At 49.9% G+C, this 70,470-nt stretch overlaps 1 protein-coding gene across 4 annotated transcripts; it reads left to right on the top strand.

The window, feature by feature from the left end:
* Positions 1-33,278: 33,278 nt before the first annotated feature.
* Positions 33,279-60,881, top strand: SSUH2 (ssu-2 homolog). 4 transcript variants are annotated; one of them, XM_019800881.2, is made up of 12 exons: positions 33,279-33,376; positions 42,667-42,765; positions 43,155-43,236; positions 44,761-44,890; positions 46,091-46,151; positions 47,209-47,333; positions 48,352-48,414; positions 50,052-50,137; positions 51,504-51,596; positions 52,179-52,284; positions 54,042-54,149; positions 58,434-60,881. In XM_019800881.2, exons 1-12 carry the CDS (start codon positions 33,349-33,351, stop codon positions 58,578-58,580), a joined length of 1,128 nt encoding a protein of 375 aa, XP_019656440.1. In that variant the 5' UTR covers positions 33,279-33,348; the 3' UTR covers positions 58,581-60,881. The 4 variants fall into 4 exon arrangements, with proteins under 4 accessions (XP_019656440.1, XP_034514581.1, XP_034514582.1 ...); XM_034658690.1 differs by having other exon boundaries at positions 50,052-50,164; XM_034658691.1 differs by having other exon boundaries at positions 44,758-44,890.
* Positions 60,882-70,470: the final 9,589 nt, after the last annotated feature.

Below are 70,470 nucleotides of genomic sequence, written 5' to 3'. Positions count from 1 at the left end.
ATTTTCTGTGCATTATTTCACTGAAGTCACGACAACCCTGTGAAGCAGGTTTTATTTATCATCCCCATTTTTCAGTGGAGGTGACGGAGTTTCAGGGAGATAAAGAAAAGCAATCTGAACAGTGGTGTTCATACAAACTGGCCGAACGTTGGCTCCACCTTACATTTCACGTGACTGTTTTTACCCCAATATTCCCAGAGCAATTCATAGAGCATAACCATTCTAATCATTGATTATGGGCAACTTGATAACTCCCACATCTTTAATTTGCGTGTTAGTCAAGGACTTTATTAGAAGCAAGGAGACTTCGTGGGCTCCCATGCTGGGAAGGGATATAGGGTAACTTGTAGGAACCAGGGCCTCAGGGACCAGAGCAGGGTTTTGGTGCTGCAAGGACACTTCTCTCTGTCTCACTCCCATCTCTCTTGGGTCTCTGCCGATCTCCAAAGGGCTCCGTATTTTCCCACTGCTAACAGGCCTCCTCTACACAACAGGGAAGACGGCTGCTGGGCCTTAGTTTCAAGTTCTGACACCTACAGCCCAGAGTCAGGGCTCCTTCTGCCCCAGCAACAAATTGGGAAACCCCAGGAGAGGGACTGATTGATGCTTATTCCTAGCCATGGGGCCAGAGGTGGGGTGGGACTCTATAATCCCCTCAGGAAGGGAGGAAGATAAGGAGGCTTGCTGGGGAGACAGCAATCAATATATCCTTAATTCAGCTGCTTGTGCCTGTGTCCTGTCCTCTTGGAGTGCAAATTGTGGATTCTATGAAGACTTGCAGAGTGAGGCTTACTTCTGGGAGGTGGTTTTTATCCTTCTGAATCGGAATTATCTATTTAATCTCGGTGGAATGAAAAATACTGTTGAGTTTTGGGTTCTTATTAAATTCAGTTCGGTTCACCCCTAGCAGCAGTGCAGCTCATGTGTAAGGTTCTATGTAATGCTTTGTAGCGTTTGCAGAAACTGATCATGGGAAAGAATCATGGCCTTCCAGTATTACAGTATCCTGGTGCTCCAGAATTCTGGAATTCTGTAGCTGAGAGAAAGCACAAGCGTTCACTTAAGCCTAGTTCCCTGCCTTCAGGCAGATCTCTTTTCTTCCCGAAATCCATCAGGACTGGAATCATTCTGGCCTCTTTTGGAGAACGTGTTGGGCATTTCTCACTCTTTCTGGACCCTCGGAATCTGAAGGTTCTGTATTTTGGAGCATCAGGCCCTCCCTGCCTCAGGGGCCAGAGTCCACCATCCCCCGCAAAGGGTGATAAATTGTCCTCATTTGCCTGGGAACAAAGGAGTCTCAGAACGTGAGACCTGAAGTTTAAAAACTGGAAGTGTCCCAGGCTAATCAGGATGAGTCAGTCAATCAGGATGAGCTTTAGTCCCTGAGGACAGGGACTAAAATCTTTATTTGATAGCTGAGTAGGGGCTTTAAATGGTTTAGAATTCCCCCCTCTCACCACCCCCCCAGTCACACTGTGGGTGGGGCCCGGGACTGGATGGGGAGCTAGGGGTCCTGGCTGGCTTACCATTGCCTGGGTCATGTTCTGCCTCTGCCCAAGTTCCCTGACCCCCAGGTCACAGGGCTGTCTGGTTGGAAGGTCAGCTTTTGCTCCCAAATATTGGGCTAAAAATGTCAGCCTCTCCCTTCCCAACTTCCCTGCAGCTAAGTGGTGGGCATGTGACCTGGAATCACCCAATGGGCTGCAGCCACGTCTTTGATTTGGAGGCTGGCGATTGGAGGGGTGGGGTGGGGTGGACAGGAGCGGCCGCGGCCACACCCAGTTTCTAGTAGCAGCGATTCTCTGCGTGACAGTGTCCCGCTTCCCTGTGTTGGGGACTTGGGGTTCTTGTGCCTCGTGGCAGCTGCGGTAGTACCTTCCTTGGCCCAATTTTGTGACATGATTTCAAACACTGATCCTGGCTGGGCAACCTGATTTTCGGACCCTCCTGGAGATTCTGTGAGCCACCAAATAACATGTTAACATATCCGTTCCCTGTTGAAATCTGTTAGTTTGGTGCTTTCCCAGTCTTTTATCAGCTCCCGTGGAAGACATACTTCCTCTTTTCCAACTATCATCTCTTCCATTTGTTCACCTCTCTGGGCACCTAGAGGAAGTGACTGGCCAGCATCTTTTCTGTTAAATAAACAAACTAGAAATGGTGTTTACAGCTGTAGAATTTCCTTATTCTTTCCCCCTCACCGTTCAGATCATATTAAGTTGTCCTCGTTGGACACAAACTTTTGATTCTCACCAGTCGCTTGTGCTTTGTAAGTTTCATCCCGCCCCTTTCACCTCCATCAGGTTTCAGAGGGTCAGAGAACCCTACTTCGTGCCTTCTGTCACAGAAGCTACCACTCTTAAATTCCCGTTTCTCCTGCAGATGTAATGTTTATGTAGAACTGGCCTTAAAAGAGGTTTCTGAGATACGTATCCATCCATCCTGCCCCAAGTGCTGTGCTGGAATCAAGGGTGGGGAGCTCCTCCAGCGGACGATGTGCGGAATTGAAGAGGCATCACCTTGGCCGGGGAGGCTGGTGGGGGTTAGGGATGCTTCGGGATCTCACGTGGTTTATGTGTTTGCTTTCTCCACTCCATGTCGAAATCATCCAAGAGTTGGTGATCCTTTGCAGAGTGCCTTGTGCCCAAACTTCCGGTGGGGTCCCCTGTCCCCTGTCATGGAGATATTAACTTGGAGTTCATTTTCACCATCCCTTGCCCCCAGATTATACCTCCAGGTTTCCTATTTGATAGAGTAATCAGCTCGTGTCTTTTTTGTGATTTTCTTTTTGTCGTTTTAGAACAAAGCTTCTGTAACATGCATTTTTCACTGAGCAAACTCTGCAGACAATCCTGCAGGCTGCCTGGATGACTGTGCAATGTGGAGCGTTATCTTGCTTTGTGAGCCTGCAGGTCCAGCCTTTCCCACTGTTGTGCTGTCTACCCACACAACAGCAAGTTTCCAGAGCTCTGTCACATGTTCTCAAATTTAATCATTGAGAATGCCCACGAGGTAGGGAGGACAGGGACTAAAATCTTTATTTGATAGCTGAGTAGGGGCTTTAAAGGGTTTAGAATTCCCCCCTCTCAACCCCCCCGCCCCAGTCACACTGTGGGTGGGGCCCAGGACTGGATGGGGAGCTAGGGGTCCTGGCTGGCTCACCATTGCCTGGGTCATGTTCTGCCTCTGCCCAAGTTCCCTGACCCCCAGGTCACAGGGCTGTCTGGTTGGAATGTCAACTTCTGCTCCCACATGCTCCTCCCTCTGGGGCTACCCCAGCCCATTTGCACCTCTAAACAGGACCCTGAGTGTTGGGGAAGGATCAGAGTGTGCTGCAGCTAGTGGTTGGGGACTTAGGGATCCGCCTGTAGCCCCGCCTCCATGCTACCTGCCGTGTATCCTCGGGAAGGTCATTTCGCCCCTCAGCACCTTGGGCAGTGGAGAGCTGGCTCAGTCTTGTGCTACATGAAACCATGCTCTGAATCATTCGTGGCCCTCACCCCCTTTGGCATTACTTTCTGCTCTGCCTCATGTCCTCGAGGCATCTAACGATGCCTCTACTTTCATTGGACCCCAAATAGCCTTGGTTTATGAGTCTTTTGCTTTTAATAGCTGTTCCTTTTCTTTTTTTTTTTTAAAGATTTTATTTATTTATTTGACAGAGATAGAGACAGCCAGCGAGAGAGGGAACACAAGCAGGGGGAGTAGGAGAGGAAGAAGCAGGCTCATAGTGGAGGAGCCTGATGTGGGGCTTGATCCCACAACGCCGGGATCACGCCCTGAGCCGAAGGCAGACGCTTAACCGCTGTGCCACCCAAGTGCCCCTAGCTGTTCCTTTTCTTTCCTCACTGCCTACTGCCACTTCTTGTTACTATCAGCTACCTCTTCCATTTCTGCCCCTTCTTAATTCATTGTTTCTAATTCTCTGTGATCTGGAATATCAGATTCATATTAGAATCCTGGTTATGGGAGAGGGCTTTGGTGCATGCACTTGATGACCCGAATGGCTTCGACTTTGCTAAGGTTCTTTTGGCTTTTTTCTATATTCTGAGTCATGTTCTGAAAGGTGAACTTCACAGATTAAGTGACTTTTCACCTCATTGCGTAAGTGTGAAAGTGTGACTCCAAGCGCAGATGAGATGTGTCGCTGCAGGGTTGCCCTGTGTTCAGAGGAAACATGGCGGGTGAAAGCTGGAGGCCCATGCTGGCCCTCTTCTGTGCAGCACCCAGGCCCAGATGATTCCTCCTTTCACATCCACAGACAAGTAGATACCTTATATCTAGGACAACCGCTTCATGCCCTGAACTCAGAGTCCTGACACTTGGTGGTGGGCTATTAAGAAGCAGAAGCCACTGTAGCCAAGGTCACCAGTCATGGATGGCAGTAAAAATCCAGTAGGATTAATCCCAGAACTAGAGACTTTAAAAGGGAGTATTCTGATCACCCAGTGTTCACACACACATTTTTTAAAAATCTGCATTTAAATATTTTTTAAAAGATCATCACAATTGTTTGTAATGACAAAAATTCAGAAATAAGTGAAGGTATACATATATTTACAATGGAATGCTGTACAACGTTGGTAATATTTAAAGAATTTCTAATGTGGGAAAATGCTAATGATACAGAGCCACCTGAAAAACACAAGTGAAAAAACTGTTAGTATAAGATCTCAGAGTAAAAAATGATTTGCACAAAGAACAGGAAAGGTATACTTACTGATTATAAGTTTGATGGCTGCAGGAAGGCATGGCTGATATAAACTAGTGGCTCAGACCAGGTGTAAGACAGTAGGGAGTGGTGGGGTCTGAGGCGAATTGGAGAGAACACACCCTTTGGGAAAAAGTGGCTTTTGGCCAACTGTTGCCATGTATTGATAGCTCTTTAAAATTTTAAAGGAAAGCTGGAAATCATAGTATTTATATGAGATCCCCCAAATTTTAAATGTTAACAACTAATTTATATTTTTTTAAACACTGTTTTAGGGATGCCTGGGTGGCTCAGTCAGTTCAGTGTCCAACTCTTGGTTTCAGCTGAAGTCATGATCTCGGTGTCTTGGGAGGGAGCCCCATGCTCAGCAGGGGGTCTGCTCCAGATTCTCTCTCTCCCTCTGCCCCTCCCCCCATTTTCTCTAAAATAAATAGATGAATCTTTAAAAATAAAAAATAAAACACTGTCTTGGCCAAATAAAAGTTTTGGTGGTTTGGCCTTGGCTTTGGTCCACCCATCTATCACCTTTGCAGTATGCCAAGATGTTGACACCCGCTGTCTCTGAGGAGCTTGCTTACTGGACATTTTCATTGTCCTTTATCACAGCTTTGGTAATTTTCCAATTTTATAAATCAATACATGGTATTTCAATAATCAAAGACCAAAAGTAATGAAACAAACCCCAGGGGATTGGGAGACGTGTGCACACGCGTGCATGCATACATGCAGATGAGTGTTGAGGGAAAGGTAGCTGAGAATTCTGGGCAACTCCCAGAACCTTCCTGAGCTTGAGGTTAGGGATGTGCTATTGGGGATAAGATGAAGTAGGTGGTCATGAATGTAGGCAAAGAGGAGGAGAAGTGGTGATAAGTTCCTGCAAGGTATGGGAAGCACATGACTTTAGGAGTCAAATTGGTATTTAAAACAGCCTGGCTCTGCCACGAACTAGCTATGACACCTGGTAAATAACCATGATCTTATCTCTATGATGCACTGCACAGTCGCCGCGTGCTAATGCTCTGTTAAGTGCGTTGAAGGCGTTCTACCTTTCTGAGCCGAATTCCGCATTTCAAAAGTGAGAATCATATTCCTTATCTCAAAATGTCCTTGTGAGGTTTAATTCAGATAATCTAAGTAACGTGGAGAACAGAACCCGATAAACAGCATTTCCTTTCTGTTCTGGGCTGAGTTTCAGGTTTAATTTCACCTGTTCCCAGTAATTCAAGGAGACTGAATGGATGGCATGAACAGAATAAATTACTTATTCAAAGTATCTAATTTCCCCCTTTCTAATGCTCAAAATAGGTAATTTTTTCCTTTCTTGGTTTCTTAACGAGAGGAAGCTCATTCTACTCACTGAGCTCATTCTACTCCCTGTTTGCAAATGGGAAGTAAAATCCAGCCCATACTCTGCTTTGCAAAATGGCTCTGGGTGTACCCTGAGAAAAATCCAGCCCCACCTGCTGCTTTCCGCAGCCACTGCTTGGCACCTGAGGAACTTTGAGACATTTTTCTTTTAACACATATGGTTCCTACTTGTTTTTCTAGCACAGTTGGGCAGGTTAGCACTTCCATTTAAATGACCTTGTCAGATAACCAAATATATCTATGTCTATGTCTGTATCTATGTATGTCAATAAATGGTTTGTGTAATTTATTTTTTAAGATGGAGGATTTTTAAATGCAAAGCTCTAGTGTAAGCAATTCATATACATTAGCTCCGTAACCCGCACAGGAACCATGTAAGATGGATAATATTATTACCTTTTTACATATGGGGAAGATAAGCTCAGAGAGTGGAAGTCATTTTCCCTGCACCACCCAGCAACTAAGTGGGAAAGCTGGGAGGTGCCTATAACTGACTGGTGCCAAATAAATGTAGATTTTCTGTGGTTGCCACAATAAAGTAGCAAAAACAATTATCTTGATGATATCGTCCCATAAGTTAGAATGTGCTCTGCCTTTGCCCAAAAGCAGTCAGAGTAAGGGTACACAGATCTGCCTTTCACCTCTGTTGAACGGTGAGATGGAATCACACACAGGCTGCCACTGTCCCTGTGTGGGGAGACAAACAAGAATTGGTCCCAGGGATAGCTGGGTTCCTGGGACTGCTCTGCCCCCACAGGTCATCCCTAACACCATTTGTCAGCCTCAAAGTGCAGCCAGTCCCTCTCCTCATTGTTCAGTCCCTCCCCTCTTTTCTTGGGGTGCTGCTTGCTGACTATGGCAGCAAACACCCCATTCTTCTAAATGTCTATGGCTCCTATCAAGTATGGATGCATGTTCATTGCAAAGAATTGGGTATATTTTCTTCAGGAAGGGTTATGTCTAAAAATACTGAGCAATGCCACCATATAGCCCTCTAGACTTGAAAAACCTTTGAGTCAACTACAGTGCGGCACGGAACAAGGATACTGATGTATTTGCAGCTTCCCCGCCATCTCGAAGGATGTCCTGTTACTTGCTTTGGGCTCTGGTGACGGAGCTCATGCGACCAGGCGGACTGGGGCATTAGCAGGAGCCAGGAAGTTTGAACTGGTTTCCATTGGAAAGGGAGGGAAGTAGCCACATGGGATGGAATAAACTGAATTGATTTAGAGGGCTGGAGTATGTGGAAAGACAGAGGAAAGGTTTTTGAGTAGGGAGAGCCCCAGAAATAAATCAGGGGTGAGGAGGTGTTCCCATATGTTTTGCTGGACATCCAACAACAGAGTGTTTTTTGGAGCCTTTTAAAGAGATTTCTGTAAAGGTTAAATCAGTAAATACTTACCTTGTTCCTCACAACAACCCATTTTTTAAAAACAGTCAAATAAAAAACAAAGGGAAAACCTCAATATATATTTTATATTTTCCATATATATTTTTATGAGCAAAAAGAGCCATAAAGTTAACACTAAACTGGTCAGTTTAAGGGGTGGGATGGATAGGGAGGGGAGGGTAAAGTTTTTCTTTCTTTCTTTTTTTTTTTTTCTTGAGAGAGAACATGCTCTTGAGTGAATAGGGGGTGGAGGGGAGGGGCAGAGGGAGGGAGAGAAAGAATCTTAAGCAGCCTTCACACTCAGTGTGGAGCCTGATGCTGGGCTTGATCTCATGACCCTGAGATCATGATCTGAGCTGAAACCAAGAGTCGGACACTTAACGGACTGAGCCACCCAGGCACCCCTAAAGTTTTTCTTTTTATCTCCTATTCTGTTTGGCTTGTTACAATAAACACATACTACTTTAAAGATTCTTCTTTTTTTTAATAATTGTAGACTTAAAAGCGAGTTGCAAGGAGAATTCTTGGATACCCTTCACTCAGCTTCCTGTTAATTAACACGGTGCATTTGTTCCTAACTAAGAATGAATACTGCACAAGACGATTAAGCAGACTCCAGACTCAGACTTTATTCGGGTTTCCCCACTAATGTCCTTACTCTCTTCCAGGATGCCATCCAGTGTCCCACATTATATTTGGCCATCCTGTCTCCTCCATCTTGTCCAATGTGGGACAGTTTCTCATGCTTTCTTGTCTTTTATGACCTTGATGGTTTTGCAGAGTACTGGTCAGGTATTTTATAGAATGTCCCCCAACTTTGGTTTGTAGTATATTTTCTCATGATTCCATAAACTGAGGTTATGGATTTGGGGGAAGAATGCCACAGAGGCGAGGTGCCCTTCTCAGGGTATAGACGTGGGTACGTCTCTTACTGCTGATGTTAACCTTCATCATGTCATATCTGCCCTCTTTTTCCACCAGAACATTGCTAGTTCCCCTTTTGCAATTAATAAATACTTGGGAGGGGGGATCCTTTGAAGTTACCTAATACCTTATTTCTCCTTGAACACTATCACCCGAGGCTTTGAGTGTTCATTGGTGGATCTGGCAGCAGGTACCATTGTGCAAGGGCTTGGATGATGGTTTTCTCTTTCCCCTCCTTCTTTACTGTTTGTTAGGAATTCTCCTGTAGGGAAGGGTTCTCACGTCACTGTATTTATTTATTTAATCTTTGAAAAAATCAGTATGGGCTCATGGATATTTCTTTAAATAGTTAATTGATGTTTACTTAACTTAATTTCTTTACTTTGGGGGATTATAGTAAAAGATTGTAGCTACTGATTTTATTGCCCAAATTGTTCTAGCTTTGGCTAGTGGGAGCTCTTTCAGGGTGGCACTTGTGTCCTTTTGATATGATGTGTGACTTTTATCGTTTGAACAGTACAAGTAAGTACAAATAATTGACATGGCTTTCCGCTGCTTTTTCTTATCTTGAACTGGTGTTTATTTGAATGGGAGAGGATGCAAAAACTAGCTGTGGGGCAGCTTGGCTTTCCAGGAGTTACACAGACAAACCTTTAACAGATGATGGAGTTTTTCATCATAGGGGCCATTCTCTTTGGCATATGTGGCTGGATTGTTCTAGAATAGAAAATTAGGAATCTATCTAGGTTATTAACATCTAAAAGAAGATTTTAAAAAAATCACAAAAAATGTCAAGAACTTCATGTTGAAGAGACTCATGAAAATCATGGACTCTGAGTGTTGCCAAAATTTCACTTGGAGAGAAAATTACAAATAAATTGCAGGGTATTGTTTTGTCTGATTTTACAGTCAAAGGCCAAAAAGATGACTGAGCTGGGAAAATCAGATTTCAAGGTTAGATCATCATCAGTAAAGAAAACTGTGCTTGCCTCTTATTTACCCACACTGCATTGAAGAGCCCGGGAGAGGACCCCTTTAGGCTGATGATGTCTTTGAAGCATTGTCAAAATTCTTTGAGCTGAGGAGCTTAATTAGAAAAAAAATATTGGCTGTCTACTGATGCTATTTCAGCAATGCCTGGTTCAAGATCAGCATTTAGGATGAAAATCCAAGAGAAGATGAACATTTTAAGGGTGTCTTATCACTGCCAAACATTGGATTGGACAATTTTGTGAGGGCAGCTCAGTCTGGCTATCGGGATAGCCAGTTTGTGGAAAATAGTGTGTTAAAACATCAGGACAATTCCCTTTTTTGTGGGAAGATTTGAGAGCTGATCCTAGAATACTGAGGTTCATAGGGAAATTAACCTGGCTGGGATCAATGAAGGGCTCAGTTGCCCTGTTCTTGGAATACCCAGGGAAAGACTTTTTCACTTTGAAAAATGTTAACTTTCCACATACCTTGGTATAGCAGACACTCTCAGTGCTTCACCTGGAGCCCTTGGGTCTCTTTTCTGGGTTTGAAGCATACGTGCAATGGCTTCTTTGTGCTTTGCACCTGTTCCTTTCTTCCAGGACCACCCTTGGGCCACTGGAGCCCTCTGCCCACAAGAGCAGAGAGCATAAGTGCCTCTGGGAGTTTGTAGTACCTGGGTGGTTGTAGCCAGTGACTGTAGGGCTGGGTATAAAAGTCTTTCTCCCTTGTGTTGGGGTGGGGGCCAATTCTGGTGTGTGATTCATCCTCCGGAGGTCCCCAAAGGACAAGGCTATGGTTGGAACCTGCTTGAAAGGCCCCTTTTCCTGTCATACTTCCCTCCTTCTATTACAGGTATCTCCTTAATAACTACCTTGAACACACATCCTCACCTAGGGTCTGCTTCTGGGGAGCTTGACCTAAGATACTTAACATACTTGGCAGAAACATTTGAAGCTTTGAATTCATTGATCATGCAACTTTAAGAAATAAGCACCCACTTCCTTTGTCAGTATTTCATATGTCAAGAAATTATAGCCAAGGGGCACCTGGGTGACTCAGACAGTTAAGTGTCTGACTCTTGATTTCCACTAAGGTCATGATCTCAAGAGTGGTGAGATTGATCCCTGCATCCATGCCCAGCATGGAGCCTGCTTAATATTCTCTCTCTCCCTCTCCCTCTCCCTCTGCCCTTCCCACCCTTAAAGGAAGAAGAAATCAGAGCCAAAATTTATCTATAGATACATTATACTGGTGTTAAAATTTTCTTTTTAGTGTCTGGATTTGGTGATATTCTTACTTTCAAAGAAAAAAAATATATCATCTTATGTGTCTGCTGGTGAGTTCAGGGTATACACTTTCCCCCCTGATACTGTGGCTGAAAACCACGTTTGAAACTTTGCAAGGAACTCCTTCCTCATCAGTGCTCGGTCTTTGCCAGATCTCTCAGAGGTGTTTTTGGAAGTCAAGCTTGACTTAGTGGCCAAGACAACTTATGTCAAATTGACTTTAAAGATTTGCAGGAGCAAATTATCTCTCTCTTTCCTAAAAGCAAATAAGCATTGGTTGTAAATTATTGCCCATTTTCATCAAAGTAAAAAAAAAAAAAAGGTAAGTCACAGCCTCAATGTTGCAGATGATCTTGGGTTTGTTTTAGCTGCCATTTTTGATCCAAGAGAGAAAAACCAGGGTAGGCAAGTGGATTGATACCATGTGAATAAAATGAAGATTCAATTTCCCTTGGGGGGAGTAGGGCATCAAGTTATTTTCATCCACAATGGCCATAGGCTTGCTTTGTTTTTGCTGATGATGTTTAATCTGTTTATACATTCCAGGTGACATTAAAGGAAGCTGGTTTGTTTGGTTTGTTTGTTTCTGGGTTAATGGCAAGAAGATGAGCATTGAAAGTTGTGAGTGCTCCTGTAGGGATCTCTGTGGTCTCGCCCTGCTCTGATGTCCTTTGATCATAATATTCTCTTTTTTCTTAGCTAAGATTTGTCTCTGAATCAGAATCTCCTTTCCCCCAGTTAGGGGATGCTGCGGAAGTTTGATTAAACCTTGGTTTCAGGCCCAAGCATGGTGGGGCAGAACCTACAGAGTGAAAACCCTCCTGTTTCAACAGACTTTACCAGTAAACACTGTCCTCTTTGGCTCTTCTGGATCCCTTGGATGGGGAACTAAGTATATGAGCATGGTCCTTGTTAGCAGCCCAGTCTTCCTGTCTCCTTTCCTCCCTGCCCCTTCCTTGATCCTCCCTTCTCTCCCTTTTTCCTTCACCTCCTTTCCTCTTTTCCTCTTCCCTTTCTTTCAGTGGCTTTTCCTCTGTGATTTATTATTTTTTTTCTTCCTCTTTTTTCTCTCTTTCCTTTGTGGCAACTGAAGTGAACCCAAACTGAAATGATTGCAGTCAGCTTCTTCCCTTTTTGACAAGAAATGTTTCAGAGTGACACAAAAGACGCCCCCCCCAACACACACAGCTGGACACGAAGCAGAATATCCGAAGAAGAGTGGTGGAGAGTGGCGTGAGTGTAGACGGCAGGGACAGTATGTGAGGCCTGTTCTTAAAGAAGGCACTCGTAAAGGTGGGGTCACAGGTGCTCGATGCTAGAGAGAGTACAAGCTCAGTGTTTTTGTGATGTGCATCCAGAGAAAACTTGCAAGAATTGGAAGATGTGTCTTCCTTGAGGAATGTTTAAGAGTCAAATGGATGTTGATCTGATAACTTGTCCAGGTTGTCTTCTGGATGACTTAATTTGCTGTTCTGTGAAATGGGAGTGGTGGTCTTTCTCCTCTTCACAGGTCAGAGATACTATGAGGGTCAATGGCCCATTGGAGGGCAGCATGGTGAGCGCTGTGCCAAGAGCCAGGACACTTGGGCTTTGGTCCCAGCTCCGCTGTTTTCTTGGTTTGTCATCATCAGCAATTAAATAACTTCTGAAGGTCTCAGTTTCCTCATCTGTGAAATAGGAAAGCTAGGTTTCTCAAAATGGGATGCATTTCCTCAATTCAGAGCTGTCTCCCGGCTCTTGGCTATGTGCTTTTCAAAAGCAGGGCCTACCAGAAGATCTGGCAAAAAGCAATTGCTTGAAAATATTGTTGAATGAATGAATGCTCACAGTCAGGGACCCCAAGTATGGCTGTTCTATCCACAACTCCAAGGGAAGGGGGACACCGATCATGAAGACCATGAAGGGAATTGCATCCCTGCAGTTGGGCAACATGGCGGCCTGCTCCCAGTGGACAAGCTTTCAGTGACCTGAAGTTGCCAAGAAGAATGTGAGACTCTTGGAAGATGTACCATCCCTTATGCCCCTCTGACTAGTTTCCTCTTCTAGGAGCTGCAAAACAACCCACCTGGGCTCTTCATCTGTCTCACCTTATAGAAACACAGGCTCATGAATGTTTTCTCAATTACCGGCAGCCATGGGGCTCCACTACCTGCAAAGAACCTCCAGCAGGACAGCTGGATGAGCACAAATCTTGCATTGATAAGGGCCAGAAAGGCTTGTGAAATAATCTGACTCTTCAGTTCCTTCTATTAGAAGCTATATTTTGGAAGTTAAAGAGTCCCTCACTTTCTAACCAAGGAAAATATTGACAGCCTAGTCAGAAAGCAAATCCCTTTATTGCCAAGTGCATTTAGAAGAAAACGAAATTTTCTTAGAAGATATGTAACTATTAATTTTTCTTTTAAGTTCATGTGTGTACCTTTTATCGATTACCTCATGTGTCCCCAGTGGTAGCCATGGGAGCCACTGTCCGGGAAACCCTCTTACAGTAAGGGCATCCTGCATAGTTTTGTACTGAGGCTTAGTTGATCAGTTAACAAATTCAGAGCGCCCCCTCGTGGAAGTTGCTGTTCTAACTGACCGAGGACTAGCTTGGATTCGGCTGAATTGGGGCTATCGCATTCCCAGCCACATCGCCCTTGGTTCTCGTTCCACATCCACCTTCTTAATTTTCTCTGCATTTTTATGTCCTTTTCTGTGTTTGTTTCTCACAAAGTCGCTGTGATGCTAGCAGAGAACAAAGGATCGGGGTACAGAGGTCTGGACCTGGAATTAGTGTTCATTGAAGGCACTTTCTCGGACTCAGCATGTGCCACTGCTATTGTGAGGGCGTCCGTTCCTCTGTCCGTTCCTCTGGCTTCGGGGTCTGGCTGGTTTGGGTTGACAACTAAGCTTGGAACATGAGGCAAATTCTTCCATCTGCATAGCCTTTAGCTTCTGATCTGTAAAGTGGGGCTGCTGATAATGGCAGTCCCTGGGGTTAGGGTGGGTTTCAAATAGGAGCATCTTTGCAGGGGCCTGGCTCGGGGCCTGGCACGTTCCCTAGCATGCTCAGTGGCTATCTTCATTAATGCCACTGTGATCTTCCAATGGTGTGGTCCATGGGACGGCTGCTGAAGGGAACAACTCAGTTTCCATGTGAGAGCTGGAATTACAGCGTGGATGTTGTCCCAGTACTTATTTGCATTTGGAAAGATTCTAAAATGATTTGTTTATATCCATTTTTTAGTGGGTAATAATTGGTGCCAAGCTAGCCCCCGCCCCCCCAGAGCCTAAGGGGCCATCCTTAGCAACGTGGATCTCATTGAGCCCCATCTGTGAATGAAAAGGAGGGCTGGAGACTGGAGTCAGTGGTGTCAGAAATCACATCCACGTGAGTGCGCTGTCTGAGCCTGGGGGATGGAGGGGCGGTGGGTAATGATGTTCTCTCTTTCCACCTGTTCAGGAGCAGGGCAGGCCATCCTGGTCCATGTGCTCAGCCTTCTCCTCCTTCTGAACACCTGCTCCTCTTTCCTTCTTTCCTTTTCTCTAACACACAGAGTGCTTACTGTGTGTCAGCCTGAGTACCTCACAGGAATGAACTCTTTTCGTCCTCCCGACTGCCCTGTGAGCTAGGGACTATTACGATGCCCCTTTTAAGATGGGGAAAGTGAGGCTCAGAAGTTCATTCCATGACTTGCCATGGGCACGCAGCTGGGAAGAGGCAAGACTGGACCAGAGCAGGCTTCTCTGGGTCCTCTACACTCTACTGCTTCTGCTTGATCCTGTCTCCACCCCCACACATGGCTGAGAGTCCCCTGGGTTTGGGGGAACCAGTCAGGTTCTTTATTACCTATCAACTCCCCTGCACCCCCAGTATCAAAGTATCACTGTGAATGCTGGCAGCCACTGGAAAGGAGCCCCCAGGAGGGACCGAGTCAGGCCTCTGACTGGATCCTCAGCCCTGATGTTTGTTATCAGGAGGGCAGAGTGGGACTGAAGATGGGCGTGTTACATTTAGTGGATACCCAGCAGGTTCCTTTGCAGGGTGATTCTCCGCAGGCCTCCAGGGTTTCTGCATGCTTTGCCAGCAGAGGCCGTGTCTGCTTTCTTCTGCACTCTCTTCCCCAGGACATTTGTGCAGTAGACATCCTTGGGAGGCAGAGAAGGTGTCTTCCTCTGGAACAAAGAGCTTCCTGCCCACTATAAAACATTTGGGTTTCCTAAGCTTGGTATTTCTCTCCTGTAATGCAACCCAGTGCATGCATGGGGGTTACCTGGCTCTCTTTATGTGGTCCTGTGGGAATTGGGGTTCAGGGAACTTGGGCAAAAATGCTGATTGTCTGATTATTTTTGTGAGTAACAAAGCCCTTTATCTCTGATCCAGGAATCTTGTGTCTTCTGCCAGCAGCCATGAAACTGGCAGGAAACTTGTGAACTTGCAGGTAGGGTACCCTTCACAGTTCTTGAGATTCCACGTTCATGACGCAGAGGAGACAAAGATATAGGGTTTTAAAGAGGAATCAGCCACAGCCCCTGCCCTTAAAGGGGTGGAGGAAAAAGACACACAAGAGAATGATGCAGGTGCTAAAGGGCGAACAATTTATGAATAGATAAGGGAAAGACTCTCCGGGACACAGCCTGTGAGTGTGGCTTGAAGGAGGCATTGGATTTTGATGAGTTCAGAAGCCGGGCAAGGGAGTTCCAGGCAGAGGGAACAGAATGCACAAAGGCACAGAGGTGTGAAGGCCAAGGGTGGGTTCAGGGAATGGCAATCATTCCAAGTGTGCTGGAGACAGAGGTGCATGGCTGGTTGGGCTGGATGCTTTGACTGTCCCTCTGGAATCACCTGCAGCCCTCTCCACCCTGCTGTCTGCTCTGGCTGGGTTGGCCAGTGGGAGGTACCAGCAGGAGATCAGTGGGTGGACGGAGAGTGAGGTCAGGGGGTGGCTCCTCTTGGCTCCCTGCCTGCACGGTTACCTTGGGCTGCCCGTCACTGCTCGGCAAATCACTCTTCCTCTTTGGGGCCTTTACCCAAGTCTCTGCTTATAGATTTTTTTCCGCACTCTCCCTGTCTTCACCCTTCCAAGCCTAGGGAGTGGTGACAGCTTCATTACCACTGGCCAGGTGACCACACTGATCCATGTGGTCCCCCCACCAGTCCTTTTTGTGTAACTCTCCCTGTGAAAAGAAACACTTCTTGTGTGTGATCCTGATTCGAGTGAGCCAGCCTTCCCTGTTGGGACCCAACCAATACAGTGGGTGGCGGGGGCGGAGCTGTCAGGTCAGCCCGTGGAAGGAGTGTCTAAAGCCTGTAAGCCTGGTCTAGTGTCTCCTAATGAGCCTCCATTCTTCCCATGAGACCTAAACTCAGGTGTCCCCTTCCCTGGCAAGACTCTCAGGACCTCTGAGCCTTCCCTTCCACACCCCTGACTGCCTTATTTCATGTGCCTCCTTCCCTGTGTCTTGCCCCTCGGACTGTGGGTATCTGACTGACTTCTGTATCTCTTACACTGCACACAGTAAATATCTGTTGAATGAATAAATAAATATAGGGATGGATGATGCCTGGATAGAGGGATGAATATGATCCCCTGCCATTGAAGATTTGGGGACCAGGGAGTGATGTAAACAGGCAGAAGCACAGATATAGCCCCTACCTTCCAGCAGCTTCTAACCCATGTGGGAAAATACTACATGGACAGGGGACCCAAAAGGCCACTTCTGCAGAGGTACCACAGGCACACAGACCATGGGTGAGATAGGCAGACAGGAGGAAACTTATTCTGCTCTGGGCAAGGAGATCAGGGAAGGCTGCCTGGAGGAGGTGAGGTGGAGCTGGACACCAAAAAATGGTGTCTCAGTCTGCTCAGGCTGCTATAACGAAAACATAGACTGTGTGGCCTAAACAATATTGATTCCTCACAGCTCTGGAAGGTGGGAAGTCCAAGCTCAAGGCACTGACAGATGAGATGTCTGGTGAGGCCCTCCTCCTGGCTGTGTCCTCACATGAGAGAGGAATTTGTGGCGTCTCTTATAAGGGCACGGATCTCACGACCTAATCACCTCCTACAGGCCCCACCTCCTAACACCATCATGTTGGGAGTTAGGATTTCAAACTGTGCATTTTGGGGGGATACAAACAAGGTAGGAGGGGCCACACTTCAAGGGGCCTTGAAGACCATGCTAAGGAGTTTGGAATTTATCTCGAAGGCACTGGAAAGCCATTGAAAATGCCCAGTGGGATATCTTAAAACAAAACAAGGAAAACCAATGAAAGAGTCATGCTTTTTTTTTTTTTTAGTTAACACATCAGGAGAAGTGTCTAGAGGAAAGAGCATAGATTTCGGAGTCAGTTAGACCTGGGCTTGAATCCTCCTCCCTGATGGCTAGCTGTGTGACCTTGGACAGATTACTTCACCTCTCTGAGCCTCAGTTTCATTTTCTAGAAAATGAGGCTTTTATAGGCACCTCCTAGGGTTGCTGTGAACGGATGAGTAGATGAAGGCAACTTGCCCATCATACTGCTTTGTGTATGGTAAGCACTCTAGTGTTATTGTTGTTATTAATTAGTATTCCTCCCAGCCTTCTGGGTTTTGTTTTGTTTGAGGGAACTTGGCCTTGAGGGTCATGTGCATTGTCTGCGGTGGTTTTGGCAGCTGTGCTTGTGGGTAACAGAAGGAGGAATCATGCAGCCACAGAGTTTTTTTTCTTGTTTCTTTTTTTTTTTGGCCTGAAAGAATGAGATAGTGGAATATTAATACCGTTATCTGGGGGCTTGACGCTGGGGCCTGGCGGGGGCTTGTTTTTACAGCCTGAAATAGTCTGGCATTTGCCTTTCCAGCGGGCAGGCTGCCAGGCCAAGGAGTGTGTAACCACCCAGCCTAACAAAGCAAAACTATTTTTACCTTGGGGGCCCCAAGAATGCAGCCCCACCCCACGCGGTGGCCTGAACCAGTCCCCAGTCGCCAGCAAAGGACCGTCTCCTGTAGGCAGCACTGGGAAGCAAACAGCTGGGCCCCTTGGGGACCAGCTTTCCTGGCAGGCAGGCCAGGTGTCCCAGAAAGTCCTGGAGTGCCTCGCCCCCGCCTTCTTCTCTCAGCTGGGAAGCAGGAGACCAGAATTCTCACTCAGAGAGTTTCCGTAGTCATCAGACAAGAAGCAATAGGGTTTAGTTTTATCCTCTAATATAATCTGACTAAAAGCAATACCATGGCTAATAGGAATGACTTCCACTTTCTGAGAGTCTGCTAGATATCAGACACTGTGTTGACTTCTTTATGTGCACCAGTTCTTGTCATATCTCTGTGAGGACTACCCCATTTTTCAGATATGGAAACTGAGGCTCAGGGAGGTTAAGTGAGTTGCTCAGTGTTAGTTAACCAGCTGGGAAGTGGTTTGGCCTCAGGTTTTCTGGTTGCACAGTAGATGCCCCTCTCACCTGGCTCATTGCCTGTCCCTGTGGGGGAACAAGAACGGGGAGGAGTCAGGGAGTCTGCCTTAGTCCTGGTCTCACCTTTGACCTGAACGGTGGATCTGTGTCTCCTTCGTGCCTTGGAGCTCCTAGGGCGGAAATCATACCTGTGCTGCTGGCCATGCAGGCCTGTGAGAGCAGGGGGGCTGGAAAGAGGTTTGGAGAGCCCCAACAGCATGTTGATGCCAGCCCATAATGCCCACATACTCAAGGTTGAGTGTGTCACTCGCCAGTTCTCCCTTGAGCAAGGGGGAGGCTGGGGGTCAGGACCCTGCAGAGCTGAATCTTCTGTAAGTCACCTTAGAGAAAGCTTGTGCTCCCTCCCACCCGCTTCTCTCTCTCTCCCTCCCTCCCCACTCCCTACTACCCTCCCTCTTTCCCTCCCTCTTCTTCTCTTCCTCTCTCTCTCTTTGTGTCTGTCTCTGTCTCTCTCCTCCCTCTCTCTCTTCTTTCCTTCTGTACACACCTCTTGGCAGGATGTAGCAGAAAGAGCTTGGTCTTTGGAGTCAGCCTTCGTTCCCTCCTCCTCTCCATCCATCTAACCCTCCCCATCCTTCAGTGTTTAGCTCCAGCCCCACCTCCCCCAAGCAGCCTTCCACAACTTCCTTTGCTGCCCAGAGCAGCGTGGGATGCCTCTCGTCTGACCTCCTGTCTCCCTCATTCTGTCTGTAAATATGGGGTCCCTCAGCAGAAGTGGCTTGTCAATGTTAGAGGCATGGGAAGCCAACTGGATTGAAAGCTGCTTGAGGGTGGGGGCTGCATCTCGAGCTTCTTTACCTCACTTTGTATCACTCCCGCACACACAGGACCCAGTATCCATCCCGCACCCATGCAGCACAGACTCATCCAAGGGCAGTGTTAGGGGTGGGGAGGTGAGTTAGCTAAGGAGGGAAGCAGTTACAGTCACCGCAGGGTAGTAAACCCTGTGAAAGAGGAGGTAGAAAGGTTTGGGGAGTCAGAGAAAGCCATATTTGAGTCATGGCTCTGCCCCTTCCCAGCTGTGGGAGCTTGGTCAAGTCACTTCCCTCCCTGTGTGCCTCAGCTTCCCCATCTGTAAAATGGAGATAGCCATAATCCCCCCTACAAGGTCGTAGTGAGGACTAGATGAGATGGTGTGTGTCAGGCACACCCGTGTGTCACATTTCTCCTACCCGGGCAGGGGCACGGCGGGGGCAGGACAACTCTGGAGTGGCCATTTCTGCATCCCTGGGTGCCTGTTGCTGGTTGTGGAGAGCTGAGAGCCTGGGAGTTGAGACGATCAGGTTTTGTGCCACTTTGGTCCTAAATAGGTGCTGTATCAAACTTCCAGTCAATCGACGTTTTCCATTTCTCACCTGCCTCTAGTTTGTGAGATACATTTTGGTGGGGGCAGTTTCTAGAGGTCTCCTTTCCCTGGACCAGCCCCCAGCCTCATCCCTTGAGCAGAGAAACTGAAGGCCGGAGAAGGGGAACAGAGCCAGCCAGTCCACGTTTCAAGTCTGGATGAACCAGTCGCTTTTGCTATCCTGCGGAAGATGATGGTAAAAGACGGCAAGAGGCCTAGCTGTATGCATCCCCTGACCGCTTCCCCCGCATTTTCCAAAGGACTTCCCCCCACACCGGCCTGCATACCCCATTCCAAGGGGTCTCATTCCTCGTGTGTTGTTGGAATACAAATACTACCGTTTGCCTGGGCCAGACCTTTTGTTCCCTTTCCTGCAGATTTGTTGATGGGAAAATTAGCTGTTTAGTAGGAGACAAAAAAGAGGGAGGGTGTGTTGCCAGAGATCTGGGCTTCTCAATTCTGAGCCTAAATATGAAGTCTTTTGAGTTGTGTGTTCTGTTTGAGATTTGCACTAACCCTTTCTCTCTCTTAAATTCTTATTTCCTTGGCCATTGGTGAAGTGGGACACAAATTATTAAAAACAAAAACAAAACCTTGCTTTCATAGCAGCACAGGCTTATATTTAGTTAGGAAAATATTCCTTTGAAATTCAATTTCCCCTGCTCCACAGTGGTGCAAGGGGAAGGAGAAAAGTGGAAAAATCCAGAACATTCCCCAGCGTCCTGAACTTGAAAATGAACAGAGAGGGGCTTTCAAAATCGTGGTCTGTGTCTGTCTGCCTCCCCCGCCCCCACCACAAGCCAGTGATCCAAGTCTTGGGCTTCAGAAACCATCCAGTGTTACCTCGGACAAACGCTATAGGCCGCCTGATCTGCTCGGAACAAAGAAACAGCCCTGTGTTCTCTCTCCACACTCAGCTTGAGAAGGCGGGCAGAAAACTGGCCTGAGGCATGGTTAGGATTCCAAGGAGTTTGTGTGCATAACTAATTCCAAGGGAGTATTTTCAATGCAGACAGAGGTAGTGCGGACTAATGGGGCGGGCAGGGCAAGCCAGGGAAGCATGTTGCTGGCGCTCCCCACTCACTGTGACTTTGAGGAGGACACTCAGTATGAGCTTAGGCAGAGCATTCACTTAGTGTGACCTTGGGAAGCCCATTCAGTCACTGACCTTGGAAAGACCATTCGCGGTGACCTTCAGACCCCTTCACTGTAACTTGGAGAGACCATTCACGGTGACCTTGGAGAGACCGCTCACGGTGACCTTCTGGAGAGAATTCATTCACGTCAGCCACTGTGAACGTGGGCAAGTCATGCAGTGAAACACTGAGGTGTTCACATCTCCCCCTGAGCCCCGCGTCCGTCCGTGAAATGAGGCAGTTCTAGACGTTCTGTTTCTCCGAATCTACCCTGTGGAGACAGGGGCACACGTGCAGCTCTTTTTTAAAATCCCAATGCTTTTTGTAATTACAAAGAATAGGAAACAATTTGGGAGGCGATCAAGAGGAACAAGAGGAGTGCGGGTGAATGTGTCACGGCGTATTCCTACCACGAGATGCTGTGACAGATTGGAAGCAATGGGGCTGGGACGCTGTGGACAATTCCCGTAAACATAACCTGGAATGAAAGAAGCCAGACACAAGACAGTTTGCTGTGCATTACGTCGTAGCCCCCAAATCCGGTCCCTGAAGGCCGAACCCACAGTGTGATGGTACGGGGAAGTGGTACCTTGAGGAGGTGATTGTGCCAGATGAGGTCTTGAGAGTGCGGCCCCTGCGATGGGATTAGTGCCCTTCTAAGACCAGAGAGCTCCCTCGAGCTCAGTCCCTGCCCCCTCTCCCCCATGTGAAGGCACAGCAAGTAGGTGGTTGTCTGCATGCCAGGGAGAGCCTCTCCCCAGAACTCACCATGCTGGCACCCTGATCTCAGACTTTCAGCCTCCAGAACTTTCTCTTGTTTAAGCCGCCAGTCTGTTGTTAGGGCAGCATGAGCTGACTAATGTAAGTACCTAGTCTATGAAGTTCAACAGCTTCCAAGGATATCAGATTCAACAACAAACACAACTGATCTGTGGACCAGTTAGGGGAGTGGTTGCCCTTGGGGTGGGAACAGGGGCAGGGAGTGGGTACTGGAAAGAGGCACAAAGGGGCCTAGGGATCTGGTCATGTTCTGTCCTTGATCTTACTGTTGATCACAGGAGTGGCTTTCCTTTGTGAAAATTTATCATTCATGCTTGAGATTTGTGCATTTTTATGACGTGTGTTATACTTTAATAAAACTTACAAAAAGAAAACCCATCCAAATAAAAATGATTATCATTGATAACAATGATTATCAATAAAAAACAGGCTCATGAACAATATTTCAGTCAGTTCTCTCTTATGGGTGTCCAGCCCAGTGCCTGGACTTAAGTCCCATACATGTGCACTAAGTCCCATACATTTTACAAAATTTATAAAAGTGAACAGAGTAAAAAACTATGTATGCTGACACAGAAAGCTATCCATGATATGTTTTGTGCTTAATAAAAGGTGCTGAGTGCTATTTATAGTATAATCTCATTTGTGGTTTTAAAAAATTCTGAGTGTATATACATGAATATGCAGAACTCTATATAAATTTAGGTATGGACATTTTAGGTTTCACTTTTAATCTTTCGTGGGTTTGATTTTTTTTCCCACAGCATTAAGGTATTTCTTTTTTAAATATAAAAAAGAACATTGGGGAGAAAGAAAAGGCTGAAAGGAAATGAAGGGTTTGGTGCAGATGATGTCTGAGATCCCCTCTTCCTCCTCTGGGGTCTGTGATTAACATTGTATGTGTCCAGCAATATCGATGGCCAGGTTTGAATTGTATGGCACTGAATCTCTATTCGTGGTTTTTCATCTCGATCCACAAAGGCATTCAGCTTTGTCCATTCCTGTGGCTGTTGTTTTCAGGTTTTTTTGTGGATTCTTTCTCCAAGTCAAGATTGACACCTGGAAGCAAGGTATAATGAATGTGCCTCCAGATGGCCATTCAGGAAACAATTCCCAGTTTGCCCGGAGGCGGGGGGGGGGGGGACCTCAAGGAGATGCTGGTCACATGCTCATATCCATAATAATGGCCTGTGAAGAGTGGTGTGGAGACACCAGGGAGAGAGCAATTGGTTCTGCCCAGGGAAATCAGGGAGGACTTCCCACACGAGGGGGCATCTGAGATGGTCCTTGGAGGATGAGTAGGAGTTTGACAGGCAAAGAATAGAGGAGGGAACGTTCCAAATGGAGGGAACTGCACACACAAAGGTTTGGAGTCGTGACGGCTTGAATGTTGGGGTCACGTAGGAGCGTAGGGTGGCTGAGAACTCATGACGTGGGTGGATCAGGGGAAAGTGTGAGGGTTAAGGCTGGAAAAGCTATTTGGAGCCAGGCCGAAGATCTGGACTTCGTCGTGATTGGTAATAGGGAGCCACAGATGCTTTGAAGCAGGAGATTGATGCACACTGAAGGAAGGAGCGGAGCTTTTCTCTCTCTCACTCTCCCTTCTAGAGAGGGAGGTTCAGACCAGTAGGAATAAAAGACAGTCTTGGTAAACATTGTAAACTGTCAGGATTATGTTGTGAGAGGCAGCCGGCAGGCCTTGTGTATGTTTTATGTGGAGAAACGGAGAGCTGGTGAAGTCCTGCACGGTCCGGCTCCAGAGCTTGCCGATGCGACTCAACACAGACCCTGCGACCCTGGGGTGAGTGTGAGCAGGTGGAGCAGAGGCAGGAGCGCAGAGAGAAGGGGCCCAGGTGAGCTTCGTGTGGCGAAGGCTCGCCAGGAGAAGCCAACAGTGTCCCTTGTAGCATCCTGAGGACCCTGTGGCGACCTAGCGGCTGCTGTCCCTCCAGAGCGCAAGCGCAAGGGCTGGAGGGGCCCCCGCGGGCGCTGGTGCTGCGCAGCAGGTGAGAGGGGGCGGGGCGCCTCGTGGAGGCTGGGGGGCCAGAGCTAGGCCACCACCGCGGAGATGCGGGAGGAGGGATTGGCAGGAGGCGTTGAGGCAGGCGTTAAGGATAACTAGAGGGTTCCCGTTTGGGTTGTGCAGGGGGGCAAACAGAGGCCAAGGAAGGGGTGGGGGCTGGCCTAGGAGAAGGTAATTAATTGGAGTCATGGCAACACATTCATTCTTGCTTAGGACTGTGTCTCTAGTTGACGTAAGATGGGAGGCCTAGCATCAGGGCATAGAGGAGAAATCATTCCTGCCATTTTTGCCTTCACCGCCATTTTGCCTTCACCTCATTGGGGCGATGTCTGGTAGTACTTGTGGCTCCAGTACCCATCAAGGTCTCTGTGGGGAGTCAAAGCTTGTTAATGATGTGAGTGAAAAAAGACTCCATGCCTGCTCCCAGCCAGTTCCCAGGTCCCTGTGTGGCCTTCAGAGGTCCCTTCACATCCGGGGACTTCAGTGCCAGGTGTGGAGCACATCTGTCATAGAAGAAATCCTAGACTGGGGCTTGCTACTCACTGCCATGTGACTGTGGGCAAGTCCCTTCCCTTAGCTTGGCCACAGTTTCCCCATGCGTATGGTGTGGAGGTAGACAAAGGGATTTCTGAGGTGCCAGTGTGTGTTCACCACCAGCAATGATGACCCTCTTCTGGCTGCTTGCCTTCCCTGCTGGATGGCGGAGGGGGGCACAGGCTGGTGATAGAGCTCTCCTCTATATCCCAGGGCCAGGAGTTAGTGCTGTCCTGAGGCCTGGGAAGGCTGGCAGTGCCTTGCAAAGAAAATTGAATTTGTGTTTGGAAATTTAAGTGACCAGATAGACTGGCCTTTTCAAATTCCAAATTGGGTTTGGAGACAAATGGATTGGATTAGCAGGAAGGGAGGGAGAAATGAAAGGATGGCTCCACATGTGTGGACTTGCCAGCGGCAGCGTCGCTCCTTACGAGATTAGCATCTCTGACTTTTGCTAGAAACAAACCACTCTGTCCTCCTTGCCTGCCAGGAGCCAGGAATGAAAATGTCCCCCAGGTTTTAGCCCAGAGAGGCCAGCAGCCAGATCACAGAAACAGGTCCTTGTTGGTTGAGTCTGACGCACCTGGGGGTGGGCATCACCTCGGACCTGCTCGAGAGCTCCGTGAGATGTGCCTTCCAGAGTCATGGCTGTGGGCTGGATCTTGAGCTGTCACCAGTCAGTTTTCTGACCCTGTGGGGGCAGAGCTCTCCTTGTTTCCTGCTTCTGGGGAAGCACCCTTAGTTCAGCATGCGAGCCTCAGGGTCATAGCGAATTCTTTCCTGCCATTCTTGTAAAGAGGCATGTAGAGACTGGTTCCTCTGTTCTTGAAATTGTGAAAGTCGAGAAACAGAAACAAACTGATATTTAAAAATTATTAATGATCTCTCTGTCTCTCTCTGTTGCTGCCTCCCTCTTTCTCTTCATGGATGGAACAAACTCATCTTTGGAGAAATCTGCTCAGAAGTCCTGAAACAGGATGATAAAGTCCCTGCATGAGAATGTAGACTGTGAATTATCATCATCATGTATTTATAGGACACCTGTTATTTGCCAGGGCCCATTCAGGGTGCTAAGCAGGCAGCAGGAAACAAAACAGACAAAAATCTGCCCTTGAGGATATAGCCTGATTTTAGGGTGATTAGGTAGATGTTAAATAAAGTAAATAGTAAGATGGTTGATGTGTTGAGTAGTCACAAATGCTATGAAGAAAAACAAACCAGGAACCGGGAATAGGGAGCCGGAGATTTGCTGGTGGTGATGGTGTGTGTGTGTGTGTGTGTGTGTGTGTTCAATTTTAAATAGAGGGCCAGCGATGGCCTCATTGGGAAGGTGACATTTGAGCAAAGGCCGAAAGAGGCAAGGGAGTGAATTGTATGGAGATATGGAAGGGAATTCCAGGCAGAGGGAACAGCCAGTGCAAAGGCCCTGAGGTGGGAGTGTGCTTAGTGTGGTCCCAGCAACAAGGAGGCTGGTGAGGCTGGAGTAGGGATGATGGGGGAGCAGGGCAGTGACAATGGCATGAGGAGAGGTGCAGGTTACCCCCTGCAGACCATGGCAAGGGCTTGGCGTTCAGTACCGGTTAGATGGCAGCCAGGGAGGGTGTTGAAAGAGGATAGCTGTTATGTGACTGGCTGCTATCAATGCATCCATCTGAGGCCTCTGTTGACACAAGCTCTGGGGATGAGGGGAGGAGGGGAGCGGCAGGAAGACCAGGGAGGAAGCCCCTGCAGTGACCCAGGTGAGAGGAGAGGAGGCTCAGACATGAGTGGGAGCGAGCGGTCAGAGTGTGATGCGGCTGAGACAGCAGCTGTGACTTGCTGACACTGCAGGGTTGTGGGGGGGTTGGTGAGGAAAGGGAGGAATCGAGGGGGTGCATGTTAGGAGCTCAGTGTTGGACATGCGGGCTTTGAGGCGTCTGTTACACATCCGAGTGGATCCGTTTAAACATCCGCGTGAGATAGAGGGTCTGGAGTTCGTGATGCTACATGAGGTTGCCACCCCAGGAATGGCTGTGACGTGAAGGGATTTGGCTTTCATGACCATCTATCTTCACGACCCACGGGGGCTGTGAGGCCCTGGCAGGGTGATGTGGTGAGAGATCCTGTCTAGTCTGCTTTTGGGGAAGATGCACATGGGAGGTCAGTTGGGGTGCTCTTGGGATCAAGCTGTTTGAGGAAAAGTCGAGCTGCAGGGCATTCCCAGCAGAGGCCTCAGCCAATGCCAGGAGCAGCTCGGGAGCCAGGTGGCCCTTCAAGGGTAACCTGGAGAAGGCCTTGGCTCTGGACCTGGAGTGGCCCATGCTACCTGAGCCGGGGAACATGTGCCTGGGTCCCCAGGGAGCCCTGGGGGTGCAGCCTGGAGCCCGCCCCTTGAAGCACCCCACTGCAGGGAAGTGAGCAGCCCCTTCTAAGATGGTAGCAGGCCAGCGGCTATTCAGAAAGTTGGTGAGTTTGGGGTTCCGTGGAGAGTCAAGACTGGTGGAATCTGGGAGCTGTGATATGCCCGTGATTCAGGTTATGTTTCTTTTGTGTTCCATAATTCCCCAGCTGAGTTTTGTGAAGTGAGTCTGTCTGGTTCTAGAGACTTAAAGGCCCATTAAAGACCCACTCATTAATGTCCCAGGGGGGATGGGGAGGGAAAAGGAGCAGAAGCCTGGAGGAGGTGAAAGAGAGAAAGGGAGAGCATCGGACCGAAGTGCAAGGGACAACATACCCAATGCATTTAGTGCCATGCTGAGCATTCCTCAGAAACTTCCAGAAAGACCTGGGAGGGATGCTGGTTGAAGTGTGGCTTTCCTGTTGTCAAGGAGAGAGAGGTTCTGACTATTATCACTTGGCCAGAGAAGGCAAGGGTGGCAGGGTGACCTTCTGGAAGGCCAAGAAATTTCATCAATTTCATAACTTCTCCATTGTTTCCCTGGTCAGTTGGGAAAAACACTGGGTAGCCAGACTTAGAGGGACCAAGCTGTTTTCTAGTGAGGTCTGTGCAAACCATGTGACTCTGTTTTCCCCCAGCTCCTTACAATGACATAGAACAATGCACAGAAGTGTTTGTAGTTTCAACATTAGGACCTTAGTGCCAATAGGTCTTGCCCGAATCCTGGCTTTGCCACACATGGGCTGTGTGACCTTGGTTAAGTCACCTCACTCTCTCTGAATCCTTGCTTTTTTACCCGTAAGGAGATAAGGTAGATCTGGGTTGTTGTAAAGGTTGAGGCAGGAAGGCACCCATAAAAGCATCTCCCTTCATCGTTGGCATTTGGGAGGCATCAGAAGACCTCAGTCTCACTTTTCTGTCTCTGCAGTTGGGAACCCATACCTTGGACCTGAAAGGATGTGCCAATTTTCCTGGTTCTCGGGGAGAGGAGGGTGCTTGGGTGCAGTGTTCCAGGAACCACCCACTTGGGCAAGTTTCTTATTTGTGTCAAGACCATTCTCTTCCCCTCCATCCCTGATTCCTGCCATGGGCACCATTGGTCTCCATCCACCCAGCCTGCAGATAAGGCAGGAACAATGTTATCGTGGCTGCCAGGCCCTCTCGGGCAGAATTCCTTTGTTGGGTAGTCTTGGCTCCTGTGGGGGTTCTGGGTGGATCCAGGGTTGGATGAAGTGCTGAGAGGGCCTGGGGCAGGGCCTGGCTCCTAGTAGATGCTCAGTGAGGGTTCACTGGGTGAATAAGTGACAGAGAGCTCTATGAGATGGGGGGTGAGAACTTCATCTAGAAAGAGCAAGATTGGACTTGGAACCAGTGCTCACATATCCCTGTGTGGTGGGGGGACGAGGCCGTCCCTGGAGTTAGGAGGCTCCAGACTGGCTTCTGACCGTATGATCCTGGACGACTCATTTCATCTCTTTGAGTCTTTTAAAAACATCCGTCACGTGGAAATAGGAATAACAATTTGTAAACTGTGAAGGGCTGTATAAATAGAAAAAAACAAGTGTCGGTGAGGCTGTGGAGCAGCTGGGACCCTTGTGCCCTGTTGGTGGGAAAGCAAAATAGTGCAGCTGCTGTGGAAATCGTATAGTGGCTTTTCAAAAAATTAAAAATAGAGCTACCACATGATCCAGCAATTCTGCTTCTGGGCATGGACCCAAAAGATCTGAAGGTAGGGTCTTGAAAAGATGCTAGCACACCCATGTTCCTAGCAGCTTGATTCACAGTAGCCAAAAGGTAGAAGCAACCAGGTGTCTATTGATGGGTGGGTGAATGGGGAAAGAAAATGTGGTCTATACATACAAAGGAACATTACTCAGCCTTTTTAAAATAAAGATTTTATTTATTTATTTGACAGAGAGAGTGAGAGCACAAGCAGGGGGAGCAGCAGAGGGAGAGGAAGAAGCAGGCTCCCTGATGAGCAGAAAGCCCAATGTGGGACTCGATCCCAGGACCCTGAGACCATGACCTGAGCTGAAGGCAGACACTTAACTAACTAAGCCACCCCAGGTGGCCCACATTATTCAGCCTTAAAAAGGAAGACAGTTCTACTATATGCTACCATATAGATGAACCTTGATGAAGAAAGCCAGTCACCAAAGGACACATACTGTATGATTCCACTTATATGAGGTACCTGGGGTCCTCAAAGTCCTAGAGACAGGAAGTAGAATGGTGGGTGCCAGGGGATGGTGGAGAGGGGGTTGAAGAGTTAGTGTTTAAGGGGACAGAGTTTCAGTTGAGGATGAAGAAAAAGTTCTGGAGATGGATGGTTGTATAGTGTGAATATACTTAATGCCACTGAACTGAGTAAAGACGGTCCAACTTATGTTATGCGACATTTTCCATGATAACATTTTTAGAATATGACCACCACCACCTGCATGACAACAACCTGCCTTGATTTGAGCCTTTTCACTTGTCTACATGAAAAATGGCTGAATCCTGAATAATTTAAAATTCTGGGTGAATTCTTGATGCCATCAACTCATCCATGTATGGTTATGGTGGCACTTCGGGATCAGAAGGGGAGAAGAGATAGGGAATAGATGACATCTGTATGTGAACATCCTGGGGGTTACTCAAGGTGGAGCTGCCACCAACCGAGACATCTTTGATTCTAAAATGCTCCCCCAATTCTTATTGTGGTCATTACTGTTACCCTCATAAGATCTGTGCCCTTGAAGAAGGAACATGAAAACCCACAGGTTGACAAAGAATGACCTCACTATGGTATCTAACCCACTCTTATGTCTTCATCTTGAGCCCAAGGAAGTACCCTTTGCCCCCATAAAAGGAAAATCTAAGACAGATGGGAGGTTAATCACATTAAGTATCTATTGGTTGAAAGAACTTGGAAGGCTGAATTGTCCTGAGTGGGTTCCTTATGTCAGTATTTTTAAAAGTGTAGACCAGGTGCCTGGGTGGCTTGGTCATTTAAACATCTGCCTTCTCATGATACCAGCATCCTGGGATTGAGCCTTGCATTGGGCTCCCTGCTCCATGGGTAGCCTGCTTCTCCCTCTCCTTCTGCCTGTCACTCCCCATGCTTGTGCTCTCTCTCTCTGTCAAATAAATAAATAAAATCTTAAAAAAAAGTGTAGACCACCTGAGCTGGAATTGCTTGGGGCTCTTGTGAAAGAGGCACAATCCAGAGTTCTACCTCAGACTTACTTAATAAAGATTTCTAGGGGTGGAGCCTGGCAATTTGTATTATTGACAGACCCCTTAGTGATTCCTACTGACTGAGAAAAAGAGCCCAGGGCCAGCCCAACTGAATTAATTAGGAAGCCTGGGAGAGACAGTGGCCATCTTGGGTAGCCACCATTTTGGTGGGCGAAAATACAGTGGTGACCACCAGGGTACTGAGGTGCAGTAGTCGGGAAGTGGCAAGCAGGAGGCTTGGCTCACCTGATCATTTCTTTTGTCTCAGAAGGGGCAGATTCTGCTCCCTTTTTGCTAGAGTCCAGATGGTAGTTTTGATCGACATATGGTACACAGGGAAGGCAAATCTGTATTCAGAGTATCTGTTTTGGAAGAACAAAGTGCTACCCCTTCCCTGATGGAAGTGGTTAAATGTAATTAACCTATCACCAGTTCTCTGGCTAATCACCTCAGAGAATAGTGCCATACTGGGACTCCGTGGTCGGTCTTTGCTGCTGGTAAACTGAGCATTCAGCGGTAGCCAGGCCAGCGCTGGTGAGCGGAAGCCTGTGTGTAACCTCCCTCCCTGCCACTTGGACCCACTGGGCCACGGCAGCAATGGCGGAGGAAAGAGCCTGACTGGTGCCCACAAATGTGTCATGCCATCAACTTGGTTATTAAAACCCCCCTCTGGAAGTTACCCTTTGGTGAGCACTAACATGGGATATAAATCTCTTCACATTCTTTATCCATTGTGAGAAATCTATCAGTATCCCTCTTCCTCAAACCTCCTTGGCACTAATTTTCCAGTAATGTTCCTTCTAAAGTTCCTGACCATCCAGCTAAACCATGTTCCACAGCCCGTGAATTGGTATAGACCCTCACCTTGTGGCCATTTCTCCTTGCAGGCAAAATGCACAGCCAGGTGCACTGTTCCCGGTTCTGCCCCTGGGAGGATTTCCCTTCACCTGTCCTCCAGGGATGCTCCAGGAAGGGACTGTCATGCTTCAGTGTCCACTTTTGGGCTTCGAACACAGTTTACAGCAACTCTCAGGCCATAAACTGTTCCACTGTACTACTGCCCACTTGGTGTAATCATCACGCTTCTGCCTTAATCTTCCGCGGAGAGGCTCAATCAAACGGAAGGAAGCTCTCTTCACTAGACAGATGTTCTCTTGGGTAAGTTGAAAGTGGTCCTCCATTGCGGACCAGCTCTCAGCATGCCTGCCCAGCAGTAAGTGTCCTGAGATTTGATTCTGCGACCTCCTCCCTCATGACAGCCATTTAAATACTTGAAGGCATTTGTTGAACCCTTCCTGTAGGCATTTCTCTTACCATGAGATTCAGCTGCAGTCATGCAATGTGATTTCTTGACTTCCTTCTAAAGCCTCCACCCCCTGCCATGTTTCCCGCAGCCACGACGTACCCTCAAGACCCAGAGACCAACCAGTGAGGTTCCGTAGACTTTACTTCCAAGAACAAACAAGGTTCACAGTGAGAAGTAAATGGGTAGAGTGCACTCTGGGACAGCTATGTTCACTCAGCAGCTGTTTCATGGGTACTTACCATGTGTAGAATGTATAGTGATGGATCCTATCCAATGACCACCAAGGCCCGATTCAGGAAGAAGAGCTCTAAGGAACTCACTTCCTGACATCAACAGCAGTGATACAGAATGAGTTGAAGAAGCCTGGTTGGTGCCTCTCTTCTCCCACTCAAAGCCCTTTGGTACCTGTGGGAGGTGGGTACCAGTATTAGCTTTGTGCTGGCCTGGGTCCTCGGATGAATGATGCTTTTTCCTGCTGACACACTGAATCCTAGGTGGGTGGGAACTTTCCTTGCCCTCGGTCACTCAAGCACACCGTTACAGACAGCTTTCCCGTCTGGATGCCTGAGCAAGGTGAGAAAGGATGGCAGTTGCTTTGTTCATCTTCCAGATATTTTAAGAGATGTTTATTCTACTGCTGTGAGATCTAACTCGTGTGCAGCAAGGACCGTCGCCCCCTTTGATCTGTGCCTCCTGGTTCTTAAGATAACACTCAGGGTTATCTGCCTTTGTGCAGGCTCCAGATTTCTGGTTTCTTTCACGCTCTGCTCTGCTTAACAGTCTGTTCTTTCTGTTTGCCGTTTAAATAATTTCCTATAGTTGTTTCTTTCAAATGCTGAGGAGGGTTTTAGGCAAGCATATATTGCAGCTTAAAAAGTCCTTGAGGTATGAGAGTGGTGTATTGTTTTAGGTAAGCCACAAGTAGTATGTATGTATGTATGTATCTGTCCATCGTCTATCTATCATGCTTTGGCCCAAATACACACATAGACACAGACATAGACACACACACACACACACACACACATTATGTTTAGAGTAAAACACACACCCAGGCATGCACATTCATGGTAATTCTGTTGCCATGGAGACAGTTCTACAATGGCTTAAAAATTGCTCAATGTATAAAAGTATTAAAAGACTATATCCAGTAGGGCACACACAGTTCCATTAAAAAAAAAAAGACCGTATTTATTTCTCAGTATCTGGGTCTTTCTCATGAACATGCAAAAATGAAACTTACATAACTCTCAAATTTAAGAAATTCGGTGCTCCTCCTGACCATAAAAACCTATTTGTGGGCATTGAGTCATCTGCCTGTATTTAAGAGATGTTTGCCAAATTATTGGTATTGCTTTTTAATTTTTATTATTGCTGCTAGCATCCTGTTGAGGTTGGGCAGTGAATGATGAGGGTGAAAGCAGTACAGAGAGACGAAGGGCACTTTGTGGGGCCCCTTGAGGCCGTGTGTGTGTGTGTGTGTGTGTGTGTGTGTGTGTGTGTGTGTGTGGTGGCCATCCATCCAAGACAGGCCACGGACAGGCCAGTCACGGTACTCCACTGGGGGAGTGCACTAGCCAGTCCTCACTGAGGAGAATCCGGGGACAGCCCCATGGCCAGTGCTGGGTTGGGTTGGGCAAGCCCGTGCGTGGGGTACTCGCTTCTCCCTATGGAGGAAGGGTGCCCTGGCCAGAGATGGGAGGGGTCCCTGCCAAGGATGCAGCACAGGGGGCTCCAGCTCATGGCTGTCTGCTTCCACCACCAGGATACCCAGTCCAGGTGTTCATTGTTTAGAAGAGAGGAGTGAGCCTCCAAGCATTGGGTTGAAGGAGTTTCAAACTCCAAAGCAAAAGGCTCAGGAGGAGGCTTTGAAAAACCCAGAGCTGCTTCATGGGGGGCCTAGGCTGGTGTGGTGGGAGCAGGGGCCGCGCAGCCCGGGTTGGGAGCTGGCTCTGTCCACCATGTGCTGCATGGCTTTGCAGCATCGCCCCGTGATTCCAGCCTCATGGCTTCCCCGGTGCCGAGGAGGTTGACGCTCAGGACTTCAGAGACCCCACCCATATCATCTCTCCCCCTCGGGGAGGTGAGCTCTGTGTTACTGCACTTCTCTGTATCCCCTCCCTCTGCCCCCACAACACTTAGCAGCCCGCCTCCGGCAGATGAGCAAGTAAGCACAGTGGTCAGGAGTGCCAACTTGAGAGTCAGATCAGTGAGGGTTTGAGTCCTGGCTCCGAAAAATGGGCACCCTCAAAGTGCCCATCTCACAGGCTTGTATGAGGACACAGGTGACTAGAAGCACCCCGTCAGAGCCTGGCGAGTAGAAGTTCTTGTGAACAGGAGCTCCGAGGACCCCTGTTGTCCTTGGGTCCAGAGTGGCGGCTCTCATGGACACTGCTTCCCCGAGATGTTTCCCTCTGTTGTATTCAAATCGGGTAACAATGGGCCTGGGCGTTCTGGGAGGGGCCGAGGCTGGTCCTTCAGATCCCGTGGCCGGAGCCCACGGGGAGGTCAGACACCTCCTTGGCTGGACGTCTGCACCATGGACAGGGATCTGAGTGAAGACGACAGTAAGTACAGCTGGGGCACCCGCTTCTGCGGCCAGCACGGACGGAAATCTTCCCTCTGGCCTCTGTGCTGGCCTGGGTTCTGGGTTTGTGTTGCTGAGAGCATCCTTCTTTCCTTCCTTCCTTCCTTCTGTATGGAAAGCCCATTTGCAGCCTGCGGGCTGTTCTTCCAGTATGTGCCTCTGGGCAGTGGAGGAGAATGGTAGCAAGCAAGATGAGAACTTTCCTCCCTGACCATGGTTACACTGTCCCAGTCTTGTATCCTTCAGACTTCCTTTTCTGGCTGACTGTTCCCCACCTCCCTCCCGCCCAGCCACATAGGAGCCTGAATACCACACTTGGACTCAGTTCTGAGATGAGGTTAATTTGACAGACTTTCCTGGAAGGTCTTTATTCGTGATCTTCCTCTAGCAAAGAGGTGCGTGTTCATTATTGCTTGGGAAACACAGTCCTGGTGACCCCAACGCTGTCATTCCTGGGACAGAAATACAATGGAATCTAAGGACTATTTAAAGAGATGAAGACAGAAATTGCATTTTAGGAAGAAATGTGCCATGTTTAAAAAAAGCAACGTTTGATCCTGACTTTGGAAGGGGCAGTGTGTGGTAGAGTATCAGACTGGGGATTGGGAGGCTAGCGTTCGGGTCCTGGCTCTGCTTTGAATTGGCTGTGTGATCTTGGGCAGGTCATGTAAACTCTCTGAGCCTCAGTTCCCCATATATAAAATCTATAAAAGGTCAGGAGTTCCTGACTTAAAGACTGTGAAGGTGAGGGCAAAATTTTGTATGGATGTACTTTTTTGGGGGGAGGGGGGTGGTTCTCGGCTTTCCTTTCTCCACCTGGAGAGGTCTGTGACACTAGTACATTTCCACGGTTCCCGAGCTTGGGGACTTCAAAGGTCCTGAGCAGGTCTAGCACTATTGTCTATAATGTAGGTATCTGAAAGCTTTAGGTTTCAGAGCTGAAGTGGGATATGAAATAAACCCATGTGAATCTCAGCAGCACACTTAAAATTTTGTTGGAATCCTTTTTCATATTGAAGTGGGAGACTGTGCAGAGATATTTTATCATGTATTTGAGCTGGACCTAATCTGATCTCTGATATATTGGAAGTTGTATAGCCATAATCTTATAGGCTTCTACTAATAATCAAATGCAATTTTTCCTCTTCGGAACACTGCTCATTAGCAGTCTTGAAGTTTACAATAGGAGTTTCCTAGTACCAGTGTGCTAGGTCAGATCTGGATTCGGATCTGAGCTCTGCCTCCTAATTGTTGGGTGACTTTGCTCAAGTCACTTAACCTCTCTGAACTACATTTCTCACAATAAAAATACAGACCATGTCATCTGGAAGAATTGGTAGAAAATTAATTGGATGTGAAATGCCTACAGCATCATTCAGAGTTGAGTACGCATGGAATAAATGTTGACTCTAGAAAATTATCAGATTTGGTCTCCCAGAGCTATAAAATTAAACTGCTATTAATGAAAAATATTATCACCTGCAGTGGTTGTGTTTTGGCATCATGCCTTTTGGTAAGCCAGGTGAGAGTAAGTTCCCTTAGAATTCTGAAGACTCCGATTCTGTCATAGGGCCACCCTACATGATGGTTTCCAATATCATCAAACCATAGGGTCTACTGCAAGGTACGGAATGGTCCAGAAAAGTTTTTAGGAACAATGCTGATGAACTCTGAAACTAGGCCAATATTTGTCCAGGTTTTGGAAAGGGAGCCTGCTACGGGACTTACATAATTGAAATGTCCCTCCTTAGGTGAGCAATGGCTGCCCACTTTGTCCCAGTTGAGTTATTCTCCCCAGTCACGAAAATGCCATCCCCTCAGTTTTCGAGTCTGGAATGTGGGAAGCTTCATAGAGAGAATATCTTCTTCCAGTGACACTGTGGGACCGAAAGTAGGCGTGGACAGAGACATTCTGGGATGTGGCATCCACGTGGAAGTCACCACGAAGGCCTCCTAGCTGGGCCTTAGCTCTGACAGCATTCGGCTAGAGGTAGCACTTCCTGCCATTGGCGGCGAAGCTTCTGGTGATGGGCCAGTCCCCCTTCCATAGCTGAGGCTGTCAGAAATTCTTTCCTACATTCAGTTGACCTCTTCTTCCCTGGCACTTCTACTCTTTGGTCTTGATTCTACCCCCAAAGCTACTCAGAACAGGTCTGTTCCCTGTTTAAAATTAGAAGACTTCAGAGTTTTTTCTTTTCTAGCATGACCAGGTCCTGTTTTTCCAATGGTCCCAGGTGTAGTGTGGTTTCAATCACTCTTCTCTTAGAGGGAGATGCTCTAGCCCAGAGATGAAGAGGAAAAATCCTCTCCCTTATTCTAAAACCCATATCCCTTATAATACAACTAATTTTATTACAGACCGAACCCCCTCCCAGAAATGGTGTGCAAGAGAGCCTCTTCAAATCAGACGAGCCCCACCCCCATAATTTGAGGAGGGGGCTGCTGTGATTCTGGACAATAGGACCTAAGTGCAAACTCCTTACTCCTGAGCTCTGATAGCTGGGGAGGGGGAGCAGTGATCCGAAGCCACACCACTGTCACCATCAGTGACCTCGTGCTGAGGGATGGGACTCTTCCCTAGGTACCCTGGCCAGCTCTCCTGCCCAAAGAGTTATTCTTTAGTGTCCCCTCCAGCCCAGCCCTGAGTTGGAAACCAGAGACTGGATGAAGCTATCAGGGTAATTTGGTGGGAAAGATGCTGGACTTCGTGGGGGGCCCAGCTTCCGAGGGTCTTGGTAACTGACCGTGGGGCATTAGTGTATCTCAACATCCCTTAGGAGGGAGGCAGGTCCACTAGGAGTGCAGGCCCTCCCTGCCAGTTTGGCCCTGACCTCATGGGCCAACTCTCAATGGAAAGATAGAGTGTCCCTTTCTCTCTCTTTTCCTGAGTGCTCCTCCCAGTGACTATATTCCTTGAGCCCTTAGGGAAAGACCAGGGCCCTAAAAGATAAGGTGACTCTCCCCCCAGACTCCACAGTAGGCTGGCTATTTGGCGCTGTGCTCATGGCTGGGGGAATAAGGATGAATGCACTGCTCTACCTTCCAGCTGTTCAAAGCCTCATGCAGGAGGCGGACCCCAGACGGACTTTTTCCAAATAATTCTTAGAAAGCTGTTTGGCAAAACCTATGATAGAGAGAGGAACAGAGTACGGAGGGGCACAGGGAGGGGGAGGCACACCCAGGCAGGCTTTGTAGGAGGTCAGGCCTGTGCTGAGTCAGGCTGAAGCAGGTGAGGGGGTGCACTGTGGGCAGGAACAGCCAGAAGGAGGCCTGGGAGAAATGACACGGTGCACGTGCCAGGGTGAATGCCAACATCAGTGTCCCGAAGTGACAAGGCAGCCCTTACACATCCCACCCCCCTCCCTGTGGCCCTGTCTCGGCCTGGTGACGCTTCCTACAAAGCAGGACCTCCACATGCCAACTAATTGAAAATTTGTTGTAACGTTTGCCGGGTTCTCTCTTGGCATGCCAGAAGGACCTGAAGAGCTCCAAGGACTTTCTCCCCATTTCCCCCGGCTTTCTCCCCATTTCTCTTGATGCTGGTCTCACTCCCACGGTGGGCCTTGCGTTTGCTCTTCCAAATATGTTCTCGTTGGTTCCCACCTGAAAGCTCCCACACGTCTCTCTCCTCTCAAGCCCCAAGCAGGCTTTTCTCTCTCCTCCCCACTCTCTGCTCTGTTGTTTGTCCTCACCCCTCCCTGGCCACAGGGACTGTTTTCCCTTCTCTCGCCCTATTCTGGGCAACGTGGGGAGGTTTTCTTCCACCCACAGGTGAGGAGACTCCACAGGTAACATAGGGCCAGTTAATACAGGGCCTTCTCCGCTAAGGGCCGCAGTTGGATGTTAGCTGTAGGCTATGGTGGGCGCCTGGGTGACTCAGTCAGTTGAACATCTGTCTTCTGCTCTGGTCATGATCCCGGGGTCCTGGGATCGAGTCCTGCATCGGGCTCCCTCCTCAGCGGGGAGTCTGTTTCTCCCACTCCTTCTTCCACTTCCCCCTGCTTGTGCTCACTCGCTCTCTCTCTTGAAAAAAAAAAAACCCTAAAAAAAAAGCTTTAGGCTGTAGTGAGCCATTGTGGTGCTGAGGAGATGGGATGGCCCGGTCAGCCTTTCTGGTCTTGCTATGAAGCCTCTTAAATAATGTAGCCAATTATTTGTTTGTTCTTGGCAAGCAAGACTCTTTTCTTTCTCTTATGATCACCTGACTCTCCTGTTTTAATTACTTTAAATTATGGTAAAATACACATAACATGAAATTCGCCATCTTAGCCATTTTTAATTGTGCTGTTCGGTGATATGAAGTACATTCCCGTTATTGTGCAACTATCACCACCATCCGTCTCCAGAACCCCTTCATCTCCAACCCCATTCAACAATTCCCCACTTCCCTCTCCTCTTTGCTCCTGGCCAGCCATTTCATGTGTGTGGATTGGACCACCTGCGTCTCTCCTGTACCATCTTCAGTGTCATTCAAACCACAGTGCATTTATGTGCACTGACTGTATGCAGGAAGGAGGGTTCCCTGTCTGAAAGGGGCTCTCACCCCTGTTGGAGGAGACAAGGTAGGAAACAAACAAAAGCAAGATGGCGGTGGGGAGCCATCTGGGCAGAGAGGTGGCCTGATTGTAGTGCTTTTAAGATGATTAATACTGGAATCAGAGGCAGAAGATGTGGACTCCTTTTATCCTCGGAAATAAAAGGAATAACATTTTAAAAAGAGGAAGTTAAAGAGGTTATCCATTAATTATACCTTGCTCCACAAGAAAAATTCCTTTCTACACAAAAGAAAAATTGCTGCTGGCTGGCGAGTGCGACCTTAGAGACACTTTGTAAAGCTCTCTCAGCAACCACTTGATGCCATTGGCATGGAGCGTTCAGCGAAGTGGAAAGCTCAGAGTTAGGATCTGAGTCTTACGTACTCTTTCGGACTCTGCTGCAAATGGGTGAGCTCGTTGCCCCAGATCCCACCTCTGAGTCTCATCTTGTGCTTCTGCAAAGCTGGGAAAACCGTGGTTGCCGTTAAGTGCAGAAAAAGATCATACCCGCACCATCCCTTTGTGAGCACAGGACACAATGCATGTATTACGGTGGGTGGCCCAGTTGCAGCTCAGCCCTGACCCGGTGGAAACAGGGATGCAGCGGGGGGGGGGGGGGGGGGGGGGGGGAGGCCCTTCGGAGTGCCCCACGCTGGGTGTCACACAATGACCCGTGACGTCGACGTTCCTGTTGTGCCCGCTGCGATCTGCACAGGAAATGACGCATCTGCCTGTAGGTCAGCCCGGAGCCCTTTCTTTTTGTACATAACATAATGGTGAGATTAATTTAGTTCTGACGAATTACGACTGCCCTGAGAGGTCAGGGTGGCTCCTGGGTGATGGATGGAGCTCTGGGTTTCCCACCTCTTATTCTTCCCCTCTTCCTGCCTCTTTGTTTGGTTTCCAGCTGGACGTCGCCGCAGTATGGCGATTCTCTGTCCTCTCGCAGTGGAGAGTCCGGATGTCCCAGCAGACCCACGACTTTGGGCTGGGCACGGGCCCTCCCCGGGGAAAGGGCTGTGAAGGTCTTGCCTTTCTTTCTATGCCTGACATTTTCACCTCTGGCTTAAAGGAGCGCAAAGAGAGGAAGACCCTCCCTCCTCAGGTCCACCGCGTTGACTGAGCACTTCTTGAATGCCAGGCCCGGGGCTATGAGCTGTGTGCACATTGTCTTATTAGATGGGCACTAATGCCATCTGCTCTGTGTCATAGCCGCGGGGAGGGGGCTGGAGGGTTGAGTTCTGCAAGGATGTGAGGCTGCCATGACTCAGACGTATCAGAGTCCAGGCTCCTAACCACCATGCCTGTGCCTCGGGAATTCTGACTCCGGACAGCCTTGGCTACAGTTCAACCCTGACCTTTTTTTTTTTTTTTTAAGATTTTATTTATTTATTTGACACAGAGCCAGCCAGTGAGAGAGACAGCCAGTGAGAGAGAGACAAGCAGGGGGAGTGGGAGAGGAAGAAGCAGGCTCCCAGCAGAGGAGCCTGATGTGGGGCTCGATCCCAGAGTGCCGGGATCACTCCCTGAGCCAAAAGTAGACACTTAACGCCTGAGCCACCCAGGCGCCCCCCAACTCTGACCTTTATCGTCAATGCTGATGATGGGGCTCACGGGAACTACAGTGCATGCATGGGCCCTGGTCCCAGAAAGTTTCAAATTCCAGCCTCCCTCTTTCTGACCCGCCCTCAAACCTATGCACACAGGTGAGTGTCTAGGGCAGGGTGGGCAAAACACGGCTCAAGGGCCAAGTCTGACCCACTACCTGTGTTTGTCTAGTTTTTTGGCACAAAGCCATGCTTACGCAGTTGTGCGTTATCTATGGCTGTTTTCAGCTGAATCGAGTAATTGAAACAGACCGTATGGCCCGCAAAATCGACAGTATTTACTACGCGGCTATTTGCAGAAAAGGTTTGCCGATCCCTGGTGGCTGAAATAGCTGACAATCCTAATCCATTTACCAGGAGCAAACGATGCTCAGAACCAAGGTATGAATGATAATTCCCAATGAGTTATCACCTTGGGGATTTCAGTACACTTCGGCAGGCACCGGTGTGAATCTTTGGGATGACGTCCCTTTGCATCACACCCATCTCTACCCCAGGTCTCTCACCTGTTTTGGCACAGAATCATTTGTTTGCAAAGATAAGCTTCCCTGCTAAGAATAACGCTCTCTACATCTGTACACATTCTATTTCAGCTTCCTTTTTAAATTTCCTGCCAGGAGAAACCGTAGAGATGCACATGCATTCCTTATTGTCAGAGGACTGAGACAATTTGGGGGGAGTGGAAGAACGAGATGGTTCATTTGTCTTAATGACACCCCCTCCTCCCTCCACTGTGCATGGCCGTGGGTTTCAGCATTTCTCACCACCTGCCATCCCACTTCCAGGTAGCCTCAGCTGTTCCAACTTAGAACAGGATGTGCTGCTGCTTCTGGCCTCTGTTTTTATTAAACTCGAAAGGACAGGGCATATTATTTTTTATTTTTGTAGAGGGAAAGAGCTCTAGGCTTTCAAGAGCTGGGGAAAAAAAAAAAAAAAAGGAGGGCTCTAGGGGGTGAGATGGCTCAGCTGTAGACCAGAGTGTGTTCAGAGAGAATTACTTTCTACTGACCATTTATCAGCTTACCCTTTAAAGTCAACTTCCTGTAATCAAATTGGCCACCGGAAAGACAGAGCTGAAGGGTTCTTGTCCCCCAGCATGGGGGCTGCAGGGAGTGGGTTTGAGGGATGGCTCAGTGTGCCGGAACAAGGAGCCTCTAGCCTGCTCTGACCTCACTGCTACCGGAGTAACCTCTTTGAGCCTCAGACTCCTCATGTCGAGGGGAATTAGAAGTCCTGCCTCCTGTATCTCAAGGTGGGAGGGTGGGGTGTCACAACAGGTGTGGGGAGGTGCTTTATGAGCTGTCCAGCCTTTCTGGGAGCCAGTTCTTATCTTACGCTTTCCTCCTCGGAGTCTCAGGTCTATCAGTATCTGTGTCATAGTCTGGCAGATCAAGCTGAGAGTTTTTTAAAATTTAAATTTAAATTTAAAAAATGGAAATATATTTAACATGCGGTGTTACGTGAGTTTCAGGTGTAGAAGATGAGGTTTTAACAGCAGGGATATAGCGAGTGATTCTTGCGCAGGGGCGGCCTCATGAAAAGTACTTGGGAAGAACGTGGGCTTTGGAGAACAGCGACCTTGGTTTGAAGCCAGCTCCATCACTCACGGGCCTTGTGATCTTGGGTGCCACAGCCGTTCTAAGCACCATTCCCTCATTAGGAGAATGGCGTGACATGTGTCAGTTTGGGCCATCCAAGCAGCGGTCGTCCAGATGGCGTTGGATGTGTCAGAGGTCCCTTGGAAACACATGCTAAGGGAGCAGGTGTGGGCAGGAACCGCCTGCAGGACCGCAATGCAGGGGGGACACCTGTGAGAGGAGAGTGGGAAGCAAGGAGCCTCAGACCACCATGTGGCCCCAAGAAAGTCTTGCTCAGGTTTGTGGGGAGTCCCAGAGCTGAGACTGCCTGTTACGAGAAGCTGCATAAAAAACTATTCCGCACCTCAGTGCCTTAAGACAACCCCCATTTTATTATAGTTCCTGATTTTGAGGGTCGGGAATTTGGGCAGGACTCAGCTGGGTAATTCTTCTGCTCCTTGTATAATCCATTAGGGTCTGTCTTAGTGTGGGTTGTTGCGACAAAACACCACAGGCTGCCTGACTTAGACAGCAAACATTTATTTCTCACAGTTCTGAAAGCTGGGAATCCCAAGATCAAGGTGCCGGCAGACCTGGGGTCTGGCGAGAGCCTGCCTCTGGCTTGCGGCCAGCCGCCTTCTCACTGTATGCTCACGGGGCAGAGAAAGGAAGAGCCCTAGTCTCTTTCTTTTCCCGCCAGGGCACTAATCCCCCCATGGGGGCTCCATCCTCATGACCTCCTCTAAACCTGATCACCTCCCAAAGGCCCCATCTTGTAATACCATTCCATTAGGGGTCAGGGCTTCAACATATGAACGTGGGGGGCCACGGACATGCCATCTGGAACAGGGTCACTCAGGGGTACTCAGCAGGCAGCTGGCCTGGCCTGCTGGGGCCCCGATGGCTTTGCTCGTGTGCCTGGTGGCTCGGCAGGATGGCGGAGTGGCTTGAAGGCTGGGCTCTGCTGGGCTTCTCTCCCTGTGGACTTAGGGTCTCCATGGGGTCTGTGTGGTCTCCCCAGCCAGGCAGCCCGACGTCTCACATGCCAGCTCAGGGCTCAAGAGGGCGTGCTCTAAGCGGCAGAAAGTAGAAGCTGTGTGTCTTCTTGCTCCCTTCCACTGTGTTCCCTTGCTTGAGGCGGTCTCAAGCCTGCCCGGCCCAAGGTGAGGAGACAGATGCACCTCTCGATGAGAGACGCCTGGAAGAAGCGTGTGAGCATCTCTCAGTATCTGCGCCCCGGGGTCGTGGGGTGCGATCCTGCTTCTAAAGCCCCTGTCATGGTGACTGGCACAGAGTAGGTATCCGGTGACTGGGAGCTGCCGTTCTGAATGTTTTTCTCCTCAGGATTATTCATGGCATGCCTATCACTCCTCACCCCCTCCCTGCCTGCCCTGCAGATGTGTTCCGTGTCTGATGGGCGCCGGCGTGAGACTGGCTTAAACTGTGAGCCTTTCCAGTAACGTACCCACCCTCACTTGTCAGCTTCTAGTGACGCCACCACTGACACCCCTCCCCCCCTCCCGGAAGCTCAGGACTGCCTTCCTTCCACAGGCGTGGTGGACCTCAGTTTCGAGGCCGAGAGTCCCCTGGCGCCCCCAGCTGAGCTCCTGGAGAGACTGCCCAGCTATGATTGGCTTCTTCAAGGAGGTGGTAAGTCTGTGAGGTCTTGGTTCCTGCAGCATCTTCCTGGGGCTCATGCTGGTCGGGGAGATGTCTCTGGACCAGGCCAGTGCTGGGACAGCTCACCTCTCCCCTGGGAGGCCCTGGGAAGGCTCTTGTCACCATCAGGAGGGAATGGGAGGACATGGGGCATCAGCCCTGTGTCCACGAACATTCCATGGCCATATCCATGTCCACGTAAGACTGGACTCATGCTGGTTGGAGAACCATTCTTCTTGCATTAGATGCATTAGCATGTGGGATTCTTTCCCTTTGTCTCATTCAGCCTCACATTCAGCCAGTCTTTCCTTCTTTCACCCCACAAACACCTGTGCCTTTGAGCTAGGCTGTTGAGCCCTGACCCCTTCTCTCTCCCCCAGGACGGCAGATATTCTTTTCACCTTTGGAGGCTCCCCGGAGGCCCCTGGAACAAAGGTGCTGGTCGTCATTCGTGGAACACAGGTGCGCTGGCGCCATCACATAGGATGTCACCCTTGCCCCCCGAGAGCCCTCCTTGGGGATTTCAGGGTCTACGGATCTCAGCCCTGACAGTGCATCAGGATCCCAGACCTACTGGGTCAGATTCCGCAGGGACAGAGGCCAGGAATGTGTATTTTACCAAGCTCTCCAGGCTGTTTGGCTACCAAGCTGGGGTTGAGAACCAGAGTGTGGACCAGGGGTTGTAAACTGCAGCCCCTGGGCTGAATCCAACCCACTGCCTATTTTTGTAAATCAAGTTTTATCAGACAGAGCCACGCTCATTTGTTTACTTACTCTCTGGCTGTTTTTGTACCACACCAGCAGAAGGGAGTGAGTGAAGCGGAGACTGTATGGCTCATGAAACTGGAAATATTTACTCTCTAGTCCTTTACAGAAGAAGTTTGCTGACCCCTGGATCCAGGACTCTGGACAGAGCTCCAGCTTTCCGGCCAGCTTTGCGTAAAAAGAAGGTGGAGCCCCACTTTCTGGGTCCCGCCTCTTGGCTGGGTGGCTGTGTCCTGCCTTCAGGGAGTCTCCTGGTTGTTCCTGGCCCCACTGCTACCTGGAGGACCTCCCCTTCTCCTCCCTGGCCGCCCACCATCTGTGCCCAGGGCAGACCCCACTTCCTCTATGGAGCCCTCTTTGGCCATTCTGGGGCTCACACCTCCTGCATGCACGCAGGCCCCCCAGTGCTCCAGGCCAGGGATGCTGGAGACATCCCTGTGCATGAGAGGACTTACTGTTTGGAGTCGAGCTGCTGTGGAGAAGTAAATGAAGATGGGAGGGAGAATGAAGGAGGAGAGGACTCCTGCTTCTTGGAGGTGTTGACAGGCGAGGGCTTTGCTAGGAGGGAACATGGCAGCTGGGCTTCAGGGAAGGGTTTTCTAGGAGGAGGGGGAGGCATGCAGAGAGAACACCAAAGAAGGGGCCATTTGCTGTGTGCCTTCACGTGCACTGCCATTGTGGCCCAGCAGGCTCACGGTGGTCTCTGTGGGCACCGCAGTCAGATAGTTCCTGGTGGGGGTCTTCCCGTGAACAGTGCTCACAGCAACTCTGGCTGAGGTCAAGGTCTCCAAGGACAGGAGCGTGGTCTAGCTTAACTTTGCCTCCTTCTAGTGGTGTAACAGCTTCTGCAGACCTCAGTTTTCCTCATCTGTAAAATGGCATAATTCATCTTTAAATTTGTGTATGTGTGTGTGTGAGAGAGACAGAGTTCTGAGATTCTCTCAGCCCTTCTCCTGAGCCCTGAACTTCAGCTAAAGCAGTTTTGCTGTCCTCCAGAAAGAACTGTGTTCCCACTGCGGGCGTCTGTTCACCCAGCTCCCTGAGCCAGAGATGCCCTCCCCAGATGGAGTCCTGAGTGCTTTACCACTATGGTGGGCCACAGCCAGGCCCTTCCCTTTCTCCTGGCCTCCGTTTCCATCTGCATCAAGAGGGAGCTGGCTGGACCGGAGGAGCCTGGAGGCCCTATCCAGAGACCCTGCTTCTGTGCTCTGTCCCCAGCAGAGTCCCCATGGTGACAGAGGAAGTGGCTCGGGAAGCCCTCCTCAGCTTTGTGAGCTCCAAATGCTGCTATGGCAGCACGGCCGCCGGTGACCTCGTCATCCAGGAGCTCAAACAGCAGACCCTCTGCAGGGTAAGGGGACCTTGGCTCAGGTGTTAGGTCTTGGGTGTGGGTGGCTTATGTGATGTCAAGCGGGAGAAAGGAGTCTTGGGGGGCGGTGCATATGAATAGGGGTGACACTGAAGCCCTTTTTGCTGCTTCTCTGGTCTGTGGTCTGCTGAAAAGCTCAAATGTGCTGGGCATTGTGGGAGCACATCACATATACGTCTCATGAAGTCCTCAGTAGCACGGAAGGTAGGACGGTCACCAGGTCAAGGGGGAGGAACTGGCAGTGTAGAGAGGGGAAGTTACTTGCCCCAAACGTACAGCTAGAAGTGACAGAGCTAGGACTCCAACTCAGGTTTGCTGGCACCAAAGTCCATGTCCTTAAACACATGACTAACTGGCTTCCAGGAGGGGTGGGCCGAGAAAGCTCCATCTGTTCCCCTTGATCCCCCAAGTCACATATGTGCCCAGGAATTGTTCATTCATTGCCCTTGGGCCTGAAGCTCCAGCGAAATCCTATGTCTGGTACTGAGACCACAGCAGGTACCCATGTCACCTTCTGCGTTGAACAGGGCCATAGGACAGATTTTAAGTTCACACTTCCTAGTGTCACTGGCACAGCCATCCTCTGGTGGCTGTACAATCACACAGGAAGCGCACACACCTCGCAGGGACCCGTTAGGACAGGAGGCTGGGGGAAGAGGCTCCTGTGTAGCTGTGTGGCCTTGGGCAAGTCAACTGGCCTCTCTGAGCCTCTGTTTCCTCCAGGGTCAAAGGAGGAGGCTGCTGATGTCCAAGACCCCTTCCTGATTTGTGATTTTTGTAGAAAGAAGGAGGCTCTTGACATCAGGTGGGAAACTTCCTCCGACGAGGACGTTTGGAGAAGCAAACTCCATCGGCCTCCGTCTGTCAAAGGACAATTGCTGCTCCACGGCTTGCTGTGTAGAACATTCTGGGTATAAAGAAATGGGGGGCTGAAATCGCCCCCGTTGTGAGCCTGTCAGGAGAGACTTCCTGGGGCCGACGGAGCTCCCTGCAGGCGTCCGGGGGTGTCTGGAGCAGAATCATTGTTGCCAGCTTGTTCTCAGCAGCCTATGGTGCTGGGAGTGGGGCCTTTCAATTTCCGCCCTGAGCCTCAGCAGGTGGGACGCTTCCTTGTTTTGTCTAATGCTGTCTTCCTAAAGGGCATGAGTGCGAACATGCTGGTTTTTTTTTTTTCTTCTATAGTATCGACTAGAGACTTTTACTGAATCCAGAATAAGCGAATGGACATTTCAACCCTTTACTAGTAAGTGAAGTCAGTTTAATTGGGAGTATATCTCACAGGGGCTGGTGGAAAAAAGCAGGACATGTCTTAGCCACTAACCCTGAATAAGATGTGCTTCTGCTTGCCACCTTGGTTTCCCCATCCCCTGTAAAATGAGAGGGTGGGCTTTCATCTCGGACTTTCCAGTGCTCATCTCAGCAAATCCTTCCTGTCTGGGGAGTGGTATGCAGAAGGACCTAAAAAAGTCCAGTGTTTGCCTTTGGTCACAGACAAAGTCAGCGTGTGTGCTTTGGCATCCAGCTGCCTTCAAGGCCACCCCAGTGCCTCCCAGAATCCCTAGGACCCTGTTCACTGTGCCATCCCACCTGCTGCTGAACCCCACGTGGAGGCTGAGGGTTCTCTCTGGGAAGCCCTGTGCCCTTCCTTCTCTGCTGACCACTCCTGTTCATCCTTCAAAAGCAGCTCCTTTGTCACCTCTTTCATGAAGCCTTCCAGGATTTCTTCACCTGCTGACCACTTCTCCAATAGAAGGAGTCAGCCTTCTGAGTTTTCAGAACCTTTATGCAGCTCTGGTCAAAAGCACTTGGCATAGCCTATGGCATCGTATGGTGGTTGTTGCTGTGCTGCGTCTCCTTGAAGGGAGGAGCAGGGAGGAGAAAGAAGGAGGTGGGGACAGGCACGATAGCGATGGTAGTTCTTGTTATCAATCCCTCTTGTGGGCCCGGGGCGAAGCATTTCTATGCCTCCTATTTAATTTTCACTACCATTCTGTCTGGTGGGTGCCATATAGTTTCCTCATTTCGGAGATGAGAGAGTTGAAGGTCAGAAAGGTAGAGTCACTTGTGTGCAGTTACACAGCGAGGAATTGGAAGAGTCAGGAGCCAAACCAGGTCTGTTCAACTCCAACAGGTGGGTGCTTAACCATGGACTCTGAGGGGCTCCTTGTCTACTGTCCCTCAGCCCAGGAGCTTGCCTAACGCTTGGTGTCGAACGAAGGCTCCATACTATTTGGCAAATAAATGAAAGCTTGTCCTTGCAAGCTCTCCATTGGACTTACAGTGATCCCTTTCTGTGTCAGACCAGTCAGTGGATGGGCCACAGAGAGGGACCTCCCCCAGGCTTTGGGACATCAAGGTCCAGGTCCCCCCGATGTTTCAGGAAGACACAAGGAAGTTCCAGGTCCCTCACTCGTCATTGGTCAAGGTAATGTGATTGTTGGCATCTTTGCCCTTCTCTCTGAGCTAGTTTCCCAGACACTGTATATTTCCTCAAACCTTATCTTTCTAGAAAGGAAACCCAGAATGCAGACCGGTGGTTCATTCCTTGGCTATCAATAAAGTGAATTCTAAGGAAACCCAGAGCATGGACTGTAGACCCATACAAGATTCCATGCAAGTTAGGGAGTAGTCACATAGCGAAGGGATGATTCCGTTTACCAGACTGTCACCAGCTTTAAACAGTGAGTGTTCACATTCCTAGACCATCTGAGTGTTTTTAATTTATTTTTGTTTTTTATTTTTGCCTTACATTAAACAGCGGAAGTACTGAATGAAACGGATATAAAATAAAGCTCAAACATTATCTGAATTTTCAGCCAAGTTAGTAAAGGGACAGAATTTGACTTCTGTCCTGTTTTATGGAAGTATAATGACGGCATGAAGTGAGGCTAACCTGATGTATTACAAAAGCACAGATGAGATATTTCCTATTATGTTCTCATTTTCACTTTAGAACTTGATTCAAGCATGTAACTTTCCCATCTGAGTTTTTGTAGCATCATATGATGACGAGGACTTTGAGAGGTCCAGAGAGGGCTCCATTCTTTTCTCAAGAGTGGAAAGGCCATTTTGATTCAGGGATTAGATCCCAATAGCTAGCTCTTTGCCTGTCATAGAAATGCTGTGCACTTTTTATGACTTCTATTCCCAAAGACCTCTTAGCTACCAATGGGCCAAGGACACTGGCCTTTGTGGCTTAGCCTGGGAGCATGAGTTAGGACATGGAGCTCGGAGAACAGACTGGGCTGGGGCCCCAAGGAGATGGTAACATGATTTCCTTGGCTTGGCATTCAAGGCCCTTTGGAATCCTAGGCAAGTGAGAATGGCCATCTTCCCAAGCTAGGCCTGGGACTGGTGATGCCATGGGGTGGGTATGGGACTGGTGAAATCAGGAGGCGTTGGTGCTTGGGAAACTGGAACTAAGGAGCGCTTTTCACTTCCAGGAATGCCACAAATGCCATGGGCGTGGGCGTTACAAGTGCAGCGGCTGCCATGGTGCTGGCATGGTGAGTCCTGGGTGGCTGCTGGTGAGTTCATGATCGTGTGGGTGGAGGGCCCCCGTGGGACAGAGGGCTGGGCTGGAGGCCCTGGGCTCCTCCACTAACAGTGTGACCTGAGGCAAGTCATCCTCCCTTTCTGGGCCTCCATTTGCTCACCTGTAAAATGGGAAAGTTGGATTGGGCTACTGGCCTTTGTTCACTTTGTTCACTTCAATGATTTATGGGTCATGATTTTAATTCTTCTTTTTCTCATTTGTCTGCAAACATTTGTTGAGGCTGAGTACCCACTCAGTGCTAGGTCCTGTAAGAGGACTCAGAGCTGGGGGCCTTCCCACCAGGTATCCTCTGTCTTTGGGGAAGACCAACAGGTGACCAGCACATATAGTATGTGGTGATGAGTCTGAGAAGGGGAAATTCAGGGAGCTTTGAGAGGGCTGCTGTAATAAAATACCACAAACTGGGGGCTTAAAACAACTGCTATTTATTCTCTCACATTTCTGGAAGCTGGAAGTCCAAAATCAAGGGTGAGCAGGGCTGGTTCTTTCTGGAGGCCCTAAGTCACACTGCTAGCTTCTGGTAGCGCCCAGTCCTTGCTGCACCACTCCCTCCTCTGCCTCTGTTGTTACATGGCCTTCTGCATGTGTGTGGTGGGTCTCCTCAGGCCTCCTTGTGAGGGCCCACCCTAGTCCAGCATGACCTCATCTTAACTATTGACACCTGCCAAGACTCTTTCCAAATAAGGGCACGTTCTGAGGTTCTCTGGTGGATATAAATGGTGGTGGCGAGGCGGGGTGGGGGGGAGACACTGTTCAACCTAGCACAGGTCCCTAAGTGCACAGCCAGCCTCTGGTACCATCAACCTTCTCTTCAGAACCCTGCAGGGCTGCTGAGCCTCCCGGGAGGAAGCCCACACTCCTCACGTGTCTTCAGCTCTCCCCCTTCACTCTGATCTTTTAGACACACATTGACCACTTGCCACTCTAAGCCATGCCTTCCTCCATCCTTCTGTCTGCCCACCTGCCCTTCCATGCTGTGGACGCCCACCTTCTGCCTGCTGTGTCCATTCCTCCACCTACTCACATGCCACTTGCGGGGCCCACCTGTGGCTCCTGCCCCCTTCTGTCTCCAGTGCCCTCACTCCTGCCATATGCCTCCTCCTGGCCTTCCTGGAGCCCCTACCTGTGGTCTTTTTCCTTCCTCCCTCCACCCCTGCTCTCCTTCCTCCAAACCTCCTCCCTCAGGCTTTTCCTGGAGGGTCTCCAGAGTCCACTCTGAGCCAACTGTGGGAGCGTAGCCTGGGGGCCTAAGACCGAGCTCCCCGTCCCCAACTCAGCCAGCCTGCACCTCTTCTCAGTCTCTCTGGCTATGGCCGTTTGGTCAGGGTGCAGGCTCAGGGGTTGTGGGGAGGGTGGTGTCTCCGGAGAAACACAGATGTGAGGCGGTAGAGTCTTTGAAGGCTCCGGCTGGAGGGGCCCAAAGATACACACCGTTCACCTCTCCCATCTTCCAGATGAAGATGCTGAGGCCCAGGGAGAGGAAGTGGCTTGTTCAAGGTCACCAGGTTGGGATTTGAAGCTGGTCTCAGGATGCCCTTTGCCCCTCTTGCCTGGGAGGTGGGGCCTGAGGCTGTGGTGTGTCCGCAGGTGAGGTGCCCCTCCTGCAGCGGAGCCAAGCGCAAAGCCAAGCAGTCCCGCCGGTGTCAGATGTGCTCGGGGTCTGGCAGGCGGAGGTACGAGCGGGTCTCCCCAGCACCGAGGTGAAGGGCTCTCACTTACCAGCTTTCTTACTTTTCATCGTCTGCCCTTCTGGAGGGCAGTCAGGTGCCCTTCTTGTTGCTGTTGTGCCCCGGAGCACTGTGCCTGGCAGGTGCTCAGTAATGATTTGTGGAGTGGATGAGCTTTGCTCCAGGCTTACCATTTTGAGATGAGACTAGAACTCATCCAGCAATCTTTGGGTCAGACGTAAGGAATGAGGCACTGTGGAGAGGAAGGGAGGGGGTACTTTAAGGAGGGGAGACTTCTTCCTGCTCACGTGGTGGGGAAATGAACATAGAAAACCACCCAAGGTTGAGATCTGTAACTCTCTGAGGATCAGGACACAGGTAAACCCTTATTTATAACTCATTGCAGGGCCTGAGTGGAGGAGTCAAGGAAGGTTATTGATTGACTAAATAATCAACAAAGTTCCATCTCTGTTCACACGGCTTTGCAAATAGTGGGTCATTGTATTTTTTAAATCATGTCCTTAATGCATTTATAAATCTTTAAAGGGAAACAGGAAACCATGAGGACTGAGACTATTCAAAGTTGTGTTGGTTAATGATACTTTTGGTTCATTGAGTCCCAGGCTTTCCTTCTAAGAAGCCAGATAGCAGAGCTTTGGCAGACCTGCCACCTGTGGTTGGCAAAGGTCTTTGATTTGGAAAGAAGCCTAGGTTTCTTTTGCTTACAAATGAAAGAATCCTAATTCAAATGAGCTTAATAAAAAAAACTCTACCCTTGTAGCAGAAAAGTCCAGGATTATATTTCTGGGATGGCTTCAGGTACAGCTGGATCCTGGTGCTTAAACAATGTCACCAGGATTCTGTCTCCATGCCTCACCCTGCTTTCCGTTGTATTGGCTTCATTCTCAGGCAAGTTGTCTCTTGTGGTAACAAAGGGGACAACCAACAGCTCCAAGCTTAGTAACCTCAGTCAAAAATGAGAACCCTTCCCTGATAGTTTCACAAAAAGTTCAAGGGCAGATCTCATTGCACTCACCTGGGTCATGTGTTCATCTTTGTGTTAGCCACTGTGGCCATACAGATGGAATAAGCTGATGGGCCAAGCCCAGGTCCCAAGCTGGTCATAGAAGGGGTGGGGGCAAGCCCACGATCCGTGTGGCCTGGGTGGGGCAAGGGTGGTCTCCAAAGGAAAACTGGGGCATTGCCACCAGAAGCAGGAGGTCTAGACGGTGGGCAGGTGGTCTAGACGGTGGGCGGGTGGAAGCCATTGAGACTCACTGTCGTCTACCTCTGTGAGGAAGGATGGGGGTGAGCCCTCTAGAAGCTGCCAGGACCCCCTATCTGAGTCGTGCTGACCACGTGCTCCTGTCAGGTGCAGCACGTGCTCAGGGAGGGGCAACAAGACCTGTGCCACCTGCAAGGGGGAGAAGAAACTGCTGCACTTCATCCAGCTGGTCATCGTGTGGTATGTGGCAGCGTCTCAATGCCGTGGCCCAGTGAGGGTACCTCGGGGGGATGTGGCCTGGACTGGTTTCTGTGGAGAAACTCCGCTTGGCTGGGGCTTTCACAGTGCAGGGATCTGTGCCAGGAGAAAAGGGCTTCAGGCACCTTGGGAAGGGGAGAGGTCCCTGGGAAAGGTGGGGTGGGGTGGCTGGATGCTGGCAGGCTTTACAACAGACCTGAGTTCAAATTCTGCCATCGCCACTTTCTATGGCAGCAGCTACCCAACGCCTGGGCCTTCCCTTCTGGGAATAGAGTCCCTGGGTCTTCACTCCCTGTGTCAGGGAAGGCTCCCACGCATTACGGTTTCTCCTGTGGGGCACTGAGCAAAGCGCTTCACAGGTGAGGACAAAATGAGGTGATGGAACAGAACTGTCAGTACTTTACCAGTTTCCCAGGGTACAGCTGAGGGTGCTGTAGCACCAGAGCTTGCCCGAGGTCCCAGCAGTAGCAGTGCAAGCCCTCCAGGCCAGGTGTGCCTGATTTCGAACCTACGTTCCCAGCCCCACGTACCGTGTACTCCATTCCTCATCCTCCCCACTTCCAGGAAAAACAGCCTGTTTGAGTTTGTGTCTGAGCACCGACTGAATTGCCCTGGGGAGCTCCTTGCTAAAGCCAAAGGAGAAAGCCTCTTTAAGGATGAAAACACCATGGTAAGGAGGGCTTCGAAGACCATCACAAGGGAAGCTGGGTTCTTCTGCCCTCCCGTGAGGGCTGCGTTCTCATGGAAAGACAGGCTGGGTGGGAACAGTGCCGCTGAGCTCGGGAGAGCCTTCGGGGACCCGGTAGGGCCAGTTCTCTAATTTCACGTGCTCGGCCCCTCCCTTCCTCCCTCCACACCCTGACACAAACCTTGAGACCCTCCTCCCATACTAGGCACTGTGGTAGGCCCTGGGGATACTGTAAAACAAAACCCTTGCCCTTGTAGATCTCAGAGTCTGGTGAGGGAGAAGGTAATAATGTTTCACCCCAAGGTCAGATGGTGGTAAGGGTCACTGAAAATGTGCAAGCAGGGTAAAGAGACAGGCATGGGTGTAGTTTTAGCTGGGGGACCCCAGCAGTGCAGTCGGGGAGTGGACCCTGTGGATTCTGGAGCCAGGGTGTCCAGCAGAGGGAGCAGCAGAGGGAGGCCTTGAGGAACAGCAGACGGCAGTGGGACAGGAGGGATGTGAGTTGTGCAGAGCAAGGAGCTAATACATGAGAGGTGCCAGCGGCCAGATCAGGGAGGGTCCTGTAGGGCAGGCATTGGCAAACTCTGGCCCTTGGCCTGCTTTTATAAATAAAGTTTTATTGAAACACAGCCATGCCTATTTGTTTACATATTGTCTGTAGCTGTTTTCCTGCTGCAAGGGCAAAGTAGTTGAGACAGAGACACTGTGGCCTGCAGAGCCTGAAATAGCTACTATGTGGCCCTTCCAGAAGAGATTTGCCAACCTTTGCTGCAGGCCTTGGCAGGGAACTTGGCCTTTATGGAATGTCTGAGGGGGCCTGTTTTCTCTAAGATGGTCAGGTGCTCAGCCTCCCTTTTCTTTTTTCTCTAAGTAGACTTTCCAGATTGGCTTCTTTCACTTTATCGTTTGTATTTTTAAAAATTGAGGTATAATTAACATACACTATTAGTTTCAGGTGTACAAGGCCGTGATTATTCGTATGTGTTGTGAAGTGATCACCACAACGTCTAGTTAACATCCCTCGCCATACGCTTACAATTTTTATTTTCTTGTGATGAGAACTTTAAGCAGCTTTCAAATATACAACACAGTATTAGTAACTGCAGTCATCACGCTGTGCATCCGTCACATCCCCAGGATGTACCTATTGTATAACCACGCTTGTACCTTTTTACCCCCTTCTCCCGTTTCACACCCAAAACCACCAACCTGTTTCTGAATCTTTGCGTTTGTTTTCTTAGATTCCACATGTAAGCGAGATCATGCAGTATTTGTCTTTCTCTGCCTGATTTCTCTCCTTCAGCATAACGGCCTCGGGGTCCATCCATGTACTCGCAATTGGCAGGGTTTCCTGCTGTTTTATGGTGGAACAGTAACCCTCAGCCTCCTGTCTTTGCCCCAGTCAGTCTGGCTTCCTACAGCCTCAGCTCGGGCATCGCCCCTTAGGAAGCCCCAGCCTCCGTGCAAGTCAGACAGCAGCAGAGGGGTGCTGGGTGAGCCAGTGGGCTGCAGGTGAAGGAGTGCTCTGTTCACAGCCTCCCTTTCTTGGTTGGAATTCCCGAGGCCTGCATAATCAAAGGCCCCTGGAGGTTAAACAACCCCCAACCACTCACTGGGTGGCCTCAGGCCCTCCCCTGTCTGGGCTTGTTTTCCTGTCCCCGTGGTGAATCTGAGCTGCAAGGCTCCCGGTGCTGACACCCTGGGTCAGGGCATAGAGGTGGGCTGCATCTTTCCCGCAGGTGTACCCCATTGTGGATTTCCCGCTGCGGGAGATCTCTCTGGCTTCTCAGAGGGGCATTGCCGAGCACAGCGCCGCCCTGGCCTCCCGGGCCCGAGTCCTGCAGCAGGTGAGTGGGGTGGGGACTGGGGGCTGTTGGGAGGCTTCTGGGGCCGGGCTGGGGCTCCCAGGGTGCTGGCCCTCTAGTCACATGAAGGAATGGGCTGTTCCCTTTGCTGGAGGTCCCCTTCTAGAGAAGGGAGGGAAGGCACCAGCTAGGGGAAGGGTGGAGGAAAGGAGCCCCAGTTTAGGAAGGGGGGGAAGGGTGAGTACTAGAGATTGACCAGAGGCCATGTGGCTGGAAGGCAGAGAGCAGAGCAGTGTGGGGCCTCAGGGGTTGGTGGGACCACTGGACATAGAGATTAGGATTCTTGTCCTGAGAACAAAGATATTGTAGGGTTTCAAGCAGGACTGTGGCCGAGTGTGATTTTGACTCTAACCCTGTGGGTTAGAATCTTCAGAGAGGGAGAGGGAAAGTTCAAGACTTGGGGTCGTAGGCAAGTCTGAAACCTGGAGTCCTGCCCCTCAGAGCACTTTCTCTCCTGAGCAGGGATGGCTTCCTGTGTAAGGGTTGCTTTGGTCCTGTGTTGTGATGGCCACTAGGTGGCGGTGGTGGCCCCGGGTGGCTGGGGGTGGGGTGGAGCAGGGGGAGCTGGAGGTTTGGCCAGGGAATGGCCAGCACCGGAGCTTTCTGAGTCTTATAGACTGGGCTTATATCCTGGTTTTCCTGTGTCTCAATGTGGTCCTGGGCCAGCTACTTCCTCCTCCCTGAAGTCCGATTTCTCACCGGTGAGAAAGAGATATTTGCACAATCTCAGGGTTTGGTGGAGAAGCAGTAATTTGCTTTAAATGCTTGGCACCTGCTCAAAATGCGCCTTTCCCCTCTGGTCCCTTTGCAATGAGTATTTCCCCTTCTCTCTCTGCACGTCTCCCCTGTTTGCAGGAGAGAGAAGGGTGCATTTAATTAAAAAGTAATGATGACCATCTTGTAGTGGCAATGGGCCTCAGAAATCATGGATTTGGGGCACTGCAAACTCAAAGGCCTGCCACCACCAGATGGTGACATGGTGGGGAGAGCCGTCTTATCCAAAGGCGTGGGCCACCACTCATCTTTGTGTAGGCAAAAGGACAGAGATTTCAGACCTTCTGAAACCCCAGATTTTTATATGAAACCTTTCAGTTTTTCAGTATTGAGAACAAAAATTTAAAAACGCTAGGAATACAGAATGGGCTGATGGCTTGGCTCTGGCCTGTGGGCTGTCGTCTGCTACCCCTGCCTAGCCCCAACCCGTGACGTTTCCAGTAAATCAGAGGAAGCTCAGAGGGAGGAAGTCATTTCCCTAACATCACACAGCTGCTTAGTAGAAGAGCCCAGGAGCAGAACCCACGTCCTAGGTCCAAGCCAGATGTTACTACTCACTGCAGATACACAACTCCTTGACAGCCGGTGGAGGGTCACAGGGGTATCAGCTGAGGGGGTCTGGGCCAGACACACCGCCGGGCGGTTCATGTACCAGGTGAGCACCTGCTTGCCAGCTCTGGCACACGCTGGTGGCTCCGAGCCACGCTCTTCCCTTCCCAGGGCCTCATCTTTAAAATGAGCTGGGTTGGACTTTGCCTTAGGTTGGGGTCTGCAGAAGCAGCTTTGAGATGAGAGCTTGTGTGCAGGGCATTTACGAAGAAAGGGCTCCCAGGAGAAACCCGTAAAGGAGTCAGGGGGCCAGAGCGGGGGGGGGGGGCAGAGGGGGCAGAAGGGCACAGTACGGTGACGGTCCGGTCGCTGCCTCATCCCACTGGACCTCTGAGTGCCAGTTACACCTCAGTGACTGTATGCTTGGAGATGGGGGAGCGGGTCTGGTGTTGCTGGCACCATCCAATAGTTGGGTACAACTTCCAGGCCCGTTGTGCTCCCTGTGTGCGAGGGGGGTTCTGTATCTCAAGGGCGGGACCCTGTGGAAGAACGACGGGCTGTGAGTAGCAGAGAAAAAGCAGAGATGCAGGAACATGGGTGAGACATGGAAGCCCCCAGAGCATCATCCCTGTGGGCCTTCATTCTTGCCTCACTAGTATTAATGGCGGGGGTCACACGAAGAATCCCCAATATTGGGGTATCGACTCCGGGAATGGGAAGAAGATAAGAGCCTGATTTTAGCAGCTTGCAGACACTCGCCAGTATTCTGAGATTCTTTTAACTTCTGAGACTGCCCATTTGAGTCCTTTTTGGGCCCTTGATTTAGTAGCTGGGGCAAGTGAGTCTGAAGAGGGTAAGTGAGCTGCCTAAGCCCACACGGTGTGTCCGTGGCAAGCCTGGCTCTCTGGGGGTCTGTCCTTCAGGACAGTCCTGTCTTGGGCAACACAAGCCCCCTGTGAACCAGCCCTGGAGCAGGGAAGGGTAAACCAGGGGCAGGTGGACGGGTTTTGTTAAAAGGGAGTGCCATGGGAGAAAAGGGCTCTTCTATGAATCTTTTGGTCCTGCATCTGTAGACAAAAATGCATGCTGATATTTTGTTCAGGACTGAGAAGTTAGCGAGTGGAGTCAGCCTGAGTACACGTCTGTCATGACACTGTGCACCCCCCGCCCCCGCCCTGCACTGCTCTCAGACCTGGAAACTGCTCGTCCTGGGGGCGTGACCAAGGTGTGCAGATACGTGGCTGATAACAGGGCAGCCACTTGATGGCAGCTGACGCCCTAACCAATCTGTAGCCTCAAACCTGGAGGCCTTTTGAATCAAAAGCAAATGCAGGCAGGAGGGGGTGATATTGCCGTCACTTTCCTTCTGATCCTGGTAGAAAAGGCTGGAAACGAGAGTGATCCTGACCCCACTGCCCAGGCCGTCGGAGCAGTGATGTGGGCTCCCACCATCTCTTGTCTCCTGGTGCCCGTTTTGTGTCCTCCATAACAAAATCTCAAAGAGGGGTCTTCTGCCTTTGATTTCCAAAATTATCACTTAGACACCACTTTCTGGCATATGGGAAGTCTCCGGACCTCATTTGGTGATCACGGCAACTCTGTGGCATAGAAGCTTTTATCGCCATTTCCTAGAATAAGCAAGTGCAAGATCATGCAGGGAACTTCATGGAAGAGGCGCTCCTTGACTCTCAGTCCCCTCTTCCTGCCACAATGTCACACTGCCCTTCGGCTGCCCCTCCCATGCAGTGGGGAGCTGCTTCTCAAAACCCCCTCCCTGGCCTGTTTCCCCTTCCCTGGCGGCCTCTGGACCATCACCTACCATGAGAGGACTTGGAACTGTTCCCAAGGAGTGGAACTTCCTGAAGTAAGGGTCTAACCCTGGGCCATCCACACCACCTCCTCTGGGTTTGGGAACCCCTAGATGTGAGTCTGGTACAAAGAAGCCTCTTGTGCAGAAGAACTTCGGGGTTTTGATGCAGAGCCTGGACCACGGGACATCCCCGAAGAAGCTTAGCTTCAGTGATGGGGAGTAACTTTCCTACGTCAGCTGCATGTAGCTGTCCCTAGCACAGCAGCACCCAAAACTGATGGAGGCAGGTGTTTCAGTAGGACGCCAGTGTTCTCTTCCAGAGAGGGCTGTCACATTCCATTCAGGCACCCGCAATTTTGGAAGGTTGTAGAGTAACTGCTCAGAGAAGGGGCCAGAGCACAACGGGCTTTAGGACCCCTCTGCTGGGGGGGGGGTGGAGAGTGTCCTAGGCTCTTAGGTGCTGGGAGGAGGTTTGAGCATTAAACCCATGGGGCTTGATCTGGATGATCTTCCAAACCTGAAATTCCATGAGCCTGTGGGCCTCAGTTTCCCCATTTCTAAAAGAAAGGGTTTGAGAAAGACCTCTCTCAAAGGAAGGTCAATGCAAGACCATGGTGAGGGAGGGAAGGTCCTGAGGAAAAAAGCCTGAAGCGGACCACCAGACTTCGGAATTTCTTTGGTGTCATTATTTTACCTTAAAATTTAATTCAAATTGTATAATCTACTCCCTAATATCTCCATGGCTGTGTGAATATAGAAATGTTTAAAATGACTTTATCTTCCACCTTTCTCTGCTCTCCCTCCCCATCTAAAAAGTGATGCTTCTGAAAGATGTCCTGTTTGGCTGGTGGCTTACCATATGTCCTGGGACTCCCCTGCGGATGACTGTGCCCCCACTTTGTGAAACGTAGCATTAGATGGTAGCTAAAGCTGAGAAGTCCTTTTGGACCAGAGCTTAGTGTGTGTGAAGGAGTGTAGTAGGAGATACACCTAGAAAGACACATGGCAGCCAGCATGCCAACTCCAGAATGTGAACTTCATCCCAGAGGCAGTAGGGAGCTACTGAAGGTTCTTGAGCAGACAAGTGACTTGAATAGAACACTGAAGTTTTTCTTGGCCAATTGTTTCCCCAGCGCCAGACCATCGAGCTGATCCCCCTCACAGAAGTGCATTACTGGTACCGAGGACAGACTTACGTCTACTACATCTATGGCACGGACCACAGAGTGTACGTGGTCGACTACCCTGAGCGGTACTGCTGTGGCTGCACCATCCTCTGACGTGGCACAGCCATCTCCAGAGCCCGCCGCTCTTGTCCACCAAGGAGGACACACGAGGTCCCTGAGTTTACTCGTCGTTGGCTACATCGGACAATCCTATACAAACCCCGGTGTGTCCTTCTAGACAATTCAGCTTATCATCTGTCAAGCCACAGGTCTTCCCAGAGCTCCTCTGGTGGGACCCATCCTGTGTTCAACCAAGGATTCAGCTACACACTTTTCTTTAGAACAAATAATTTAAGTGGCCGGGGCCATGCCTCTGGCCTCCAGGCTCACGCCCCGCCCCGATGGAGCGTGGGGTTAGATTGTGCCTCTCCCTTGGCTGGTCCCCGTTCTGCTGTGCCACTGCTCGTGTGCGCCCTCTGCCAAGCTGAGTGTTACGCAGATGTTTAAAGATATCCTCCAAATCAGCTGCCTCTTAATGTGTACCACACAGTGCTCTTAGGCATTGAGAGCAAAATTTGCTCCCGGATCTGTGGGTTAGGAATTCAGATGCAGACACAGTGGGGACGGTTTGTCTCTGCTCTGTGATGGGTCTCACCTGGGAGATGTGAAGGCTGGGGTGGCTCAAGGGTAGGGGGCTGGTTCATCAGAAGGCTGGTTCACCAAGAGGTCTGGCTGTGGATGGTGGCTGTCGGCTGGGACACCTACAGGCCACCTCTCCATGCAGCCTGGGCTGCCTCACCATGTGGCTGCTGTCAGGGTAAGTGGCCACCAGGCACAGCCCAGCTGAAGAACTGGAGATCTGTTTGCAGGCTGGAGAGCAAAGCTGCTGTGCTGGATGGCCTGCAGGGCTCTGTGCCGGGCTCTAACACGGAGCATGTGCAGGGGGAGGTCTCGGAGAGCGATTCTGGACATTTGTACGTTCTTACATCCTGTGCCGACCCTAGAACCTGCTCATTAGTAGGATCTGAACTGGTGTCCCCGTGCATCCAGTCATGTGAGGAGCTCCCACTTCGTGTAGCAAGGCTGAGTGGGGACAGGGGATGCTCTGCAGACTGAATGCCCAGTCTGCTTTGGGGGCCAGCTGGGCCACCATGCACCTGGTTGGGGATAACCAGAGGCCCCTGTCATCTTATTCCACCTGCACCCCACCCAGAAGGGGATTGCTACATGCAGAGAGGGCCAGGCTGTGCCCCTTTGATCCCCAAGCTCTTGCTGGCCTGCAGCCCTTGTCCCCCTTGGTGCGGGAGGTTGTGGCCATAACAAGCCTGGTTGAGAAAAGCTTGGGAAGTCTGAGGCCATCCCCCAGGGCACTGTTGACAAGTGAGGTGCAAATGAGCACTTACATCCTCACCTGCTACACCCCCACCCTGGAATTCCCCACATCCCATTCAGTTACTGCTGGCTGAACTCCTGGGGGGTCTTGCTCACAGGAGCAGCAGCATTTGGAGGGGTACCCAGCTCCCCTGGGACCGCATGGGAGACACGGGGAAATGGAGAAGCACAGGGCCGTGAACCAAGAGGCTCTGAGTCACCTGACCCTGGCCAACTTGCCTCCCATGCTGGCTGACCCTGGCCAATGCCCCACGCTCTGCATGTGGGGGAGGCTGATGGCAGGAGGAGGTTAGGCTTTGTGTGGCTGGGCCCTCTGGCCCCTGGGGACGGAGCCTGGTGGCGGTGGGGGAAACGGAGAGAGAGTACTACGAGACTCCCTTCCTCCTCTTCCTCCTCTTCCTCCTGAAGTTCTGCTCTGCTCAAGTCTGGCAGGCCAGCACTTCCGACCCTGGTGTCCCTGCAGCCCACTTCTGTGGGCCTCAAACGGGATGCTTCTGCCCCCGGGGGCATTGTACAGATGCGGGCACGGTTTGGGGTGGTTGCAGTGACTGGAAATGACACAAATGGCCTTTGGTGGATGGAGAACAGGAAAGCTGGCCGGCTAGCGCTCTGTGCAGGGAAGCCTGTTTCAACATTGCCCACGACTTGCAGATCTGCCCCCCACACTCCCCAAGAACTTCATTACCCAGGACCTCGCCGGGGACTGCTGACTTCAGTCTCACTCTCACTTATGTTCAGCTCTGCTCTTCAGTTTCCCTGTGTGGTTAGGAATGGCTCTGGTCCTCTCACTTCCTGAGGGCCAAACTAGGGGCTCCCTGACACTTCCTTACAGCCCCTCATGCCGTCCTGCCTGAGCCGTCGCAACTTGAAATATGTGCAGTCAAATGTTACTTTCTTCTCATTTCTCTGTTCTCTTTCAGTTTGAGCATTAAATTGCTTTTGTGTTGGTTTGTTGTTTTTAAATACGTGGTATGTAAGTGGACTATATGCGAGTGTCATTTTGGGATAAAAAAGGAACCTCAAGTAAGTTTGTGGCCCAGTGACCTATACTTGCTGTTGATGTGTGAACCCAGAGAGAAAATCCAGCGGGAATAAAGTGGGGCCAAAGGGACACTGTTCCCCGTCGGCACCAGGGGGTCACTAGCCCCAGGGCCTTTAGTCCCCTTGGTTCTGGCAGAAATCCCAAATAAATCCTGGGTTCTCCAGCCGTTTCCTAACTCTTGCGTGTTTTTCCCTGTAGGGTTACCTATTTTTATGACCTTTGCTGCAGCCAGGATATGACTTAATTTTCTATTTCTGCCTCTTTCTATCATCCCAGGGCTGAGCTGGCTGGTAGTGTGTAGTCCTAAACCTAGTTGAAATCACTGGGGGATAGAGAGTGGAACACAAGGACAGCCCTGACCCCAACACTGGCCAGCATAGCCTGTGGCTCTGGTCTCAGTTCTGTTTTGAAAGAACAGCGGACTCCAGTGATTGGCTTTTTCTTTATTGCTCTGCCAAAAGAGAACATTAGCCCTGCCCCTCACTAGTTGCTGATGGTCAGTCTGCCAGGAGGCCAGAACCACGCTGGGCTTTGTGAGAGGGTTTCACAGAGATCGGCAGGCTCTGCCCTAAGACTACAGGATAGTAGGAGAGAATGTATGCAGAGGGAAACGAAAGTGTGGACCTGAGAGTCAGGTAGCTGACTAAAATATACCTAAGACCCAAATCAGTGGTAGTGATTATAGGTGATGGAAACTCAAATTGACTTACGCAGAAAGGGTCATTGATTAGTTCTTATCCCTTAATAAAGTTCACTGGCTTCAGGTACAGCTGGATTCAGGGATTTGAAGGATTTCATTCCAATGTGGTCTCCCCCGGCCCTCCTGCCCACTGCCTTTCCTAGCTGCTTTTCTCCCTTTTCCTGTTGTTCTCAGGCAAGATTTCCCTACCTTGGCAATAAGACCGCTACCAGCGTACTGGAATTTCATCATATGAATCCACTGACCCCCGGAAAGAGGGGGCTCCAAGCTAATTGGCCAAAGAAACTCCCACAGAGGTCCCAGGGAAGGTTCTCAGTGGCTCATTTTGGGTCACATGGCCATTCTTGAACCAATCACTGACTGGTGAATGCAATGACTCGGTAGGCCAGCCTCGGTCACGTGGTACCCCTCCCCTCAAGCTGGGCTCAGCCTGGGGCTATCAGAAGGGGCCCTGGAAGCAGGGCACCTGTCCACTAGAGGCTCAGACAGAAAGCGCTGAGCTTATCCATGGAGAGTGTTCAGGAGTTTTCTATGTACTTTGCCCCAGATGACATCTTAAGCCAGAGAGGCGAGACTGGGGCTAGGTCCTTTCCCCACCTCAGCCCTGCACCTCTCTCCCTGCTTTTGCTGGGGTTGTAGGGCAGCTCTGCCTCTGCAGTTTGGCTGTTAAAATAAGAATTTGGACTGATCTTGCTCTCAGGGGTGGCATATGGTCCTGGAATAAGAGAAGGGCATATGTGTGCTTTGCGTGTGTGTGTGTGTGTGCATATGTATGTGTATATCTGTGTGTGTGCATGGGGTGTGCATGGGGGAGTGTGCACATGCGTGTGTGGTTGTGGATGTGTGTGTGTGTTTGCCAGATGGGGAAGACATTGCTTAGAAGGCAGGAGGGACTTCCTCCCCTGAGCTGGTTTTCCTCTCTTCACTCCAGGTCCCTGTCATTTCTCTGGAGTTCCCAACACCTGGCCTTCATCATGTGCTTAGCTTGTTGAACCCACCGCCAACTTCAAATTCTAGTTCATGTGCAGCCCTTGATGTGGAGAATGTTGAGAGAACAGTTTCCTTCACAGTCAAGACAGACAACCCAAGTGGGGTTCCGTTTCTCAGCAGCAGAGACCCTTCTGGCTGCAGCAGCTCGCCCCCCTCTGCCCGGCTACCGGCGGAGTTCCAGGCTCCATGTGTGCATACTGTGGGCTCAGGGATCGTGGACAGGACATGGGTTTGGGGTCATATGCCTCTTGGTTGAAACCCTGGCCCTGCCTCTCACCAGCCGCGGGACACAGCCGTTCAGCTAACCTTGCTGAGCCCGCTTCCCTACCTGTGAGACCGGGCGGCCACGGCTTGCCGTGCAGGGTGGGTTGGAAAGGGGTGACGTGTGCGGGGCTGAGTGGCGGTGGCTGCTCAGTACCGGGAGAGGCTGTGTCCTCCCTAAAGGAAACTCCCTTGGGGAGGCATTACTTGCATGCTTGTCACAGGGCCTCTCCAGGTGACGATGAACGAGGCCCCAGGTGCCACAGTGACTGTGAGACCTCTCCTGCCAGGTCCCCCTTCCTTCACCCTTCAGTTCAGCTCGTCCACCCCTTCTCCACAGGTGTTTCTCCTCACCCTCAGCTCGGGCCAGATCCCGCTGTCCCTCCTCGGAGCTAGGGTCTCGGCAGAAATTGCAGGCATATTTTTAACATGATTTGCCTTGTATCTGTCCCCACACTGGTCCACCCACTGGTCCCGTGGGCAGGACTGGGTTTTGCTCATCACTGGGTTACCCACAGTGCCCTTCGTAAATACTACCAAGTGTGTGTGACTCAGTGACTGAAGGAAGGTTCAGGATACTGATGTAACACAAAGAATATTTAATTCCAGTCTCCACCAGCCATGTGACGCTGAGTCCTTTTATCTCCTGGGCTTCGGTTTGCTTTTCATACCATGAAGAGTTGGTTAGATCCCTTTTTCCTTTTCTTTTTTATGGCACCCTTTCCTTCTCCCTCAAATAAAATCTTGTGTGGGGCCCAGGTATTTAAACACAGCTCACAGATCAAGTGGAGCTGCTGCGACTGAGGTGTGGATGGGGACCCTGCGCCCTCCCCTGCCTCACCCCTCCTCTCCTTGAGCCTCCAGGGGCTTGGCGCCCACTTGAACATGGCCAGGCCAGAGTCTCTCATAATGTTCTGGGAGATGGTCTCCATCTCTGAGAGACCACAGGACACTCCTGGAAACTTTGTCTTTTTTTTTTTTTTTAAGAGAATGAAACTCTTGATGTGAGTTTGTTTTCTGATTATTTCTCAGGGTAAAAATGTATATAGATAAGAATGCACCATGAATATTTGGTCTGTGGGTACTCTGGCCAGTTGATAATTCTCCTGTATTTTGTCTGGAGCAGAAGGGCCCTGGGACATCCAGATTTCGGGGTCTCCTTTTTCTACCTTGGTCGCCAAGCTGCAGGAGAGGGTTGCTACTTGTCTTTATGTCTTCAAGTCTGGGACATTTTATGCTTTTCCCCCCATCAGCTAATTGAGATTTCCAGCTAAAAGAAAGATGTGACCTGGACATAGGGAGCTAATATTTTAGGCCAAAATTAGTCACTGTCATTTTAGTAACAGTTTCTGTTCCATGGTCAGAGAGTCAGGCATGACTTTCAAGGGGCTGGGACGCAGGGTGGGGACTTCTGTAGGGGAGACAGCACAGTGCGGACAAAGCCACATGGTGTGGCCTCTGTGGTCACAGTCTGGGGTTCCCATCCTGGCTCAGCTACAATTCACCCATGTGGGCTTATGGACCTTTGCTTGCCCAGAGGTCCCATCTGTCAGATGGGTACACTGGGCGCTGACTGCTAGGATTGTGGGAGACAAAGTGAGTAGTGTGTATGGTTTGCATGGCACCATGGTGTGAGAGGTTAGTAGTACGAGCTTATACAGGAAGAGGTGACCATTGGGAGGAACAGATCAGACCCTTAGCATGGGAGTGGGTGCTATCAACTGAGTGAATATTTGTGTACCCTCAAAATTCATATGTTGACATCCTAACCCTGAATGGGGATGGTATTTGGAGATGTGGCCTTTGGGAGGTAATTAGGTCATAGGGGTACCCTCATCAGTGGCGGAGGAGTGCCCTTGTAGAGGAGACAGGGAGCTCCTTTGCCATGGGAAGATGTAGTGAGAAGATAGCTGTCTATGAACTAAGAAGCAAGCCTTCACCACACACTGGTATTCCGGCCCCTTGATCTCAGACTTCCAGCCTCCAGAAATATGAGACATTAAAATTTCTTTTGTTTCTAACCACCCAGTTTCTGGTGCTCTGTGAGAGCAGCCTAGACTAAGGCAGAGGGTGTCTAAAGACAAAATCTGAGGCTATGTGATACAGGGCAGTGGTTTCCAAATGCTGGTCCGAGCGTCGGGACCTGACTGCACCAGCCTCCCCTAGAAAGTTTGTCAAAGATCCAGGTTCTCAGTCTCACCCCTAGATATTCAAGATATTGATGCCTCAGAGTTTGTAGCCTTAACCAATGCCCCAAGATGATTCTTGTGCATAGTCGGAACAGGAAATTGACCTTTGGAGTCAAAATGATTGGGCTTTGGAACCAAAATTCTCCGCCTTGATTTTCAGTTGTTAGCTCACTGTGGACTTACCTTCTCTAAACCTCAGTTTGTTCTGTGAAATGGGGACAGTCCCTGCCTCCCAGGGTTGTTTGAAGGCCCACATAAGACATGGAATGTGAACTCACTTTGTAAACTAGCACACCATATATATATATATATGGTGGTGGGAAAGACAACCTTGATGCTTTCCAAGGCTTCCTGCTGCTTTTGACCCTATCCACCAGGGGGCAGCAGGCGCACGCACGGGAAACCTTGGAGCAGTTTCTCCCACAAGTGAGTTCCTTGTCTGGTGAAATCAGAACTTCAGGAAGATTGTTCTCAGCATTTCCAGGGCCATGGAGACCCTTGCAAGGCCCGGGCCTCAGGGAAATCAAGGTATCTCCAGAAAGTTCTTCAGAGATGCATTTAGTGTATTTATACTAGATAGTTATTCAGAGGCTCCTGTTAAAATGTTTATCCTTCCAGAAGGACACCGACCATGTGACTGACATTTAGGAAGCCAGGCTTGAGATGCTAAACTGGAAGTTAACGGCACATTAGCTCTTGAATCCAATTCATTCATCCACTCACTGACTCATTCATTCACTCATTCAGCAGACAGGAACTGACACCTTCACTGTGCTGGGCACTCATTAGGCCATGCACAGGGAAAACAGAGGCGAATCAGGCACTGAGCTAGCCTTGAGGACTGTTCTCAAGATATTGGTGAACATTTTTGGAGCACCACCCATGTGTCAGTTGCTGTTCTTGATTCTTCATATGTGTTAATTCACGGGAGCCCTGCCAGCTAGGTATTATTATAACCTCCACTTGACAGAGGAGGGAACTCCAGTCCGGAGAAGTTAAATCAAGGTCCCATGGGGTGCCTGGGTGGCTCAGTCAGTTAAGCGTCTGCCTTTGACTCAGGTCATGATCCCAGGGTCCTGGGATCGAACCTGCGTCAGGTTCCTTGCTCAGCAGGGAGTCTGCTTCTCCCTCTGACCCTCCCCCATCTTGTGCTCTCTCTCTCTCACTCACTCTCTCTCAAATAAATAAAATCTTAAAAAAACAAATTAAGGTTCCACTTTGAGGCAAGAAGCAAGGATTTGAACATGAGCAGTCTGACTCCAGAGCCCATGATCTAACTGGTTTAGTGGGGGAAGTAGACATGATAATGACTTAGCCATGAGAGCTGTAAGAGACTCGTGCCTTAGCCAGTCCATGTTCCCAGGCATGTAGATGATGTCTTACTGAGCTGGGCAGCGGGGCAGTGCTGGGGAGAGGATGCCCTGGGGGGCAGGGATTGGAGGAAAAATACCCCAGCTGCCTAGGGTGGGAAGGCTCTGAGGTGTGCTCTGTATCGCCCTCTGGTGCTCCCCAGTGGGACTGCGCTCTAGGTGGTCCCAGCAGTACCTGCTCAGTAAGGTGTGTTCCCTGCCTTCCTACCTGTTTGTCTCATTTCCCCACCCTCCTGTTGTTTCCTGGGATTGCCGTCCAACTAAGCTATCCCCATTGCAACCCTTGGTTCAGGACCTGCTCTTGGGGAAGCCCTGTCCAGGACACCTATCTCCCTGAAATTTGTAACCTTTAAGGAGCGGAGAGCTGGATCCAGTTAATAGCTATAGCCCCAGGCCAGAACATGCCAGGGCTGAGTGGAGGGGAGCTGGAGGCTGCAGAGACATGGGGGACATTGATTTGGTCCCATGGGGAGCAGCAAAGGCCCCTTAGAAGAGATGACATTTGAACTGCTGAATCTGGATCCGCTCTCCCCACCTTACCTCGCTATTAAAGTGCATTCTCCCTCCTTGATTTCCTCCTGGCCTTTGGCACTCACAAGCTTCCCTGAGGTCTCTGAGAGCCATGATCCACTTCCCCACCCCCCGGATTCCAGTGCCCGCTGAACCCTGCACTATCACCCTCCAGGCATTTTCTTCCCACAGATTTATCAGCACAGTGAACCAATTAATTGCTTCTGCTTAGCTTTCTTTTTTTTTTTAACTTTTTTTTAATATTCTTTATTTATAATAATATTTTTTATTATATTATGTTAGTCACCATACAGTACATCCCTGGTTTTTGATGTAGAGTTCCATGATTCATTAGTTGCACATAACACCCAGTGCAGATGCTAAAGCTTTCTTTAGCCATCTGAGGCCACAGGTCACCTTTTGGGGCCTCAGTTTCCATATTGTAAAATGGGGATGGTTTTTAATGCTCCTTCACCAGTCACTTGTGAGTCTCAGTGTAATAAGGTGAGGATGGGCTGTTAGCTTAAGCACTTCCCTGAGGAACTCCCAGCACAGCGCTGTCATCTTGTGCATGGAGGTAGCTCAGTCCCTAGCTGCTTATCTTCTCCCGGGTCCCTGGGTACCAGGCAGTCTTTCACTCTGATCTTCGCCCGCCCTTGTGATGTCCTTGGTTCCTGGAAGAAATCAAAAGGAGAGATGCTCTACTTCTTGCTTGTTTCTTTTGGATGCCCCCCACACTGGGTAGAAATCCAAGCACCTCCTATTAGGGACACATGACCAAATAAGCAGTCCTCTGGAGTCGGTCCAGGAGACCCAGCCCTACATCTGGACCTGGTTATGCTAATAGAGTCCTCGTCTTCTCCCACTTTAATATACTGCGAAGCTCTGTGGGGTTCCTCCAACCGGGCCTTGGGAAGGCATCATGATTCCTTCTGGGAGTCGTGTTTCCCCTTTTCACTGATTGAAACATGTAATAATCATGGAGAATATTTATTAATATATTTATTTACTAAGTGCCAGGCACTGTTCTTACCATTTTACATGTGTTTTGCCCTAAATCTTCTTAAGGATCTTGTGAAGGAAGGATGGTTTTTATCCCCATTTTACAGATAAGCAGACTGAGGCCAGAGAGTTTAAATCACTTGTGCAAAGTCACAGAGCAGAGAAGTGCAGAGCCATCCTGTATGGCTTCCCGTTTTGGGTGTAAATGTCGTGTGCCAGTATATATGATGAGCTTATGTGTGTGTGTAAGAGGGGGCAACCCCCAGTCCTCCCCGGGCAAAGTGTGCCGAGCAGCTGACAGCCTGAGGCCTGGTGGGCAGAGCAGCGGGCCTGCCTGTGGGCGGCTGGAACAGCTGCGGCTTTTGGGAGGCCCCAGCCTGGCAGCTGCTGAAAGGAAGTACATTGTTCTTCTTGGATAAAGATTTGGGGCCGAACTTTCTCTGCGGTCAAAGCTGACTTGGCCTCTTCTTGAGGTGGGTTGGTCCCAGGTCACCCCTTCAGCCACACCCGAGAGCAGGAACTTCATTTTGGAAAGCAAGTAGCCGTCCTGCCTGTGGCTTCCTGTGTGTGTCACTGTCCTGGGGAAGGGGACTCATGGAGCCCTGCGTGGTCCTTCTCCCTGCCAATAATTCACGGGGCTAGAGTTACCATACGTCATTCGATATATGATATATGTAGTGCACACACACAGCATATATGCGAGAAAGCGTAAAATCACCCCGAGGTTTGAATCAGTCCCAACTGTGCTCTTTCTAGCCTGAAGACCTGGGCTCGTCAATCTCTGTGAACTCAGTCTGACCATCTGCAAAACAGGATATTGGTAGTTGCCCCTCCTCCTTGAGCTGTTTGAGCACTAAGGGTATGTAATGCCCAGAAAGCCCTGAGAATGGGGCCTAGCACTCACTCCGTAATGATGACTATTATTAATCCAATGTCAGTGATGATGATTGTTATTCCTGTTACTTCCGCCTTGGAGATCATGGTGGGGCTTAAATGACTTAATGCATGGTACAGAGTAAGTTCTCATTAAAGGTTAGTTTATTATTTTATTTTCTTTCACCAAGTTCTTTTACCCTCATTTGGTCCTCACTCTGGATCTAAGGGAAAGCTGGAATTCCTTTTCTCATTTGAAAAATATTCAAACAGTTGAGTAAAAAAGCAAAATGCCTTGTTCCAGGTTTCCTAAAAAGTAAGGGTCAAAGTTGTGACTGAAATTCAAAATATTTGGGCTCAAATTCAAAATTCAAAATATTTGGGCTCAAAACCCTACGTCCTTCTTAGGCATCGAAGACTCCTTTAAACTGTCCTCCGCTTATATCAGAAACCGCCTTTTAAACCACGTCAGCCCCTAACCGCTTATTTATGAAACACCCATCCCCCTTCTGTTTCAGTCTGATGTGTTTAGTCCTTTGAGGCCTATTTATTATAAGACCCATTTCAAAGATGAGAAAATGGAAGCTCAGAGAGGTGGCACTTCCTGCCCAAAGTCACGTGGCGGGTTGGACCAGAGTCAGGATCTTCCGGCTTCTCCATCTCCAGCACAGAATTGAAGAGAGTTCCTTTAAGACCAGAAGAGGCTTGGGTGTCCCAGGAAGCACATACCAACACAGAGCATGGGTCTTCCTTCCCTGTCCTGTCTTCCTGATCACCTTGCAGCTCCAACGGTCCCTGAGGCCCCTGCCACTGATTCTGGCTCTGTCCCCTCTTATATCTGATGACTCCAGTGGAGCTATGTCCTAGAACCCGAACCCGCACCGCATCTCACTGCACAGACCACGTTTGGACATCCCAAGCCTCCTCTCCCAGAGTCTGATCCCTGGCCATCCCTAGGTTCAGCTTCCAGGCTCTTCTCCCAGATCTGCCAGCTTGCTGCCACCTGCCCACCATGCAGCTGAGCTGGGGTGCTCACCCCTCATCTGCCTCCTCCAGACCAAGGCAGGACAGTCAAAGACAGGGAGGAAGCTGTGCAGAGGGGAGGTGCGACTGACACCACCAGCAGAGTGATTCAAGGCTGGCAGAAAGACAACACGGGTGTACGTATGGGCAACGGGACACTTAGCTGTGGGCACCAGAAGCCTGGCTCACCCTGGCTGAAGCAGGCTGTTGGCCTGCAGAACCAGAAAGCCTCCGGCGTTTTCCGCCCAAGGGCCCAGGTGTACCCAGAGGTTCAGACAGTGCCACGGGGAGCCTGCATCTCTCCATCTCTTGTCCAGTTGGGTGGCATGCTGTCCACCTTAGCTCCAGGCTTAGGCTGACTCTCTCAGCAACTCTTGCAGCCAAGAGCACATGGCTTTCCTGGTTACCCCAGAAAGTTTCCAGTACTGAGACTCATTGGGCCAAATGGCCTGGTTTGGGCCAGCTTAGTGCCAATGGCTGTGGCCCGGGTGATGAAATAAGCTGATTAGCCAAGCCTTGATCCAGGGAGGGGACCAGCCCCATGAAACTCTCCTGGATCTAGATCTGGGATAGGGTCTCTTGCCCTCTGGGTTGGGTTTGGCCAATAGGAAGCTTTGGGTTTGGCCCATGAGGAGCTTCCGTTTACGTCTGG

This window comes from Ailuropoda melanoleuca, chromosome 4 (assembly GCF_002007445.2).
Source record: "Ailuropoda melanoleuca isolate Jingjing chromosome 4, ASM200744v2, whole genome shotgun sequence".
Classification (NCBI taxonomy): domain Eukaryota; kingdom Metazoa; phylum Chordata; class Mammalia; order Carnivora; family Ursidae; genus Ailuropoda; species Ailuropoda melanoleuca.
The sequence above is the reverse complement of the archived record's forward strand: the minus strand, read 5'-3'. Positions and strand labels throughout refer to the sequence as shown.

Coding starts and splice junctions, on each gene's coding strand:
- SSUH2 (XM_034658689.1), top strand. CDS start 33,349: ATGGACAGGGATCTGAGTGAAGACGACA. Junction 48,415..50,051: donor GCTGCCATGGTGCTGGCATG/GTGAGTCCTGGG, acceptor GTGTGTCCGCAG/GTGAGGTGCCCCTCCTGCAG. Junction 52,285..54,041: donor TTAAGGATGAAAACACCATG/GTAAGGAGGGCT, acceptor TCTTTCCCGCAG/GTGTACCCCATTGTGGATTT.